Here is a 72089-nt window from a genome sequence, read left to right on the forward strand (position 1 = left end):
GCTAGAAACAGGTTACAACCTGATGTTTAACTCCAGAAACAGCCCAAGCATGTGAGAAGCTTAAGTCTCAGCCCCAGCACACACCAAGTGGGCTCCAGAAGTGAATTTCTGCACTATCTATCTTAGTTTACTCATTTTCTGTAAACCTAGGTTACTAGTTTAGTATTTAAACAACTTTTAGAGATTTATTCTGTACCTCATGACATTTTTAGATCTGAACTTTGTATTCTCTGACGGTATGAGTCTCTAAGCTCCATTGTTGGGGGGTGAGGAACTCTGCAGCGTCTCGATGAATTAATGCAATTATTTCTGTTTTCTATTCAAACACGCTTGTTTCTATCTAAGATGTTCATTCGCACTTCAATATGATGAATGTGATGATCCGTGACACTCATCACTATTCTCAATCTATGAACACGTTCCTAACAACCACCTCCGTTCTACTTTCGATTGAATGAGTATCTCTTGGATTTCTTAATTAGAATCTTCGTGGTATAAGCTAGAATCCATTGGCAGCATTCTTGAGAATTCGGAAAGTCTAAACCTTGTCTGTGGTATTCCGAGTAGGATTCAAGGATTGAATGACTGTGATGAGCTTCAAACTCACGAGTGTTGGGCATAGTGACAGACGTAAAAGGATCAATGGATCCTATTCCGACATGATCGAGAACTGACAGATGATTAGCCGTGCGGTGACAGCGCATTTGGACCATTTTCACTGAGAGGACGAATGGTAGCCATTGACAACGGTGATCCACCAACACACAGCTTGCCATAGAAGGAACCTTGCGTGCGTGAAGAAGAAGACAGGGGGAAAGCAGAGATTCAGAAGACAACACATCTCCAAAACTCCAACACATTCTCCATTACTGCGTAACAATTACTCTTTTCATGCTTTTTCACTTTTTATAATTGAAACTAAAGAACCCTATTAGTATCATGACTAAGAATAATAAGATAACCATAGCTTTCTTCAAGCCAACAATTTCCGTGGGATCGACCCTTACTCACGTAAGGTATTACTTGGACGACGCATTGCACTTGCTGGTTAGTTGTGCGGAATTACATAGTGTGAGTGTAATTTTCGTGCACCAAGTTTTTGGCGCCGTTGCCGGAGATTGTTCGAGTTTGAACAACTGACGGTTTATCTTGTTACTTAGATTAGGAAAAAATTGTCTTTTTGGTTTAGAGTCACTAAAATTGCATCTTTTATTATTCCTTTTAAAATGTTTTTCTTCAAAAATATTAATTTTCTTTATTAATTGTTAGTTTCTCATTGAGTCTAGTTGCATGTTTTAAGTTTGGTGTCCTTTGTGTTTTTGTCATCAAAAAATAGTTTTTATCTGTTCAATCCTTACATTTGTTAAATGTGTCTATTTTCTTGGGAATAGTGCCCCTTTGAGTTTTCCTTTCTAAAATCTTTTTCAAAAATAATTTTTCTTTGATTAAATCTTGTGCAAAATTTTAAGTTTGGTGTTTTCTTGTTAATTTTCCTTTAGTTTTCGAAAATTTTATTGTGGTTTTCTAAAAATTTTAAGTTTGGTGTTCTATCTTCATGTTCTTGTGAGTCTTCAAAGTGTTCTTGAGTCTTCTTTGTATTTTGATCTTAAAATTTTTAAGTTTGGTGTTCCTTGGTGTTTTCCCTCCAAAATTTTTGAAAACAAGGAGCATTAGATCTAAAAATTTTAAGTCTTGTGCCTTTTGTGTGTTTTTCTCTTTCATCATAAAATTCAAAAAAAAATATCTTCTCTAACTATTTTTAAGCAAATATTCGAAATTTATTTTAAAAAATTCAGATTTCAATCTCAAAATTTTATCTTATCATATCTTAGTTGTCAAGTTTTAAAAAAAATCATATCTTTTTCAAATCATATCCTTTTTAAAATTTTTAAAAATCATATCTTTTTCAAAACTTCCTAACCACTTTTTCTCTCTTCATTTTTCGAAAATCCTCACTCATTTTTTATTTATTTTATTATATTTTATTTCATTTTTAATTTCTTTGTAAAAAACTTTTTTTTTTATATTACTTGAATCTCCAATTCACAACATCTCCCTTTCTCCATCATGGACCTAAGTGAAAATGAACAGTCCAGAAGGACTCTGGGTCATATGCTAACCCCACTTTTGCTTCATATGGGAGTAGTATCTGTATACCCTCCATCGGAGTCAGTAGTTTTGAGTTGAATCCTCAGCTCATTATCATAGTGCAGCAAAGCTGCCAGTATTCCGGTCTTCCACAGGAAGAACCTGTAGAGTTTCTGACACAGTTTTTACAAATTGCTGACACAGTACATGATAAGGAAGTAGATCAGGATGTCTACAAATTATTACTGTTTCCATTTGCTGTAAAGACCAAGCTAAGAGGTGGTTAAATAACCAACCTAAGGCTAGCATAAGGACATGGAAATAGCTGTCAGAAAAATTTCTGAATCAATATTTTCCTCCAAAACGGATGACATAGCTAAAGCTGAGCATCCAAGGCTTTAAACAAGGAGATAATGAATCTCTTTATGATGCCTGGGAGAGATACAGAGACATGCTAAGAAAATGCCCCTCTGAAATGTTTTCAGAGTGGATGCAGTTAGATATCTTCTATTATGGGCTTATAGAAAGAGCTCAGATGTCTTTGGATCACTCAGCTGGTGGATCTATACACACGAGAAAGATAATTGAAGAAGCTCAAGAGCTCATTGATACAGTTGTCAGAAATCAGCATCTGTACCTAAGTAGTGAACCTTCTATGAAAGAAGAGGCAAAACAGTAACTGTTGAACTCAGTCCTGCAGAACAAGTTATTGAATTCAATCAGTAATTTGATTTTTTAACAAAACAGCTAGTTGAATTCAAGGAGATACTACAAGACACAAGAATGGCTAATATGAATATGGAAGTACAGATATCAAAACAAATAACAGAAGAATGCCAAGCAGTTCAGTTAAGAAGTGGAAAAACATTAAATACCTCACTTCAAAGCAGCAGGAAGCCAAGAAATGAACAAACTGCTACCCAAAATCCCTCTGAGGACAGTAAGAGCCCAAAAAGGAATAATTCTGGCACTCAAATGCCAGAAAAGGGTGAAGAGCTGGCGTTAGACGCCCAACCCATGCTCTGTTCTGGCATTCAGACGCCAGAAATAGGAAAGGAGTTGGCGTCCAACGACAATCCAGCTTCCAACCCTGGCATTCAAATGCCAGTGAGGGATCAGACACTTGCAAGTGTTGATAGGGACCCCTCTAAGAAGGCTTTTTCAACCACCTCTGTAGGAAATAAACCTGCAGTAACTAAGGTTGAGGAATACAAAGCCAAGATGCCTTATCCTAAAAGACTCCGCCAAGCGGAGCAGGATAAGCAATTTGCCCACTTTGCAGACTATCTCGGGACTCTTGAAATAAAGATTCCGTTTGCAGAGGCACTTGAGCAAATACCTTCTTATGCTAAGTTCATGAAAGAGATCTTGAGTCATAAGAAGGACTGGAGAGAAACTAAAAAAGTTTTCCTCACTAAAGAATGCAGTGCAGTTATTCTAAAAAGCTTACCTGAAAAGCTTAAAGATCCCAGAAGCTTTATGATACCATGCACATTAGAGGGTACTTGTACCAAAAAAGCTCTATGTGATCTTGGAGCAAATATCAACCTAATACTTGCATCTACTATCAGAAAGCTTGATTTGACTGAAGAAGTCAAACCAACCTGGATATATTTCTAACTTGCTGATGGCTCCATTAAATACCCATCAGGCGTGATTGAAGACATGATTGTCAAGGTTGGGCCATTTGCCTTTTCCACTGACTTTGTGGTGCTGGAAATGGAGGAGCACAAGAGTGCAACTCTCATTCTAGAAAGACCTTTCCTAGCAACTGGACGAACCCTCATTGACATCCAAAAAGGAGAATTAACCCTGAGAGTCAATGAGGATGAGTTTAAGTTGAATGTTGTCAAAGCTATGCAGCATCCAGACACCCCAGACGATTGCATGAGCATTGATATTATTGACTCTCTGGTGGAAGAGGTCAATATGACTGAGAGTCTCGAATCAGAGCTAGAGGATATCTTTAAAGATGTTCAGCCTGATCTGGAGGAACCAGAGAGAATAATAGAACCTCTGAAAATCCCTCAGGAAGAGGAAAAGCCTCCTAAACCCGAGCTCATACCATTACCACCATCCCTGAAATATGCATTTCTGGGAGAAGGTGACACTTTTCCTGTAATCATAAGCTCTACCTTAGAGCCACAGGAAGAGGAAGCACTAATTTAAGTGCTAAGGACACACAAGACAGCTCTTGGGTAGTCCATCAGTGATCTTAAGGGCATTAGCCCAGCCAGATGCATGCACAAGATCCTATTGGAGGATAATGCTAAGCCAGTGGTTCAACCATAAAGGCGGCTAAATCCGGCCATGAAGGAAGTGGTACAGAAGGAGGTCACTAAATTACTAGAGGCTGGGATTATTTATCCTATTTCTGATAGCCCCTGGGTAAGCCCTGTCCAAGTCGTCCCTAAGAAGGGTGGCATGACAGTGGTTCATAATGAAAAAAATGAACTGGTTCCTACAAGAACAGTTATAGGGTGGCGTATGTGTATTGATTATAGAAGGCTCAATACAGCTACCAGAAAGGATCATTTTCCTTTACCATTCATAGACCAAATGCTAGAAAGACTAGCAGGTCATGAATACTACTACTTCTTGGATGGATATTCAGGTTATAATCAAATTGCAGTAGATCCCCAAGATTAAGAGAAAATAGCATTCACATGTCCATCCGGAGTATTTGCATACAGAAGGATGCCGTTTGGTCTGTGTAATGCACCTGCAACCTTTTAAAGGTGCATGCTCTCTATTTTCTCTGATATGGTGGAAAAACTTCTAGAAGTCTTCATGGATGACTTTTCAGTATTTAGAGACTCATTCAACTCCTGTCTTGACCATCTAGCACTTGTTCTAAAGAGGTGCCAAGAGACTAACCTGGTTTTAAACTGGGAGAAATGTCATTTTATGATGACTGAAGGAATTGTCCTTGGGCACAAAATTTTGAACAAGGGAATACAGGTGGATCAAGCCAAGGTAGAGGTAATTGAAAAATTACCATCACTGCCAATGTTAAGGCAAGCAGAAGCTTTATGGGGCATGCAGGATTCTACAGAAGGTTTATAAAGGATTTTTCAAAAATTGCAAAACCTCTTAGTAATCTGCTAGCTGCTGACACGCTATTTATCTTCCATAAGGAGTGTCTGCAGGCGTTTGAGACTCTAAAAGCTAAGCTGGTCACAGCACCAGTCATCTCTGCACCAGACTGGACATTACCATTTGAATTAATATGTGATGTCAGTGATCATGCCATTGGTGTAGTGTTGGGACAGAGGCATGAAAAGCTTCTACACGTCATTTATTATGCCAGCCGTGTTCTAAATGATGCGCTGAAGAACTACACAACCACAGAAAAGGAATTGCTTGCAGTGGTTTATGCCATTGACAAGTTCAGATCCTATTTAGTAGGATCAAAAGTGATTGTGTACACTGACCATGCTGCTCTTAAATATCTACTCACAAAGCAGGATTCAAAACCCAGGCTCATAAGATGGGTGTTGCTTTTGCAAGAGTTTGATATAGAAATAAGAAACAGAAAAGGGACAGAGAACCAAGTAGCAGGTCACCTGTCCCGAATAGAACCAGTAGAAGGGACGTCCCTCCCTCTTACTGAGATCTCTGAAACCTTTTCGGATGAGCAACTTTTTGCCATTCAGGAAGCACCATGGTTTGCAGAGCTTTATGATAGTAACTCTGACAAAAAGTTCATTGTTAATCGGCAAAGAGTCAAGCATTATCTTGAAGGTAATGTTGAGCAAGAATGCTCAAGACTGAGACTGGATTAAAGCTCGGTAATACTCCAGCTAAAGATAATAAAGAAGCGCTTATTGGGAGGCAACCCAATTTTTATTTATCTATATTTCTATTTTTCTCTTATGTTTTTATTAGCTTTATGATCATGTGGAGTCACAAAATAATTGCAAAAATTAAAAACAGAATCAAAAATAGTAGAAGAGAAAGCACACCCTGGAGGAAGAGCTGTCTGGCGTTTAAACGCCAAAAACGTGCATCTGTCAGCGTTTAACGCCAGAAACAAGCACCAAGCTGGCGTTTAACGCCAGAAACAAGCATTAGGCTGGCGTTAAACTCCAGAAACAAGCTACACTTAGGCGTTTAACGCCAGAAATAAGTAGCAGTCTGGCATTAAACGGCAGGATTGCACTAAGAGGGCATTTTACATGCCTAAATGGTGCAGGGATGAGAAATCCTTGACATCTCAGGATCTGTGGACCCCACAGGATCCCCACCTACCTCACCATTCAAATTCAAACCATGCCCTTCCCAAACCGACCCATTCACACACCTCCATCTCCTCCACTTCTCCTTCTACTCCCTTCTTTCTTCTTTTGCTCGAGGGTGAGCAATAGTCTAAGTTTGGTGTGGTAAAAGCATAGCTTTTTTGTTTTTCCATAACCATCGATGGAATCTAAGGCCAGAGAAACCTCAAGAAAGAGGAAAGGGAAGGCAATTGCTTCCACCTCTGAGTCATGGGAGATAGAGAGATTCATCTCAAGGGTCTATAGCTCAGTAGTGGAGCATTTGCCTGCACATCAAGAGAGCCTACTCATGGACCTCAACAAGAGCATGAGGAATTCTCTCATCAAGAAATCCCTGAGATACCTCAGGGATACATTTTCCTCCACACGATTATTGGGAGCAACTAAGGATAGGAGCACCAAAATCACTAGGGATCAAGCAACAGAGGCAAGGAAGGGACATAGAGGAGCTCAAGAGCACCTTTGGTTCTTTAAGAGGAAGATGCTACCCTCACTAAGATGGACTCATTCCTTAATCTCCTTGCTCTTATTTTTCTATTTTTTGATTTTATGCTATATGTTTGTCTATGTTTTGAGTCTTTACTACATGATCATTAGTATTTAGTAACTATGTCTTAAGGCTATGAATAATTACATGAATCCTTCACCTTTCTTAAATGAAAAATGTTTTTAATACAAAAGAACAAGAAGTATATGAGTTTCGAATTCATCATTGAAATTAGTTTAATTATATTGATGTGGTGGCAATACTTTTTGTTTTCTGAATGAATGCTTGAACAGTGCATATTTTTTATCTTGTTGGTTATGAATGTTAAAATTGTTGGCTCTTGAAAGAATGAGGAACAAAGAGAAATGTTATTGATAATCTGAAAAATCATGAAATTGATTCTTGAAGCAAGAAAAAGCAGTGAAAAAAATTGGCAAAAAAAAGAGAGAAAAAGCAAGCAGAAAAATCCAATAGCCCTTAAAACCAAAAGGCAAGGGTAAAAAGGATCCAAGGCTTTGAGCATCAATGGATAGGAGCGCCCAAGGAAATAAATCCAGGCCTAAGCGGCTAAATCAAGCTGTCCCTAACCATGTGCTTGTGGCATGCAAGTCCAAGTGAAAAGCTTGAGACTGAGTGGTTAAAGTCGTGATCCAAAGTAAAAGAGTGTGCTTAAGAATTCTGGACACCTCTAATTGGGGACTTTAGCAAAGCCGAGTCACAATCTGAAAAGGTTCACCCAGTTATGTGTCTGTGGCATTTATGTATCCGGTGGTAATATTGGAAAACAAAGTGCTTAGGGCCACGGCCAAGACTCATAAAGTAGTTGTGTTCAAGAATCAACATACTAAACTAGGAGAATCAATAACACTATCTGAATTCTGAGTTCCTATAGATGCCAATCATTCTAAACTCCAAAGGATAAAGTGAGATGCCAAAACTGTTTAGAAGCAAAAAGCTACTAGTCCCGCTCATCTAATTAGAATTAAGCTTCATTGATATTTTGGAATTTATAGTATATCTCTTCTTTTTATCCTATTTGATTTTCAGTTTCTTGGAGACAAGCAACAATTTAAGTTTGGTGTTGTGAATAGCGGATAATTTATACGCTTTTTGGCATTTTTTTAGGTAGTTTTTAGTAGGTTCTACCTACTTTTTAGTATGCTTTTATTAGTTTTTAGGAAAAATTCACATTTCTGGACTTTACTATGAGTTTGTGTGTTTTTCTGTGATTTCAGGTATTTTTTGGCTGAAATTGAGGGAGCTGAGCAAAAATCTGATTCAGGCTGAAAAAGGACTGCTGATGCTGTTGGATTCTGACCTCCCTGCACTCGGAATGGATTTTTTGGAGCTACAGAAGTCCAATTGGCACGCTCTCTATTGTGTTGGAAAGTAGACATCCAGGGCTTTCCATCATTATATAATAGTCCATACTTTGCTCGAAGATAAATGACGTAAATTGGCATTTAACGCCAGTTCCATATTGCATTCTGGCGTTGAACGCCAGAAACATGTTGTAAGTTGGAGTTAAATGCCAGAAACAGGTTACAACCTGATGTTTAACTCCAGAAATAGCCCAGGCATGTGAGAAGCTTAAATCTCAGCCCCAGTACACACCAAGTGGGTCCCAGAAGTGGATTTCTGCACTATCTATCTTAGTTTACTCATTTTCTGTAAACATAGGTTACTAGTTTAGTATTTAAACAACTTCTAGAGATTTATTCTGTACTTCATGACATTTTTAGATCTGAACTTTGTATTCTCTGACGGCATGAGTCTCTAACTTCATTTTTGGGGGTGAGGAGTTCTGCAGCGTCTCGATGAATTAATGCAATTATTTCTGTTTTCTATTCAAACACGCTTGTTTCTATCTAAGATGTTCATTCGCACTTCAATATGATGAATGTGATGATCCGTGACACTCATCACTATTCTTAATCTATGAATGTGTGCCTAACAACCACCTTTATTCTACCTTCGATTGAATGAGTATCTCTTGGATTCCTTAATCAGAATCTTCGTGGTATAAGCTAGAATCCATTGACAGCATTCTTGAGAATCCAGAAAGTCTAAACCTTGTCTGTGGTATTCCGAGTAGGATTCAAGGATTGAATGACTGTGACGAGCTTCAAACTCGCGAGTGTTGGGCATAGTGACAGACGCAAAAGGATTAATGGATCCTATTCCGATATGATCGAGAACCGACAGATGATTAGCCGTGCGGTGACAGCGCATTTGGACCATTTTCACTGAGAGGACGGATGGTAGCCATTGACAACGGTGATCCACCAACACACAGCTTGCCATAGAAGGAACCTTGCGTGCGTGAAGAAGAAGACAGGGGGAAAGCAGAGATTCAGAAGACAACGCATCTCCAAAACTCCAACACATTCTCCATTACTGCGTAACAATTACTCTTTTCATGCTTTTTCACTTTTTACAATTGAAACTAAAGAACCCTATTAGTATCCCGACTAAGAATAATAAGATAACCATAGCTTGCTTCAAGCCAACAATCTCCGTGGGATCGACCCTTACTCACGTAAGGTATTACTTGGACGACCCAGTGCACTTGCTGGTTAGTTGTACGGAATTAATAATGTGAGTGTAATTTTCGTGCACCAAAAAACTATACAAAAAACATTTACTTCGTCCCATTCTGACATGTTGGACACATTAATCTCGATACTACTAGGATTCCACATTTCTACCCATTTTATTATAAACAATCCGCAATCATAGTTGAAAAAACAATTGAATTAGAATTTAGTTAGTCTTATCATGTACATTTATATTATTTATAATATAACATAATTAATATTATGCTTACTTATTTGATTGTCTAGGAAGATTCAAATAAATTGGGACCGGGTCATTCTTTGGTAGCTCATAGTTTGACACAGCTATCGAGACCATTTGTTGAATCAATTTGCTCTGGAAAAAAGGTTCATTGTTAATAAATAAAACTATTAAACCACATAATATAATATCATGTAAGCAAAACAAAATTATATCGCATATATGTCTAACTGCACCCTATCTCCTTTGGCCTCTTTATACAAGGAATCCAAGACAAAAAAAAATATCTTTTCATAGATGTCATAAGCATATAGCCACTAGTGATAGTCATAGCAGCACGGCACCAATAACTGCATTATATCATATTTTCTTATTAGAAGTGAAAGTCTTGACCAACAAATCAATTTATAATTTAACAAAGTAATGATGAAATTGTCCAAAACCATAAGTACCAAAGGATACAGAAATACTTCTCATGATTAGGGTCAGCAGATTCAAATGAGGCAAAAGGAGGCATCACTAACTTTAATGTACAAACAAAGAGAAGCTCCAATGCCCATATATCAAGTATAGATTCAAAAACAGAGGATAACATTAAGTAATATATTCATATCTATAACTTTATACGTCCAATTATTGTTATTAGTCCAAAAACAGAGAATAGCATTTCTATTTCATTTTTGTTCCATTATAAATATTTAATAGCATTCAAATGAAAAAAATTAACACAAGGTAACAGTGACATGGTATGTGGATAGAAACAGGGTTCTGAAGAAAGTGCAAAGCACAGGGAATAGACACACCCAGAATTAAATAAGGTAAACATTTTGGGTCTAGTACTATAATCTTAAGGGATTCAACTATGGTAGAGAAGTTTCAACTATGACAGGGAAGGAATGAAATTAATCCACAAATAGCATGACACCGACAAAATAAATACATAGCAAATATAGCTCTGGCACAAACAAAAAAATTAACACAATACATAGAGAATAGTTTTAGTTTTACTCACCCATCTATGTTTTGGAATTTCTTTTTGCTCAAAGAAGCTGTCACCATTCTTTCCAAAATTATCGGAAAGAAGTACATAACTTTTTTTCTTTCTTTTGACCAAGTGTCCTCAATGTGAGAATATCTCTCCCTATATATAAAGAAATAGTTAGATTATAAAATTTAAACTCTCCAATTATAAAACTGAAAAAGTATTTTGTAACTTTGTATACACACCAAAACAAAAGCATTTATGCAATAGACATCAAAGCTAGGTGGCCTTAATTTGTTGAAAAAAAAGACCACATAATTCAGAACCTGCATTTTACAATGTTTGTTAGTTCCAAAACATAATACACATAAAAATATATAATAAAAACAGAAACATGTCACAGTCAAGAAATCTAACCATATTGTTTATCTGACGTCTTGGCAACATTGACATAATATCCTCCCTAACAAGCATTGCTCTAGGTATATCTTTTAAGATGCACAAAGTCTCATCCTTGTTTAACCTATCGTCTGTTGTCCAAAAGTATATCTTATCTTTATCTACTTCTGTTAACTTATTGTCCTCTATCACCTTTTCTTCTTTCCCTATTTTGTTTTTCTCATCTATCACCTTTTTTTCTTCCCCTATTTTGTTTTCCTCATGTATTATTAGGGAGAATGATGGAATTGATGGTCGCACAGGTTCTTGTGTCTTCTTGATTGGAGAAGGTGTATATATATATATCACAGTCTTCTATTTCTAAGAATGCTTGGACTGCACTTTGCACAATTTCTCTCCATTCAGGTTTTATTGCATCATCTAAAGCATAAAACAGAACATATACACAAAATTTATATTAACGTATGCACACAAAAATGAGATTTAAAATAGAGAGAAAGTGGAATCTAAATAATAGGAATGTGAGTGCAAACTATGATTCATGTGTGCAAAATATCATTAAGGTGAGTGCAAAACATCAAATTCATGTGTCCAAAATCTCATTAAAGCAAATGCAAATTATTAGATTTATGTGTGCAAAATATCATTAAGGTGGATGCAAAACATCGAATTCATGTGTGCAAAAATTCATTACATAGGGTGCAAACTTGCTGATTCATGTGTGCAAAATATCATTAAGGTGGGTGCAAAACATCAAATTCATGTGTGCAAAAATTCATTACATAGAGTGCAAATTTGCTGATTCATGTGTGCAAAATCTCATTAAAGCGGGTGCAAAAATTCATTAAAGCGGGTGCAAATTATGAGATTTATGTGTGTAAAATATCATTAAAGTGGGTGCAAAACATCAAATTCATGTGTGCAAAAATTCATTACATAAGGTGCAAACTTGCTGATTCATGTGTACAAAATCTCATTAAAGCGGATGCAAAACATCAAATTCATGTGTGCAAAAATTCATTACATAGGGTACAAACTTGCTGATTCATGTGTGCAAAATTACATAACAAAAATCTCATATATATTCACATAATACATAATGCAAAACAACAAACACTAAAAACTATAATTTATACCCATATTGCTAGGCGATCGCATTGGCGATCTCATTGGCGATCTCATGTTGTTTTCATCTTTTTTGTCTTCCCTATTAAATCAATAAAAACAATAATTAAAGATTTGTAGAACAATAAATAAAAAAAAAATCATAACTATAAAAAAGCACATACACTATTTTTATCTTATTTTGACATCTTTCTCCTCATCTTGCTTTGCATCACTATAAAGAAGAATACACTATATTTTACTTTACATTCTCTTTTATTACAAAAGATAAATCAAGACTAATTTTTACCTTTCTTTATCTTTTTGCTCATCTGATACATTATCATCTTCCTTTGACATTTTGTTGTCATTATTTTGTTCATCAAATCTATAAACAAGAAATTTAATTAATGATAAAGAGTGTTTGTAATACTCATAGGCTTCAGTCCTTTCATTTATAACATCCAAAAACTTTATTTTTTTTTACCTTTCTTTCTTTTCCTTCATTGTGTTATCTTTATTAAGCTCCTTCGCCCCCCTTTTCTTAGCCAAATTAGTTGGTGTTCTTGTTGTGTTTTTTGCAAATTTAACATCAACACCACCTTGCTTAACTAAAAGGGTAACAATACCTTATAATAATAGTCACACATATTATATTATACACTCATCATATTATGCAAAACAGAAAAAAAAATCCAGAAAAGGTTCAGTTCACTAGAAATTAATATTTAACTTATAATGCTTTCCATTCGCCAACGGAGAAAAGTTGTAGCATAAGTAGCATTCCATGAATTAAAAATTGAAAATAAAAAATAGAGATCACATATTAAATCCAGTTTAGTTTCAACTTTGTTATTTACCATTGTAATTGTATTCTTTGCAGTTTGCCCAAACTTGCCACTATTTTTTTTATCACACTGCATTCAATCTTTAGAGTAAATAACTACACACTAATTCACTAAAAAGCACACCACAAAACAGCACAATTATACTCACTAATCCACATTTGCACTCAACAACCTTGGAATGTCATTTTACTAACTTCTAAAACACGGCATGCAAATGTAAGACTTAGAATAAAATTGAGGCACTATCATAACTATAACTATGCCATTTGAGCATTCTATATAGATAGCAAAATTTTAACAATTAAGAATTCAGCACAGTTGTATGTATCTCAAACAACACACACATCACACATCACACAAGAACACATAAAGGATCAAACCTAATTAATATATTTTCTCTTGGATAAACAAAACGTAGCTAATAACTAGAAGTGAAAAGAATTCAACTTAGAATTGTGCATTAAGGGGTTCATTAATCGAAAGAATTCTGGATATTATAAGCATTAATCAATTTAAAAAAAAGAAACGAATTAACAAGATAAAATAAATAAAACAAACCGTTGGCCTTTGCTTTGATGACTCCCGTGTCAATTTTTTTGCAAGTTTTTTTTTATCCCAATAGGCAATCCATGGTGGTGGAGGTCCCATATAATTTTTCTTATCTCCGAATGAGTCTTTGTGGTAATAGATAATCTACAAACAAAATAATAAATGTAATGATTATCATCAAAAAAGAAATCAAAAAAAGGAAAAAAAGATAAGTACATTAGACTGATTACCATCAAAACATAAAGACAACCATCAATACTTAATGTATTTTTTCCTTGAATTTTTGAACCCATTTCATAAGCTCATTATGCACAAATCTTGCCCAATTGTATCTTGTGATATTCTCTACATCAACAATGGCACGTAAGTGCTTTGGGGATGTGACAGCGCTACTTGTTTGTGCCAAAAATGAGCTAATAATGAACATTGTAAATGCTCTCCTAAAATAATCTCTCCCTTTAGATGTTGAAACATTACATTCTCTTGAATGTAAAACTTCTTGTAACCATGGGTTTGTCACAGACTTGAACGGGGCAACTAATCTTTTTTGCTCTGAAGTCCAATCTTCTTCTTCTGGAAAACTTTTACCAATTGAAGATAATCCTAGAGCTAACCCAATTTTGTCTGTTGTCACATCGATATCCCCCACCACTAATTCTAGTTTGCTTGTTATTGTGTTATATGCTTTAGCAAGTGCGAGGAATAACCGCTTATCAATTTTTCAATCTTGAATAGCCTTCATGGATGAGAATCCCATTTTATCAACTTTAAGTTTTTGCTCTTTTGTAAGAGAATTTATCGTTGTGAAAATCGAAACGGGAGAACAACGACATTCTATCACTTTCTGCAAACATAAAGTAAAAAATCTTATTAAACTGGGTGCAAACTATGCTAAGTGATATATGAAAAATTTTATTAAATTGGGTGCAAACTGTGTAAGTAAGGTGTGCAAAACTTGACTAAAGTGGGCGCAAATTGTAAAATTGATGTGTGCAAAATCCAATTAAAGTGGGTGCAAACTGTCCGAAAAATGTGTGCAAAAAACAATTATATTGAGTGCAAATTCTCATGAAAGTGGGTGCAAACTATCTGATTCATGTGTGCAAAAATTAATTCAGATGGGTGCAAAGTGTCCTGATTAAAGTGTGCAAAATCCCCTTTTAAATTGGTTCATACTCGAGATTCTAATTCTTCAAGAGTTTTCTGCTGCATTTTTCTTCTAGTTTCTGTTTCAGATTTCTTTGTAGTTGTACTTCTTCGCGGCATCTTAATATCTGGATCTTTTTCCATTTTCAAATAACCACTGCATGTTATTAAGAAACATACTATTAACAAAGCTAGTAATCAATTATGCAGTAGCCATTATCAAATCTCTACCACAACAAAGCTGTACTAACAAATGAGATAATAACTTAATGAATTTTTTTAAATATTTATAAATTAAAAGTTCCAGCAATATTACTATTATGATTCATCTGCATTCAATATCATATGTTTAACCTTTGACACTCAAGAACATTCTGGAAGCTTAAGTGTTCAGGCTAAAGAAAAAGTGCCTTTACAAGCTCAACATATACCTATTTAGTCTATGATGTCTTAAAACTTGCATATACTGAACAATAGATTGTCTATCAAACTTGCCTTTAATTCATTGGCCATCAATTCATTATCAGTATTTGGAACTCCAAACTTGATAGCAATTTTTACAATAAGACTCTTCTCCCATAACTTTAGGCTAGCAGTAGCTAAGCCTTAAAGTCTTCTGTTCCTTCCTTCATAGTTTATATTAAACACAAAATGATTTAATTGACTTTATGCATAAAGGGATAACCATGAAAGTATTTTTGAATATAGCTTTATTTTCTTTCTGAGAGCTAATATTGGTTGACAGCCAACTTATTATGATTTTCATATACATGTATTGATTCGATTCATCAATCTTCAAGCAATTAATTCTTGTTACAGAGATTGCTTTTCTATGTATGATTAGTTAATATAATAGCATCAACAACAATGTATTTAGGTGGTCTATCAAAATTGACATCAACAAGGTGGCTTGATTAAGAACCTAAGTCATATGATAGAACATAGCTTTTCACACTGTTGAATAATTTTCATGCACAGCAAAATAAATCATTGACCAGAAACCACCAACATCCAGGAGCATACCAAGGACAAAATGGACTGACAAAAGTAATAATAAAGGTAGAAGAAGAGAAGAGTTATTATAGAGTTGCTGCGGTAATTTCTCAAATAGGTGGTGGACAATCTACTCATGAAAATGGTGTTGCTGCGTCTTATCATATTAAACTTCAGCTTCAATTTTCAAAGCTCTACCACAACAAACCTCTACTAACAACTGATATAATAACTTAATGATGAATCAAAATCAAAATCAAAATCAAAAGAAATTTTATTATAGAGTACTTGAAGATTTTTTATGAATAGACAGGAAACATTGAGTAATATTTTTGGGTGTTATTATGAATTTCTGGTTGCATGTTTTGAATGGATACAGAATGATGGACAGCAAGAAGGTAAGAGTTGAAGAAAGCAATAAATGAACAAAAATCAAAACTCATTAACCTTCACATTAATCTTGAAGAAGCATCACGCATTAGTAGAAACGAAGAAGAATGGATAGAAAGTTGAGAGATGCTGTTGCAGAGAGTAACGCCGCTGCTATTGGAGACGCTACTTGAAATGAACAGCAAGCTCAAGAAAGCTGATTTGTGTTGAGCGTGCTCCAGCGTTGAGAACAACAAAGATGGCGTGCAAGAGTGTAGAGGAGAGACCGTAAAATTTTTGGGGAGAAGAAGAGAGCGTGGTACAGGAGCGTGAATACGCGCTCTCTTTATGGGTTTGGGCTTTATTTTGTTTGAGGTATAAAATTACTATTGTTAGTTGTTTGTTGGTCCAAAAGTTAAAAAATTGCTGGTCCCTAGCGGTGCTCTAATTATATTAGACTTGATGATTAAATTACCTTATATTTGGTGTCCAAATTTATTTAAGGTTTATAACTATTTGAGATACAAATTTATTTAAGTTCTAATATTATTTGAACTGCAAGTTTGCTTGAGGGAAGGAGTGATAATCAAGCCGTGTCCGAGAGAGAGGTAAAGAGAATTGCGTCGCGCCTGAGAGAGAGAGAGAGAGAGGGGGGAGGGGGGAAGAAGGTAGTTTTGGCGCGTGGGTGAGAATGGGGTGGGCGCGTGTTATGGAGTGAGAGTGGAATTTGTTTTTGAGTTTTTTTTTAGTGTTTGTATTTGTATACATATTTGTATACGGTGGGTTAAATTGGTACGCACATTCACAAAATTAGAAGGAGAAAACAAAGGAGAGACACGAGAGATTGAGGGAGGAAGAAGGAGAAGAGAGGGAGAATAGGGGAGGGACGACAATGGCGGGATCGGGAGCTGCTGTTGCCGTCGAGAATGGGAACAGAGGGGGAGAGAGAGAGATCGAAGAGAAGAGAAAGAGAAGCATTGAGAGAAAAGACACGACCGAGGAGGAGGCGCTGTCTCACGCCGTCGCGCTCCTTGCTGCCGCCAAGCCGTCGTCGTTAGGACTGCCGTCACCACCGCCGGAGGTCCCATCGCCGTCACTGCATGTGAGAGAGAGAAACGCAGAGAGAAGGTGAAACGAAGAAGAGGGGGGATGGAGCTACCTCGCCGTTACCATCGAGCCCCATTGCTGGGAGGAGTCGCCGCTAGTACTGTCGCCATCGCTGGAGTTCACTGTCGCCACCATTGGAGATGAACCAAGTCGTTCCCTAGCTGCCGGAGCTGGTTAAGTTGGTGCTGCTATCACAGACACGATCGTTGTTGCTTCTGGCTCCCGTTCTCTTTATTGTTGAATTTTGCTGCCATTGGAGCCAATGATGGAGGAAAATTGGTTGAAGTAGTTGCTACCTCGTGCCACTACTGTCCTGCTGGCAGCCGTTGTTTATTTTGCCGCTGCCAAGGCATATTGCTGCTGCTACCATGATCACTAACCTCGTTGCTCCTGCAGTCACTGTTGAAGCTCCCTAAAACCGCCACTGCTGCTGATGGAATCACCGTCCTTCGTTGAAGGTGCTGTCATTGCCATAGAGGCTCTTGTTGTTGCCACGATGTTGTTACTGCTGGTCCAGTCGTGTAATTGGGTTACGTTGAGGTATGGGATATATTTTCAAATTAAAGGTTTTAAATTCAGAATGTCTAAAAATTTAGTGGATTTATTGCAAATGTGTTGATAATTAATGTGTGGTTAAATTTTGGTTGATTGAGAAGGTGATTGATTGTGATGTTATTATAATAAAAGTTGATTGTATGCAAATCGAGGTTTTGTTAATAACATACGTGATGATTATGATGATGTTTTGACATGTTGATTTTGGTTGTGAAAGTGAAATGCATGCTATTGAATGTTTAATGATGATGATACTTGTATGTTGTTTTTATGGAAAGCATAGATATATGCTATAAATCCCTTTAGAGACTGGTGATTGAACTAAAAAGAGTTAAGCTCTTCGGGCATAATTAATGATATCAAAGACGTATATAACTAAAAGAGAAAGCTAAGATTGTGGATTTTAGAGATTAAAAGTTTAGAGCACTAAACTCTTAGGAAGAGATTAAACCAAATTCTGCAGAACCTGTTTTCAGCAAGGACAGTAGATTCTTGGAATTTTTGCTCTCACTCCAGACCTCAAAAAATAGTAAAATTGATTTTCTATGTTTTAAAATTTCATAATTTTTGGAGTTATAGATTGGAAGTTATACAATTTTAGATTTTGTCCTTTCTTGCTGAAAAAGCAGTTTTCTAGAATTTGAAATAGTAACTTCCAATCTGGATTTCACTTAATCTAAAATATTTTTTGAGTAACTTACAAAGGCAAATAAAAGGCTGATATGTCTAGAATGATGAGTTCAAATTTCAGAGCGATACAGATATTAGAGAAAAAATTATGCAACTCATAAAGTAACGTGCTCACTCTTTTGTTGACACAAGCATTCTGCAGATTGTGTGATTGTACCAGTAACTTGTCTTAGTTATCGGCATCGATCTAGAAGTCTAATTGGTGTCCAACTAATCTCAGGTGAATCTTTAGAGTGTCTAGTTTTTTTCCTAAAAACTCCACAATTTTTGGAGTTATGGATTGAAAATTATAAATTCTGAAAAATTATTGCTGACTTTTGTGAAAACATAAATTCCAATTTTTGAGTAGCAACTTCCCAAATACATAAATCTCAATCATAAAGAAAAAAGAAGATAAGGTTTGGTAAATTTGTAGAGCTTCGGTTGTAGTGGCTGCTATACGAAGATAAGGTTTGGTAAATTTGTAATAATTAAACATGTTTATGATGTGTGATTGTTAGTTTGATGATTATTACTTGAAGGGTAAAATACTAAATTGGTCCCCTACGTTTGGGTGTAATTCTATTTTGATCCTTAAGATTTAAAGTATCTTATTTGAATCCAAAAAAATTTCATTTAGCTTCAATGTAGTCCCACTGTGAGGTCAAAGTTAAATAATTAAGGAAATGTCCTACATGAGCAGTACAAAAACAAATTCGATAATCTTGAGAATAAGTACAAGTTCCAAAGGCACAAAATTAACCGTGCATACATCAATACATCTATTTATCATTCTCCTTAGTTTTATAGAAAATATTTTATTTAAACTGTAAAAAGGAATGATAAATAAATATATTGATACATTTACGGTTGATTTTATGCCTCTGGAGCTTGTACTTGTTCTCCAGATTATCGATCTTGTTTTTGTACTTCTGTCATGTAGGACATTCCATTAATTATTTAACTTTGATCTCATGGTGGAACTATACTGAAACTAAATGAAACTTTTTTTGGATTCAAATAGGACACTTTAAACCGTAAAAACCAAAATAGGATTATACCCAAACGTAGGGGACCAATTTAGTTCTTTACCCTTACTTGAAATTGGATAAGTTTGTGCTTGAATTTTGTTAAAAACTTGTTGATTTGTTGGCTTGGTAGTTCGGCTTCATGGAGACCGCCATAAACTGATCTGTTCTGGATATATTTAGGGCTAATTTCAAGTATGAATATTGAGAAATTTGATGAGATTTGGTGGTTAGAAGGTTAAAGTGAAAGTTGAGAAAAATCGGTAATAGAAAAGCTTGAAAACTAATTAAAAACAAACAGAAAACTTAGAAAATATTAAAATAAGGTTTCGGTTTTCTTGATGAAGAGAATCACCAACATTTAAGTTATTTTTGAATATATGATGGCTATTTTGATAAAAGATTAATGTTAAAATAGTAATTAATTAAGTTTAGGAGTAAATTGAGTATTAATAAAGAAGTTTAGGAATAAAATGGGTATTTTATAAAAGTTCAAAATATCTTTTATGATTATAATATATGTAAGGTTATTTTTAGTAGTTTATAAAATATGTTTGGGTTAAAAATACAAATATTTAAAAGTTTGAAATTGAAGTGTAATTCTTAAAAGTTTAAGCATAAGACTTTAATAAACAAGTTTTTAATATGAAAATAATAATGCTATTACTTTTTTATTACTAATATTAGGTTAATATTAGGTTACTCATGTAAAATTCGGTCAAATCGTAATTAATTAAATAATAAATTAAATGGGAGTGAACATTGTTAAAAAATTTAGCAATCGAAATTCGATAATTTAAATATGATATTTGGACTCAGTAGATTTTTTTGAGTTGGAAAACATAGTTTTCTGCATAAAAATGTACACTGAAAATTTGACCGGTAATACCGGCTGAGATCTATCTAGTACTGCAGCTGAATAAATTAATTATAAGTGAATAAGGTTAGAAAATAAGAATTTATAATTTGGGAAGATAGAAATATTTAAAATACGATTTAAAACTCTAATCTTAAAGGTTTTAACCCAAAATTGGGCAAATAGGTTAAACCAATTGAACCGAGCCCAAGTGGGCCAAAGATCCAACATATATAAACCTTAGTTATGAGCATTTCACCTCATTAACCCTAAAGAAAGATTGTGGGGGCGCTGAAATGGAGAAGAGAGAAAGAAGAGAGAAAATCCTAACTTCGTCAAACTTCAAATCACCATAACTTTTGATCCGGAACTTCGATTGACGAGCCGTTTACGGCCGCGCATCGTTCTTCTCATCATCTTCGATTCTATTTAGGTATGTGGTGAGTATTTTGTTCATCTCTGCCCAGTTTTGATTTTTTTCTCTGAAAACGTGATTGGTTATGGGTGTTGAATGATTTTGTGATTTTGGTTGTTTAAGGATACTCTAACATGGATTCTAAGTGGGTTCTATCCCAATTTCATATGAACTAAGGTAAGAAGTGCTCAAACCCTTGTGGTTTATCAAATTTTATGAACCTTAAGTTAATGTATATATGTGAAATTGGTTATGTTAATGTATTTGGTAATTTTGGTGCACAATGGGAAGATTCAATTTGCTTGTGGAACTTTGGTGTGGAGGTTTAAGCTTGTGGGCCTTGGAAAAGAAAATTCAAGTTTGGGTGTGAACCGCTGTCATTAAGGTACGACTTAAGTTTTATTTAAGTACCGTGTGGTGTGATGAGAATTCCTAGGCTAGATGTCCCTAAGATTAAGTTTGGATTGTGTAAATGGTTGGTGCTAATATGCATAGTTGATATGTAATGTAAATTAATAATTAGGTTGAGAATTGTGTGAATTTGTATGTTTGGTGTGTTGAAAATTTGATGAATTGGATAATGAATATTGGTTTGTGGAATATGCATTTAAATTGTGAATTTGGGCCGGAGGCGGAAAAGAGGTAAGAAAGGTAAGTGATGTGTGTATTGTGTGATGTCATTTGAGATTAAATGGATATTGAATATTGATTGTGTGAATAAATGGGAGCAATGTGGAATAATAAGAAATTAGAAATTTAAGAGTGGAAGGTGACAAAATTGAATTGAATTGTGTAAATGAGGTAGGTTTGATTTTGGTTGAGTGTAATTATGTGAATGTAGTTGGGTTGTGGTCATTTGGATGAGTGGAAATGAATTTAGCTTATGAACATTGGAATAACTGATGATTTCTGTTTTTGGGTAAAAACTGATTTTTTGACCAACTTTGATGGTCCGTAACACGGTCCTCGGAGTTGGAAACTCTTCAAAACTAAATTTTTATGAAAGTTTATTCAACGATCTCTCCAACAGTTCAGAAATGGTTGAAAAAGGAATTTTGTAGAAGAAGTTATATGTGGCGGAAGTTTGAGTTTTGAAAATGAAATTATGCAACTTTTTAAACTTAGTAACATTTTTGGTAAAACGTACTCCGACGCGTACGCATGGCCGATGCGCACGCGTCACTCACGATTTTTACTCTCTCACGCGTGCGCCTGACCGACACGTACACGCCGTTGTATTGATGCAGATGCGTGGTATAAATTCCAAAGAGTTGTGATGGTAGCGTGTCGGCTTTGTGCAAGGAGCACAAAACACATCCATGCGTACGCGTGACTGATGCACACGCGTCATCCTACCTCTCTACTTCCCACACGTGCGTATGGGCGACGCTTACGCGTCACCCGCTTTTCTATGCTTCTCATGCGTGCGCGTGGGCGACGCACACGCGTGAACCCATTTTCAGCAAAAATTGATTTTTGAGTTTTTAAAACCGAATTTCAGACTTCTAAACCTCCATTTTCATCCTTTAAGTCCTAAATCTTTATAGTATGCCTAGTAATAAAAAGAAGGTAGGACATGTGGTAACTTGTGGATGAAGTAAAGTGAGAATCAATGATGAATGATGAGTAATGATGATTGTATGAGTTATTGAGGATGATGGTGCAAGTGCTGTGTATGTTATGAGCCAGATAGCTGTGATGAGCATTGAATTATGGCTGAGTATGTATATGTATATGATTAATGATTAAATGATTATGATTGATTATAGAAGCTTGAACATGTGGCGAGTATGCCAGAGATGCATATATGATTAATGAATGAATGTGGTAAATAAATAATGTAAGACCCAAAACTTTTGAAAAGTCTTATTTATGGTCAAGTCTCAAATTATATAATTATTTGAGTGTTAATTTCAGAAATTATTTTATTAAATATAATTAAAGTAAGTTTTGATTTATTGAATTTGAAATAAGTTATGATTGTTATCCAATTTTATAATTATTGAATTATTTTCTATATTTAAAATTATAAAATTGGTAGTTGTGAAATAATAAGGACTTTTTTATATGATTTGGACTAAATAATTAATACTTTAAAATATTGATACTACTGTTTTGGAAAAATAAAAGATTTAATTATATTATTTCTAATTATTTGATTTGAACATTTTATTGAAAATAATTTGTAAAATTGATGAGCAAATAGTATTTTTTCTATATGTAATTAGTGTTGGATTTAATTTGGGTTTTAATTATTATATTATTTCCAATTTTATTTGAAATTACCAAATTACCCCTAACCCTAATTTTCAAAATAATGAAACCCTAACCGAGTGACCCGTTACCCAACCCGGTTCCCTTTCACCCACACGCAACTCCCAAAACCCAACAACAGCTGCAGCACATAGACCAGTTTTCCCCCTTTTTCCCATGGAAGAAACGCAGAAAGAAGGGATAGAGGGGAGGGGTTCCACGGAAGCAGAGTGAGGGAGGAGGAGAAAAGGCAGCACGGTGGGTGTCACTGCCACCGTCGCTGCCGTTGCTAATAGAGGAGAAGGGAGATCTGAGGGAGATAGAATGGAGCTGCAATCAGGGGAAGGGATGAGCCGCGCTGCTACCCGTGCCGCCGCTGGTCCACCTTGGAGCCACCGTCGAGCTCGCGAGTGAGGGGAAAACACAACGCTGCCGACTTCGCCAGAGTTTCGCCGTCAAATCCTCCTTGCCGCCGCCGTTCGAATCGCGATCCGGAGAGGGATCGGAGGAGATGCGAGCCATGGCCGGAGGGGAGAAGGCGCCATGTCTGGAAGCCGCCGTCGTCCTCGCCACAGGGTCAGCTGTTGTCATGTATGGCAGAGCCAGAGAGAGAGAGTTCAGGAGCAGAGCAGATGAGAGAGATCTGAGGCTGAGCTGGGAGTCCAACCACCGCACCCAGCCGCCGTTTGCGTTGTCGGCGATGCCTCCGTCGGAACTGCCGCCGTCAAGAAAGGGTTTAGGCTGCCGTAGGTGTCGCTGCGGAGAAAGGAGCTGCGTCTCCGTGACTCTGACCGCCGGAAGTGGTTCTGTGACTTTCGGGACCACCGCTGAAGCTTCTGGCTGTTTCTGCCATCACCGAAAAACTCTGCCGATAAGGATTTTAAATTGAGGTTTGTGTCTTTTTGGATTTTGAGAAGGTTTTGATGTGCGTGGTTATTATAGTTGATCCGCCGGAGCTTCTGACCGCTACCAGAGTTGTTGCTGGGTCGGTTCAGAATTTGCAGCTACTTCATTTTGTTATTTCGGTAAGCGTTTTCGATTTGAAAGCCCTTTAGTTAGTATTCTGTTATCATACGCTGATGTTTTGCGGCGTTAATTGCTATAAGATTGAGTTTCAGTTGTTGTATATTGTGATTAGAGTCGTTGAGATTGTGGAGAAAGCAAGTGGAGCCGAGTTGTTGGTTGCCGTCAATTCGCGTTGAGGCAGAAAGGACTCTGTGAGGCGTTTGGGTTATGGTTTTGCGTTTTGAGGTAGGGGCGCTTTCCGAAAACTATATTTTACATATTGGAATTATTACATATGGGTACTGATGTGAGACAATGTGTATTTGGTGATTGTATCAGTCCTATGTGTTGTTTGGTTGTCTCGAATGATTATGAATGTTTGTTTGACCGGATCATTGTGCGGCTTTGTGAAACGGAATATTTTCAAGTTGATTCTTTTAAAGATTTGAGATCGAGTTTAATCCGTTGAGAATTGATTTGAGTTTAGTTAATTTTCTTTATAATGTGAAAAATAGAATACACTTTTGGATTCAGCCTGGTTAACTTTAATTGACTTGGTTTTGATAAATAAATTGTTGCTGAACCGTTTCTTTAAAGCTTTGGAAATGAGTTTTATCGGCTGATAATGAATTAATTTTGAAATAGTTTTCTTGAAATATGAAAATGAGGTAACTGTTGGATTTTGCTTGCTTTTGAACTGATTTTTGGATCTGGACTGTTGAAAAGGATTGTGGAACGGTTTAGTTGGGACCCGAACCGGGTGGCAAAGTCCAAGTTTTAGGGGAGGTGTTGTTGAAATTTTAGTAGAATCTAGGACTTTATTGAAGTGTTGTCTGGAAAAATTATGATTTAAAGACTTCTACTATTTTATTTGAATTATCAAGAAAAGAATGATTCATACTTTTGAAATGAATTATTAAAGAGAAAATGTGATTTAGTCTTGTTTCTTAAGAAAAGCATTGTATCTCCTTGGGAGAAAGTTATTTAGATGAAACTTATGTTTTTAAAGCTATTTAAATGTAAAAAGGGCTAAGTCTTTGGATTTGACTGGAGGGTTTCAATTAGAGGTGTTTCAGTGACTTTGAAAGAACTTGAATGTCTATTGACAAGTTTCATTTTAAAACGTTTTGGAAAAAGTTTTAAGTACCTTTTGAATTCTGAATTTTTGCAAGACTAAAACAATTTTGAGCAGTTTGAAACACTTAGAATTTATCATGGGGCTGACGCCGGTTTTGCTTAAGTAAAGGAAACGGCTTTGAAAGGAGTAATTGATTACATGACTTGGTTTGGCTTAGATCCTATTTTCATTACTCAAATTAGGAAGCCAAGGTTTTAAAGATTTAAGTTAATTTTGAGAAAATGAGTTATGTTATTCTCCCCTAAAGACTTGAGACTCTGCCGAGAAACTTTTGTAATAAAATTCTGTTGTTGGATGGATGATTTTGAATATTTCAAAATAAATCTTTAACTTGCCATGGTTAGGGAAGTTTTGGAAAGAGGATGCCGAGAGTGGCATTGTTTTTAAAAAGGAAACTTACTTTGAGTAAAAGTGGCTTATGAGCCTGAGATGATTTGAGAAATGAGATCCTTAAAACCAAGGCTGAAAAAAGCTGAAATTTGATTTCAGAGTAAATTGAATTGAGAAAAGTGATTTATGGCTTAAATGACGATTCTATGAAATTGATGATGTTGAATGATGGAAGTGCTATTTTGTTATGAGCCGGAATGGTTGTGTATGATAATGAATCTTGGCTGATTGCGAAATATGGTATGAGCCGGATGGCTGACTATGAATTGTGAATTTAAGCTGGATGGCTGAGATGAATGTTGATCCATGGCTAAGAATGAATGCATATATGATGAAATATGGATAATTGTGATTTTGCACTTCCACTATCAGAGACACAAGTTTCCCTGGAAGAAAGCAGTGGCTAGCCACCACGTGCTCCAGGTGGAGACTCAAAACTTTGCTGACCCTATGTCATAAGTGTGACCGGACACTGTGAAAGTCTCGGATGAGCTCGCCCCCGTGAATATACACCAGTGAGGGTGTTGGTTATGGATTATGATTATGATCATGATGATGATCGAGAATAACTCGAGTTGAGGATGCACGACAGAGGGACAGTCCAATGGTAGCTACCAGGACTTGTCATGTTGGCTCTATAACCGACAGATGATATCATCAGCCACTAATACAAGCATGCATCATATGCATCTACATTGGTTGGGTGTGCATATTGTACTTGGTTTGCCTTTGTGATTACTTGTGATTAACTGCTAATTATCTACTTGTTGTAACTATTTGTTTGTGTTTGAGCCTTCCTACTTGTGTTTGCGACTGAAACTCTGTTGGATTGTGGTGGATTGGTTGCTGTTGGATTGTTTGGGCCTAGGGCCGTGGTTGAAATGAGATGAACAGATGGTTGATTTCGCTTTTGTATTTTTGGTTTGGAAAAGTATGAAAGGCTAATTTGGTTCAGCATAGATAAACCTTTCGAAAGGCTTTTAAATATTGTTTTAAATGAACATTTTTATCTTTCAGAAAAGATTTCAGATTTCTCTTTTATTGTAAACCGTTGTTTTTGAAAAAGAGACATAAGACGATTATTAATCACTGGTACGGTTTACCTTCACCTATTCTATTACAGTAATTTCCAAAAATCCTCTATTGAGAACCCTTTCGATGATGATGTTCTCACCCCCTACAATTTTTCTCCTTTCAGGATATGGACGCAGAAGTTACGAAGAGCTTATCTAGTTGTTGTCATGATGTTTGGTATTGCTTTAGTTATGGTTTATTGTACCCTCGCCTTTATCTTTATATATTCTGTAAGAGGGACATGAATTATTTTCCAATGTAGGAAAACGTACTTCAACTACAGAAGCAGTGCTTGTAATGGAAATGACTTACAGAGATTGTAACACCCTACCACACGGAGCTTTACGCTTAAGCCGTAAAACAGAGGTGATGTGGTATTACGACCTCTAAATTAAAAAGTGTACATATAATAGCAGAAAGAATATAATAAACTAGGAGCCTTGAAGAACAGGTGAAATAAAAATCGCAAAATAAAAATGCAAAGCTTAGAAAATGAGTTAACTAGCGTACTAAGAAAACTATAGATATCAAGTATAAGATAACAAAAGTAAGAATAGAGGGTCAAAGATACAAAATAACAACCTTTTAACTCAGCCCGCGAAGTCAAAGCTGGCCGAAGAATATTTACACATATATATATATATATATATATATATATATATATATATATATCCAAAACCCAAAATTACATAAAAAAAATTCTGTCTCTCCATAAGCCTCTAAGAGGGTCAAAAGGAATAAGTCATGCGGAGAGGAAACTATATATATATATATTTAACAAAAATAACCCGACAACCACTTCGCTTCAGAAGTCCAGACGCCTAACGAGGTGCCTTTCGACCTGCATCTGAAAAAAAAAACAACACAGTATGGGGTGATAACCAGCGGTTCTCAGCATGGTAAAGGTGCCACACATATAAGATATAAGGTCTTGGGAATGCCAGAGGCAATCCTAGAACGCTGACACTCAGATTATAAAGTTTAAAGTATTAAATAGAAACCATTAAATGTGGTTTTCTAAGAGTATCTAAGCGTAACTTGACTAACCTTGAATCTAAGTCTTACCGCCTTTCCTCCATACCTCCATCTCTGACAACATGTCACAGATAAACAAGTAGATAAAGGCAAGCACAAGAAGATTAAAAGTACTGCAGGTAACAAATATACAGTTAACATCCAAATACACTTAGGCATACCCAGTTAATGCACAAACAAGTAATTCAAGTAATATGCACATGATGCATGCCTGTCCTATGGCTGATGAGTCTCATCTGTTGGTTATCAAGCCAACCCGATAAGTCCGGTTTGCTAAACCTTTGGACTGTCCCTTATCGCGCATCCCCAAGAGTCTATGCATAGCTTTTTCTTTTATATAAATATCAATTGCTCAATGGGAATACCATTCCCGAGAATTTATATGTGCCCAGTCACCTTTACGACATAGGGTCAATAGAATATCGAGTTTCGATCTGGTACACGTAGTGGCAAGCCACAGTACTTTACCCAGGGAATCTTGTATCTCAGATCATTTAATTATTTAAGCCAAATATCACACATAATCATTCATAGCATTTCATATTCAATTCGTCACTTTTTTAGCTTTACTTCACCTCCAAGTTATCCCCACTTCCTAACTTCATCTGATTATTAGGTTTAATACTGTTATTCATGACTAAAGGAATGAAAATAGAGGTTTAGAAGTTTGAAAGAGGGTTTAAAACTCAGAAAACCATGCTTGCTGGAATAGGGGCCACGCGTACGCGTGGCTCACGCGTACGCGTGGCTCACGCGTACGCGTGGCTCACGCGTATGCATGAGAGTGTTAAAAGGCAGCTCGCGCATTCCCTTGTCATGCGTACGCGTAGGTGAGTACATCATGTCACGCGTACGCGTGGGCTATGCGTACGCGTGGACATGCATGCTACCCATTACGCATACGCATAGGACTACTCGCGTACACATAGTCAAAATTCCATGCCACGCGTACGCATGGACATACGTTTTTCCAAAAAATCTGATTAAGTTAGAAAGCTACAGAATTTTTCCTGTTCCAAACCAAATCTTCCGTCAAGCATAACTTAATCATTTTAAATCGTTTTTTATCCGTTCTTCGAACGACATAAACTTCACGAATCCAATTTTCATTTAAAACAAGTTGGGAACAATTTGAGTATCTGGAGGCCTAGTTATAGCTCGCCAAAGTTTGGCCCGTTCGGTCCAATCTTGAGCCAAATTTCTTGAAATTAGTGTCCAAATTCTCGTTTTGATGAGCTCTATCCTAATTTAATATACACTACAAGAAAAATACCCATTCGGCCACACTTTTTTTAAGCTACATTTGAAAAGCGTAGCCTATTCTATGAATAGGCTACGCGTTTCTCAGTGATGCCTGTTTATAAGAGAAAAAGAAACACAATTTTGGCATCATTTAAAAAGTATAACCTTAGGTATTATAGAAATCACTTATAAAGTGTAGCCGAATATTGATATTTATGGGTCCACTTTTTATATCTAAGGGAGCGCTTTTAAAGTGTAGCCTATTTGTTAAGTTTTGGGTGCACTTTAAAAGTGATGCCTAATGTATCTAGAGCAAAAAACTTGACACTTGATCAATTTTATTCCTCAGTTTCCCGAGAGCAAAACTCACACACTTAGTGAAATTTTTGTCCCTCCAAAACTCACACTTAGCCTTCATCTCGATCCCCTTTCAGAAACCCTGTCACCATCGAAGAAACCCTCCAAAGCTCACCGTCACGAAGAAACCCTCTCGCTATAGAAACCCTCTCACTCACCACTCAGCGTCGCTCCTCTTCGCCCTCCTCCTCGTCGTCGCGCCGCCCTCACCATTCTCATCTCTGCGCTTCTCATCGTCCTTCCCCTTTCAATCCGATCGAGTAACCCTCATCTCTGTGCTATATACTGAGCTTAATGAAAATTTTTCTTTGATTCGCGACCAAGTCACGCTACCTGCACAAACTCGCGCGCCTTCTCCTTCGATTCGTCGCCGCTTCTCATCTCTTCTTCAAGGGTTTTCACATTCGATTTGTCGTCGCTCATCTCTTCTTCACCGTTGCCATTCATCACCGCGCTCACCAAGTAAGCATTCTGTGCCTCGTTCTTTTCTTCTCGCTCATTCTCTTACTCACTCTCTCTCACTCGCCTTCTCTATGCAGTGTCAAAGAAGCTGTGTGCTCTCTAACGACCTCTTCTCTGCTCTATTGTGAAGCATCAAGGTTTCCAATGAGGCAAAGCATCGATCCCTAACAAGGGAGGTAAGCGCCCGATGATGATGATGATGATGGTTCTGTGAAATTTGGGAGGTTTTGGGTTTTGGTTTTAGGGTTTTAATTGGGAGTTTTAGCTTTTGCATTCTGCGTTGTTTATTTGTGGACTGCCGGATCAAACTAAAATCACCAATGTAAATTTCACCATGTGTCAACTGAATTATTATTCTTATTTTTGTTATTGTTCTTGTTGATTTTTTCTTGTATAAGTTTCACTTTTAAAGAGAGCAGAGTATTCTCAAGAGAGGATTATTCTTATGCTTTTAAATTGCTTTGTTGATTGAATCAATATCTTGAAGTACCTGTGAATTTTAAGATGTATTTTGGGAACCCAAGCTTGATTTGAGACATATGCAGTGATTATTGTAGTCAATTGAGTGTTCCAATTTCCGCTAAAATAGGAGAATATATATTGTAGAATTTAGATGGACACTTTCATATGGTAATATTATGACACTTATGCAGCTAATTTTTTAACTGTCAGTACTCTGCTTCAATTTCTGTCGTGCTGTCTGACTCAACTAGCGCAAGTTGAATGGATCTTGTGTTTGTCGGTCTTCTTCCTTCTCTGTTTTCTTTTTTTTTTTTGTCCTTTTCATTTTCTCGTTGAGGAAGAACTTGATTTTCCAAAGAGTGAAGGATCTTTAGCTGGTAGCATTAACATTCTTTCCCCTGCTAGTTGCTGCATTGGATTGCTATTCTTTTTGCTTTTCCTCCAAATCTGACCCCGGTTTGTTCTAAACCTATGCTCTGTATTTATTTCTATTACATGTATTGTTAAATTGCCTTGTTTAAACAACCATCAGAGTTCCTCAAGTTGAATTCTCTTGCTTTAATTCCTATTTTGGTGGATGGCGATTTTGTTCTTGCTGAATCCTTAGCCATTATTATGGTTGGTCCTCCAACTCATGATTTTAATTTTCCTGTTTCTATTATATATTCTTATTTATATTCAATTATTCGTGTTCTCTATGTATGCAGTATTTGGACGATAAGTATCCTCAATACTCTTTGCTGCCTCATGACGTTCCCAAAAGAGCACTCAATTTTCAGGTACACCTGCTGCATAATCTTAAGCTCTAGTCATTTTTGTTACTCGGCTTTCTAATCATCTTATCCACTCTCCACAGGTTGCACATATTGTTTTTCAGAATAACGTCATTGAGAAAAAGGTTGGCCCTCATGAAAAACTTCCTTGGGCACAAAGTATCATTAGAAAGGGCTTCACAGGTGACACTTCATTGAATACCATTAAGATATATTCTGGTTTGTTACTTCCAAACCAATTATTCATTTGAGTGGTTTTTTTTCTTGCCTTAATTAAATGTTGCATATTTTTCATTATTTTAAGCACTTGAAAAGCTACTGAAAGATCATGCAGGGAGATATGCCACTGGAGATGAAATTTTTCTAGTACTTGCAATTCATATGACAATGCTCAGTTACTATTATTATACCATGTGTGTTTGTATGCGTATTTTTATACTTAAATTTAGCTGCAGCACTTTATGCATCTTTGGGGGACTAGGCATATGACTGGTTATAGGAATCAATTTCTTTTTGTGATAATAACAACTATTATTATAATATTTTTGTACTTAAATTTATGCAGCACTTAAATTTTATTACAAGCATGTTTACTCATCTTAATTGGATGTGGCAACCCTTTTTAATGAACAACTATTATTATAATATTAGTATTCCTTTGAAAGCATGTCTTTGGAATGTGAACTTGGATTTTTACCTCAGCAGCTTGTAAGGCATCTTTCTAAGTATAATAATTGGATGATCAATTCTTCCTCACCCTGTTTGTCCATGTATTTTGCGATCTTGTTCTATTTGATTGGCCTTTATGGTTAACAAAACCGAACCAATTGCCGAACCTACGGTTACTAGGATCAATATGGTTGAGCCGGCATAAACACTCTTTTTGACTAGGTAGCATTCACCATTCAACCAACCTATCCTATAAGGCTGCCTCTTACTCATGCTTGTGGCAATTATCAATAAGATCATTGCAATCCCAAAGCTAAGCCTGCCAACCATCACATCATTCAAATTTTATTATTGCATTAGGGGTAAAATTTTTTTGTTCTTCTATTGTGTACAATTGAATTTGTGCTATAGAGTTCCTGTTCTTATTATGTAATTTGTATTAATGGAATTCAAAACAGTGCAGGGGCATTTGAGTTTTGAAATACCTTTAATTCTTATTATTAGTCTTCAATATGTAGTGCAAGATCACTTGGAGGATTTTAATTGGTGTTGCCGTGGAAAATGTAATCCGACAACCCATTCCAGAGGTAAGCAGCATTGTATTTCTCAAAATTCGAAGGTGAAAAAGTTTCTGATTAATACACTAGTTTATGAAGTTTTATTCATTAATTTGTCTTCAATTTTTTAAGCCTTTTGCTCCAATTTACTTGTGTAACTTGATGTATTCTTGAATTGTGTTTTGGGTTCTGATTTGCCATAAATAGATTAAGCCAGGGGATTCATGTTTGGTCCGTCAATTGCATTGGGGATATTGGTGCAAAATTGATATATCTGTCTCAATTCATTTTTAATTTTACAATTTAGGTTGATAATTCTCACTTTACTCTTTGAAGCAACGCCGTTTTCCCCACTTGAAATTAAGCTGATTGGCATGATTTTGCGAATTTAGCATTCAGCTTTAATGGGAATAATAAAAAAATAACAAGCTGAGAAGAGAAAAAATAAGTGATCAATCAAATAGATACTGTGGTATTGTATCTTATTTATCTGAGATATCAAATCTGCTAAATCAAAGTGCTTACTACTTTTGATAGGTTACGAGCTATTAGAATGCTTTTAGTTTTGTTCAAGGTGAGTAACTATTACAGTTGTTTGGTAAATAATGTTAGGATTGGTTTGGGTGATAAATATCCTATTGGCAGTAAAGTTCAAGCTGATTGGAGTGAAGATAGGTAATGGTATATTTAGCAATTGATTTCTTTTTCTTTGTCCATTTATTCAGCAATTAGTATGATGCTTATATATATTTTAGTATTTCAACTTAGTTTGTGATCTTACTATTTTGATTTAGTTAATTTCTATTTACACTTTTTTTGTGCACCTTTAGAAGAATTTTGTTGTTTAAACTTCTTAGAAGTGCAAGTATTTTTGCAACAGCCCCGCTAGGAATAAACAAAGGAATGAACACTGATACAATTGTTAAGGCCAAGAGTTTTCTTGATGGTGACGAAGATCAGCATGAAAAAGATGTGTTTGAGAAGAATTTGAAGGCGCTTCAGAAGATTTTTTAGTCATTATGCCAAGATTAGAAGATTGACGATTTTCTATTTGTTAAGCTCTTATCGGATATAGAGTGCAAACTTTGCATTTTAATTGATGTGATACAAGTTTCATGTGACTTAAATTATCTTAAGTTATATTTTGATTGTTAATTGCTTCTTAAGATTATGTCTTTGAATTATGTAAGGATAATTTTTATTGTTTAAAGAAATTATTTAGTATAATTATGTGTTTAATTTTATTTTATAATATTTAACTCATTTAATTAAAAATGTAGAATTATATATGTAATAATATTATTAAATATTATGTTGTATAAAAAATTATTAGAATATTATATACATACAGAAAATAAAAAAATAAAAAAAAACAATGAGGGACCTAAGACTACACTTTTATAGAGTAGCTATGGTTATACAGAAAATTAAAAAAATAATAATAAGGGACCTAAGGCTAAGCTTATAAAAAGTAGCTATGATATACAATGTGGCTACGCTTTACAACGCCTATTCTGGAAAAATGAAAGCTGAAAAGCGTAGCTTTTGGTCCTGGATAGCATCACTTGAAAAGTGTAGCCTATTCCCAAACGTCAAAAGCGTAGCCTTTGAGAATAGGCAACGGCCGAATAGGAATCATCCCAAAAAGTGTAGTCGTAGCCCAAAAAGCGTAGCCGTAACCTAAGGCATCATTTTTTTCACTTTTTGGCTACATTTTTTTTGTAGTGATAATATTCATATTTTTAGTTTTATTTATTAAAAATTAATTTATTGACTAATTATTTACTAATTTAATGGGATTTACAGAGATTACGTTTGGCAAAAAGTAAGATGGATATTCCTTACAGAGGTTATGCTGCTGGAAAGCCATATCCGACAAGGGGTGTTGGATTACTTCGGAAGCGGGTAAAAACCAACGGATGAGCTCATTACCTGCACTAGGAATAGATATGCATCATATTATTTATGTATTTTCTGTGAAATACATTATATGTGATTATGTGTGTGATGTGCTTAATTTCTGTGTTCTCTAATCATTGAGTGTAGTTGTGCCTTGTTGATTGTTGTTGCTGGTTGAGTATATAATAAAATTAATCTAACTAGCTACCCGATCCTACTAAGAACTTCATAGTTCTTACCTCTTTTTTTCCCTTTAGATTGAGACGAGAGTGATCTTCTACGAGATTGATTGCATGTATATCTACGAGGACTCAGTGAATCGTAGTTTTTATATAGTAGCTGCCGAGTCTCGAGTACGCTTGTATGTATTATGCAATCACCCTTTCCAACACTGGATAAACACTCCCCACTTCGATCTTAATGCACCATATGGGTTTTCGTTATCGTGGCTTCACCAGGACATAACTCACCATCCTTTTTTAGACAAACCTGGACACCCTCATCCAACATAGCCAGGGGATCAGGTAGTCCCTCAGCCTGTCCCAGTTGAGGAGTATGATCCCGCACCTCAACCTAATGGGGATCTTCCTTCCGAGCTGATTGCATCGCTTTCGTTGGGGGCATAGTCAGGAGATCAGTCGGGACCTTCTGTAGAGGGACTAGAGCAGATACCAGTAGATGGACCTGTGTTTGCTAGTGGGCCTATATTCATGAATCAGTGCAGTGATAGTGGTACTCAAGATTTCTGTATGATCATAGAGATATATGATGATAATGATAAGGACCCTGAGGAGTATCCGGAGGTGGTGGAGATCTCGTCTTCTGATAGTTATGGTTAACTGCAGATAGTTTGGGAGACAACAGCTCGTTTTGACGGCGCTTCAATTTAGTACTAGTATTTTGGGTTTAGACTCTCCCTTTTAGTTAGATTCATAGAGAGACTAGTATTTTGTTAGATTTGCTAGGCTAGTTTGGACGCCAGACTAGGGGCTTCTTCTATGGTTCAGGCATGGGAGTGTCAAGTATTTATATATGTATATATTTTGGATAAAAGTTGTATGACATGATGTATTAACTGACTTCTTTTTTGTGACGTCTCTGTATATATGTACACGATGTATATTATTATGACTACCTTACTTATTCCTGTATTTTGTTTTTCGTACCGTTGTCCATTATGTTGATTTAGTTTTTTGTATCATTTTGTATAAAGAAATTTTTTTTTTTGAAAAATCGATTACGCGCTAACAAGGTTATAGGATTACTATTAAATAATGGAGGCCACTCAGATAAAAACACCTAAACCGTCTTTTTTAAAGATGTTTCCATGTTGTGTTTTAATTGGTTTTTATATAATTTATTCGGTGTTCCTCATCACATATTATTAAATTCCTCAAAAGGTTTTCTTTCCAAAAATAATAAAAAACATTTAATTTGAACTAAAACAAAAAATATAATAGATTAATTATTAGATTTTTTTAAAAGATTATTTACATAAAAAAATATATCACATTCATCAATATAAATATATATATATATATATAACAAGCTCTTAAAATTTTTATAAATAAAAAAATAATTAATTTATATTCGTATAATATATAAAATAATTACTATATTATTATTATATTATAGATTAAAATTTAATAATTTAAATTTTGTTTTTATTTTTAATATAAGCATTAGAAATAAATAAATTTTTTATAATAAGATGTAATGTAATAATATATATATATATATATATATATAATATTAATTAGTTTTTAAAAAATTCTGAAAATATGTTTTTTTTTAATAAAGTGTTATTAAAAAATTAACATTATAAAAACTAATTTCAACCAATATGATATAATAGATTATTAAATATATTTAATACAAAACACATTGAATATAAATTTTTATTGAGTTTAAATTTTAAATAATTTTTAATTGAATTTCGAATACTTTTATTTTAAAGAGTTAGAATATTTTAACATCATATTTTTCGTATCTTTTTAATTGAGTCTTTGATTTTTTAAATTATAAACCTTATTTATAATAATTAAGAGTAATGTTTTAATACCACCAATTAGTCATACATATAAAAATACAAGAACAATTCTATTGTCATAATTATAATATAACTTTATAAGCAATACAATACAATGAAACTATATATAAGTAATATAACTAAATTTTATCTACATCTATAGTCACATTTCATAAATAATATAATTAAATTATATTTATGTTTATAATTAAAATATGAATAATTCATGTTTTTTTTTATTTTTTCAAAATTTATCTACGAGTAATCTATAAATATTTTATGATGAATAAAAAAAGTAAACTCGTACTAAAATTTATTCTAATAAAATTTATTTTTATTCTACTAAATGTTAAATATTTCTTTCCTCCATTAGAGAAGAATGATAAACTTTCATACTTCTATTATGTTATGGCAATAATTTAGCATGTTATTTTTTAATGTACATAATAATAATAATAAACAAGTATATCACAGTAAAAAAGGAAGCACGTCACTAAATAATTTATCATCCGAATTATATATGAATCAAATTGATAATATGAGGGCTAACACTACAAAAATCGATAACAAGGTTAGAGACTTACAAAACTTTTCTTAAGATCATAAAAAAACGTTTATATTTGTGTGATATATAAAACAATTATTATTATTATTATTATTATTATTATTATTATTATTATTATTATTATTATTATTATTATATATATATATATGAGAAAAAAAGCCCAACTGTTTTAAAGTAAACTTTTCTTTTAATATTTGATTAAATATTTTTGTATTTAATACTTTTTTTTTGGCACTTCCTCTTAGTTAAAAATATAATCATTATAATTTTTTAGTTATTATTGCTAGGGGTGTTTACAGATGGGATATGGCTGAAATTTCGATCCAATCCGCATTAAACTCATTAGATCAAATTCGATATTCGTACTTTTTATATTTGGATCATATATCAAATATATCCATAAAATAAAAAATATTAAAAAAATTTATTTTTATTAAAAAAGTCAATAATTTTTTTAGTTTATTTTTTTTGAACATATTTACTTCTATCTGATTAGAGTGTGGATCCGATTTGATCTAATCCGATTTGATCTAATCCGATCATCTTACATATTAGAACATATCCTCAAATTACATATCAGATACGGATAAATATTTATGATCTAATCTATGAACACCCTTAACTACTACTATAGGTTCATTATTGCAAAAGAATGCTTCTTTTATTATAAACTATTATTAGATCTTAATTACCATTAAAACAACTTAATTGCCAACAAAGAGATAATACTTATTGGTCTCTGAAATTATGTTCGTATTTCAATCCATAGTTGTAAAAACTAAACTGGATCGGCTGGTTCGACCGGAAAACTAGTAAACCGGACTAGAACCGGACCCTAGTCCGGTTTGGTTTACTCCTGGGACCGTTTAAGAAATAAAACCGGTGTGAACCGGTAAGAACCAGATTAAACCGACGAAAATCGATGCAAACCGATCTAACCGAACTGGTCTGCTTGAAGAATTTTTTAAAATATCTCCACAAGGTCTCGAACCAAGAACCCTGGAGCAAAAGTAACCTCTACTTGCCACTTAACCATTGCACTTCTAAGTACTATATTTGACAAATATTAATTATATAGTATACATAAATATCTAATTTAATTTAATTTTTGTTTTTTCTATTTTTAAAATTAATTATATTTTAATTATATATCATTATTAATATAAATATAAATTTCACTAAAAATTTATTAATTTATTTGATCTATTTTATTGCTAGTATTGTGATTAAGGTTATTTGTTTTGATGTTAGTATTAAAATCTACTGATATTATAGTTAGATGATAGGCTTTGTAAATTAATTATTTTTTATTGTGTCAAAATAAGATACTATTGTAGTATTAAAATTTTATAGTTTTTTTATATTTGTTATTTTTAGAAGTTGAGACTTGATTCTTCATAAAATGTTAGTGAAGATATGTATTTCAAATTTTAATTTTAAGTTTTTAACTATTTTATATTTTATATTTACGTGAGACCGATTTTATCGCTTCAACCAGTAATTTATCGGTTGAACCAATAAACCAGTGAACCAGTAGCTTGACCGGTTCGATCACTGGTTCGGTTCTAACAACTATGTTTCAATCTATTTTCAAAAATTTCGATTTATTCAATTTAGTCTCCCAACTTAATAGTTATGACTCACGTTGGTTCCTAATATTATTTTTGTCACTGTCTCACAAAATCGTTAACGACATGCTGAGATGGACTAACGACTGCTACATTATACATTCTAGCGACTATTTAATGTGACAAATGAAAAATTTTTTATCTTATTCTTTTTTTCAACTAAGCACTTAAAACCCTAATATGAGTCACGGATACCTAAGTTAAAAAATCAAACTAAATAAATTGAAACTTTAAAAATTAGATTAAAACTCGAATATAATTTCAAAACAGACTTTACATAATGTAGTGATTAATTTAAATGAGAATCAAATAAATCAAAATTCAACATAATTTTTATCAATATTTTCAAACTCAAAATTTTTATACCAAAATTAACTAGAATTTTTCTTTAAATTAAAAATTTAATAAAATAGTGACTTTAATTATCTTAACCAATGTCATAATTAATTATTTTTATGTCTTAAAAAACTGTATATGAGAAGAAAATAATTAATTTGTCTAATTTAATAAATAGTTATTTTATTCAAATGAAAGAAACTATTTTTTTAGAATTTTTTAAGAACTAATTAATATTATATATATTTTGTTACACTACATTTATTTAGTTATAAAAATTTTATATATTTCTAATGCTTATATTAAAAATAAAAAGAAAATTTGAATTAGTGAATTTTAATCTATAATATAATAATAATATAGTAATTATTTATATATTGTACGAATATAAATTAATTATTTTTTTATTTATAAAAATTTTAAGAGGCTTGAGTTTGTTTTATATATATATATATATATATATATATATATATATATATATATATATATATGATATATTTTTTTATATAAATAATCTTTTAAAAAAATCTAATAGTTAATCTATTTTCTTTTTGTTTTAGTCCAAATTAAATATTTTTTATTGTTTTTGGAAAGAAAATCTTTTGAGGAATTTAATAATATGTAATGAGGAACACTGAATAAATTATACAGAAACCAATTAAAACACAATATGGAAACATTTTTAAAAAAAGAAGTTTTAAGCATCTTTATCTGAGTGGCCTCCTTAAATAATAGTTATATCTAGGAAACAAGTTGGTAACACTCTATTTTCGGTATGATCATAACTTAAAATTTGGTCGTTACATTTGGCAAATTTTTAGTAGTAAAAGTAAAAGAACTAGAAAAAAAATCTTTTTTTGAGAAGTTACAATTTACATCCTTTTTAAAAAGATTTTATTTAAAAAAAGATATTTTCACATAATAAATAAATAAATAAATATTTTTATATTATTGTACCCAAACATAATTGATAGATAAAAAAATCTTTTTGCATGATAAGATATCCAAAAATAAAATTATTTTTATTTTTTTAGAAACTAACTCAAATAAATTCTTAATCATCCTTTAAACAAGAAAAAAGAAATAAATTATTTTATGATAGATAGAATGCAATAATACTAATATACAATATAAAAGGTGAAATTTAAAAAAAAGTCTAGGAGGCCAGCAATTTTTGTGTTTTCTAACCAGCATTTAATCATAAAAAATGTGAGTGATTTCTCACTATTGAATATAATCTCACACCATTAAAAATACTATTGATGACCAATTGATAGTTACAAAATACCAAAATTACTGACCCTAGCATTTCTCAAAATTTAATATAAAGCAAGACGTTAATTACTATCATTCAACTTGTTTGTTTTTTACAATAAACTTTATAAAAGTCGCTTATGCCCAATAATAAAGAAAACCTTCTTATTTAATGCATTTTGATTTGGAAATTTATTATAAAATTTTGTTTATTGTTCTTTCATATTTGCTTTGAATAATGTCAACTTTTTTTCTGTAAAACTATACTATTATAGATAGAATGATTGAAAAATTTTAAAATATCATGTAATTTGTTAATCTTGTATATTCTCTAAATAGTTTTAGGGCTAACTAATGCGATGCCAAAATTAAAATCAGTACTTAATTTCGATAATTTTTCAACATCATATATAGACACTACAAGAAAATAGAGTTATTTTGACACTTTATTTTTTAACACCATAATTAAATATCAAAATTAACATATATTTTTGACAAATACTACAAATGTCAAATTTTTTATATTTTCTTGACGAAAAATTTGACCCTAGAAAATTACTCCTCAATTTTGACACTCATTTGTTTTCAATTTATTCTACTATTTTTTTTCTTCTTTGGGCTCTGTTAATTTTGACATCACACTGCTCTCAGTTTAGGATTATACTACTCATTCTTTATCTTCAAAATCTCAATTTATTCTTTAGTTTCAAGATCACATCTCATTCTTTGTTAAAATTTTTTGTTGAAAATATTTTATAGTTAATAAGTGTCAAAATAAATAGTATTTTTGACAATTAATAAGTATCACAGAAAATATGTTCTCAAAATTTTCTAACAAATTATTTTTGACAGCCAATATTTATCAAAATAAGATTTAATTTTTTTTCACAATCGCTTATATGTTAAAAATACTATTTTTGACAAAACTTTTATTAACATATTTTTATAGTTAAAATAGTGTCAAAATTTGTTTTTTGACAAATTTTAATTTTCTTTTACACATTATAACCCTAAAAAATAATCTATATTGTTGTAGTGAGAGGTAATGATAACAACCATGATAATATTAAATTAAGTCAATAAAATACCAAAATTTTCTATTATTCTTGAGGAGTTAATTACATTTTCTTTTAATTTGTTTACTATACACAGCATATTGTTTTACAAATAATTTCTTGTGACTTTCATGAAAAACTAAAATAGCTGGAGCAATGTACATGAGTTATGCTTTTTTTTTTATAATTCAAGATATCTTACGGCTAAAGGTGTCCTTGTGATTCATTGTATTTGTATCAAGCATTATCTTTGGCAGAGCCATCCCTTGCTTCTAATAAAATTCCTCTTTTGATTAAGATAAATATGGTGATGGTGGCGGCGGCAACAACTGCAATGATAGTGATAGTGGCGATGTTGTTAACTGTGGTGGTGATGGTGGAATCAATTGGGGAAAGAAAGAATAAAAATAAGTAAATAATATAAAAATAATAAAACTAGATATAAAAAAGAATTTAAATGATAAGAATAAAATTAAAATTTATATTAAACATCAGATAAAATTAAACTCCGTATTAAATTACTCTTTTACCTTAGTTTATAACAACAATAAAAAAGTTTCGTAACCCATAAATTTAATCTAATAGAATACATAAATTCATTTACAATTTAAATCTTTATTATCTTTATGTTATCTTTTTATCTTATCTTATTTTTATTTTTATTTTTCTTTCATAAACAATGTTCTATATATATTTAGTTTTACCTTCATAATTTACAATTTATTTAATTAATCATCAATAAAAGTTCTTTATCTTTTTTTTTTCTATTCTTTCATAATTTTAAGGTGTAGCCGTCAATTCTCCACTCTTCTGCTTACTTAACTCTTTCTCTCGATTTGGGTGTCATTGAAGAAGAAGAAGGATGGTGAGCGCTGCACTTGTTCGTACCGTTATCGGCATTATAGGGAATGTGATCTCTTTCGGCTTGTTTTTCTCACCAGCGCCAACATTCTATCGGATAATAAAGAAAAAGTCCGTGGAAGAGTTCAAACCCGATCCATATATAGCAACGGTTCTAAACTGTGCGTTTTGGGTGTTCTATGGGCTTCCTTTCGTGCACCCTCACAGTGTGCTTGTGGTTACCATCAATGGCGTTGGCCTTGTCTTCGAGTTCGTCTATCTCACCATTTTTTACATTCATGCCACTAACATAGGACGGAGGAAGGTACTGTTCCTTCTGGGATCAGAGGTTTTGTTCTTTGCCGCTGTTGCTCTTATAACGTTGCTGGTACTACATGGCACTCACGAAAGATCGTTAGTGGTTGGTGTACTGTGTGATATATTTAATATCATGATGTATGTCTCTCCTCTTGCGATCATGGCAAAGGTTATAAAAACCAAGAGCGTGGAATATATGCCATTTTGGCTATCTCTAACTAACTTCCTCAATGGAGTGTGCTGGACAACATACGCTCTCATCCACCCTTTCGATATTTACGTCCTGGTAAGTAATGGAATTGGAGCATTGTCTGGACTGATTCAGCTGATACTATATGCTTGTTACTGTTCCTGTAATAATGGAGAGAATAACGGTGATGGTGATGACAGTGTGTCAACTACAGTTGTTAAGGGAAAGATTGAATTAGTTTGATACATCATTCGATGATGGCACCCTAACAACATTCAAGTTTGGGATTCCTATGATTTAGATTTCTCGGAGTAGTAGTAGTGCGGTTAATAGTGCTATTTTTGTGGTTTAGGAAATTGAGGAATATTTTTATGAATATTTTGTCTACTTTGTTATTTTTAATAGTGCTACTTTGATATAATATATATATAAAATAGAACTATTTTATAAAAAAAAAAGATAAAAAACTCTTATTGATTGTTGATCGATTAAATTATATTGAATTATGAAAGTAAAACTAAATATATATAGAACATTGACACTACCAGAAATACGGGCGTTACTAACAGAAGATAGCACGAACTAGCAACGTCTTGTATTTCTGTGGTCAAATCTTGTGGAGCTTTGGTTTTATTTGTTCGTGGCTTACTTAAAGATGAATTCTCTCAATTACCACAGACTCCATAATCACCGTGGCGAAATCGAACGATTTTTACTTCGCTTAATTTGGTGTTTTTCTCCATTTCTCTCAAAATATTTTGATATAGTTTATACTTTTTCCAAATTTAAACCCTAAACCAAGGTAACTTCGATAGGAGCCACTTCGATAAAGACGTCTAAAACGTCTTTTTTCTAAAGATGTTTTTTAATAATTAAAATTTAACATATATAATCGATTAAATCGTATTATTTTTGTCAAAATTAGGCCAGACAAATAATTTGACCAAAAAATAGTGAATCAAATTTTGAATCGATCTAAATTAATATTGTTTTTTATAAAAAATAACTATAATACCCCTATTATAGAAAATGACTAAAATACTCTTGTTATATATATTAATTTTGAGAATCCTAAATTCTAGATTTTTTCTCTGTCGTTATAGGATTAGGATTAAGAATTTTCAATATATATATATATATATATATATATATATATATATATATATATATATATATATATATATATAATAGGAGTATTTTAGTTATTTTTTATAATATGAATATTTTACTTATTTTTTATAAAAAAATATTAATTTAGACCGGTTTAAAATTTAATTTATTAATTTATTAGCTAAGCTAATTTGTCCGATCTAATTTTAATAAAAATAACACAGTTTAATTGATTATATATGTTAAATTTTAATTTTTAAAAAATCATTAAAAAAGATATTTTTAACATCTTTATCTAAGTGATTCCCAAATTCGATTTATCAGCAGACTTTTTCAATTCCTCAATTGTTGGTTTCTTTTTCCTTTTTTTGAGTGCTGCCACCGAAAAATTAATAAAGTACGCTAATGGTTTGATTTAGATGTTGATGATGATGTGCAATTTTCTCACTTTGTGTGATTTTTAAACTCTGTCATATCTCTGAATCATGTGTTTTTTTAACTTATACACTGATTTGGTTAATTTTTCTTTTTTGATTTAACAATAGTTTTTTAACGTGATTATGTTATTCATTATTTGTATAAATATCAGATTGCAATATAATTAGAGAGATTAAATTATATACATACAATTTACTATTTATATTTGTTAGTTGTTGCATTTTTTTTTTGTTTGTGTTCTTTTGGTCAAATACAATTTCGTGCCTAATTTTACTGTATCCATTAATTTAGAGACTTTAATGATAGAATAAAATGATTCAATTAAAAATAAATGTTAAAATTATTAAAAGAGTATAAAAAAGAGTACATCTTTATCTTTGATAAAATAATTCTAACTAATTTTAGAAAATAAAAAATAATATTTATGATTGATTAGAATAATAACTAATTTAATTACTCATTATTTAATTATTCACTATTAATTTATGACAACATTAATGAACAGAATCCTAACTTTTAAAATTTAGAATATTAGTTTTACATCTATATTTTATTAATTTAATAAAAAATAAATTAAAATTAATTTCATGGAAATTTATTTTTTAACTATGTACAAAATTTTATTTTTTTCAATCAAAGGTATTAAATTCTTAAATTTTAAGTTTATCTATTTTAATTTTTAATGATGCCATATTTTTTAAAATTTAACGAATCAAAATTCTCAATTCTCACTAGTACGTGAAATTTTTGAAATATAGTTTAAAGTTATAAATTTTACAATTTGATATTTTTTTATTGAAATTAAATTTTACTCTAAATTAAAATGTTATAGTTACTTTATTGAACAAAATTCAAATTAATATCTATAATAAGATGAATGAAAATTTTAGCGGTAATGTTAATGTTAAGTGCAACTTTTATTTAGTAGCCCACTCACCCAATTTTAACAATAATTCCCTCCCACATGTAGCCAACCCTTTCGTTAATAACATTTTTTTCGGTTTCTCCAAATTAGCTCTTGCAATCCGTTTTGCTTAATACGTTTCTGTTTAGATTTTGGGTACGATCATACCGGACGCTTTATGGAAGAGCAGGGACCACGATTTGCAGTTCCATCAATTTGAGTCGGACCAAATCGCAAAGAAAACTTGAAGGAACCCTAAGTTGCTCCATTGCACCTCCCTCACCCTCATTCTCTCTGGAGGTAGTGCTCTAAATCTTGTCTCTCTAAAACACTGTAATGCGAGTCTCTTGGTGGATTTAAATTTTCTCTTCTTGTCTTGTTGTTGGTGGAGATGAGTGCGTTGTTTGAGGCATGACCAGAAACATATTTGAGCAACTCTTTTAAAAGTATGCTTAATAACTCTTTTAAAAGTATGCTTAATAACTCTTTTTTCCAATATTCCTTGTGTAGGAACTAGATTTGCGTGTATCAATGCTGTAACTTTGGCTCTTGCCGGTGTTAGAATTCCCATGTATGGTCTTATAACTTCAGTGCCGGATACCTTAATCGCACCCTTTTGTTTGATATGCATCTATTTTACTTGACTTTTCAATTGGCTAAATTTAAGTTTGTGTTTTCTTTTAAACTGCTTAACTTTTGATTTAACTTTGTGGTTTTGTAATTATTGAAACTTGTAAGAATATGGATATATTAGACTATGTAAAAGATAGTGCTAGAGACCCTGGTGTTACCGGTGGAATTCTGCCACCAAAATTGGATAAAGTGACATCTCTTCAGGTTAATTTTGATGACATTATTTTATTTTTTATATTTCTTTTAGCCAACAATGAAAGTTAATTTTAGATTTTTCTTTTTTGTTATTCAAATATGCATTCCTTTTTTTGTTGCTGGTTATAGATAGATTCTAAATTACTGATTGACATTTTGAAAAATGTTATGCAATTGATAACTGAAGGCTGCAAAACAGCTGCAAATTACATCTGAGAAATAAGTGTTGTACCTTAATTTTTCTAATCATTTTCGAAGGAGTCAAATCATGGCCTATTAATTTCTTAGTTTAATTCCTGATCTCTATCTTACTTAGCAGATTTTATTGGAGCACATAAAGCAATTAGAGTATCGACAGGATGTATAATTCAGTGGCTGAAGTTATGTGTCTCTTTCGCTATTTACCTGAAAATATTTTTGCATGTGGGTTATCTGTGTAACAAGAAAAATAGAGTTTGATAAATTCATTGTCTTGGTACTTTCAAGCTTTCAGTTTTCTGTATCATTTTAGCCAAGTTTAATATTTATTTTGTAATAGTTTTATTTGGATATTTTTTTAACATTAAATCCATTTAATCTAGGATATTTGCTTTTCAATACTAAGTATTTGTTAATTTTATATTTTTATACTATGAATAATACGTATAGGAATGCGATTATGTTTTTTAATATTATATGATGTAATTTTATATTAAGGAGCATTTTTATTATGATATTTTTTTAGTTTAACTTTTATTGTTAGCCACAGAAAAAAGTGTGGCAAAAAAGCCTGGTCTGGTCAATTTTGTCACGGATAAAGTGTGGCAGAAATAATTATTTCGTTGTGTATCCTTTTATTTTGTCACGAAAAAGAGTGTGTCTAAATATGCCAAAATTGTGGGTAACAAAGTGTCTCCACGGGTGTTAAAACCGTGGCTATCGGAGTAAAAAGCATGGCTAATTAAAAACGTGTCGCCCTCTTTAGCCACAAATGTTCATTTGTTGCGAAAGTGTAATTGCCACAGTTTTTTTGGAATTTAGCCACAGATTTTCCCGTGACTAAACCCCTGTTTTTTTGGATATTTCATGTAAAAAAGTCTTTTTATCTATCAATTATGTTTGGGTATAATAATATAAAAGTACTTTTTTGTTTATTTATTACATGAAAAACATCTTTTTTTAAGAAAAAAGATCTTTTAAAAAAAGATGTAAATTACAGCTTTTCAAAAAAGATCTTTTTTGATTTTGCTAGTGCTTTTACTTTTACTACTAGAAATTTGCCAAACACGTTGAAAAATAAAAAAGATCTTTTTTCATTGAAAAAAGATCTTTTTTTAACAAAATAATGGCGTCCAAACATGCACTAAAAGATCGGCCTCAGACCTCTCTCCCTCTTCTTCGTGCGCTGTGTCTCTCACATTAGCTCTTCTTCGTTGTTTTTCCTCTCCTCAGATCGGCGTCGACGGCGGTGAAGGGAGTTCGCAGCATTGCATGTGACTTTCTTCTTCTCTTTCGGGCGACCCACTTCTCCCTCTTTATTACATCGACGGCGATGATGCCTAGCAAGACAACAGCGATCCTCCGCGGTGGTGACGACGCAGCTGGTAGTGCAAATCCCTTCTCCCTCCTCGCGTCTCTCTCCGTCCAATCCCTTGGAAGTGTGATGACGGCTCGTGGGTGGATCGGGGCTCCTCAAGCATGGCAGTTCGACGACAACTCTACAGGATGGTGGCGACAGTGGCTTGAACGGCGACGGGACGCAGCGGTGGCGGCGCTGGGCAGCCCCCTCCTCTCTTTCCCTTTGCTGGCGCTCTCTCTTCTCTCTTCCCCTCTTTCCTCCGATCGCAACCTTCTTTCTCTCGTATCCCTTAATCTATTTTGTGTTTCTGTGGGTTTGTTTTGTGTGTAATGAGGAAGGAAGGGAAGCGATGTGGCGGTGGCTAGGGGTTAGTGGGTTCAATTAGGGTTTTGTGTAATTGGATTTAAGGATGATTTGGTAATTTTAATAAAATTAGGATGGTAGAATAGTAATTTGAAACCAAATTTAATCCAATAATAATAATATCTATAAAAATACTATTTAATTATCAACTTAATTTATTTTTAAATAAATACTCTAGTTCATTAATTAGAGAAAATCAAATTAATTTTCTGTAAAATCATAAAATAGGGTTCAGAATCTAATTATTCAAATTAAACCATATATCTAAAACACTCATTATTATTTTTTTTCAATTACTCAAGATTTCAAATCAATAATAAGAAAATATGCAATCAATATAAAAAATTTTGAAATTAATATCTTAAATAAATAAAATAAATCATAATTAAATTTATTATTTAATTTCTAAAAATCTCGGGTCTTACATTTCTCGTATCATAGGCTTGGTATGGCAATTTTTTAAAAAAGTGTTTGCGTTTTTTAAAAGTAAAACATTTTATTTATGTTTCATAAATAAAAAAGATCATGTGCTTGTGTTTGTAGTTTTTAAAAGTTAAGGTTTTTTTGAAAGTATTTAAAGAAAAATTTTTTAAAGTTGACTTATACTTATCAAAATTAAAAAATGTAATATAATTTCATATACTAAAAATTCTGTGTTTAGGAATAAAGTAGGCTAAGCTAATGTAAACAATCATTTTTTCTCTATCCTTTTATAAAATTTTATCAATTTTTGCAAATACTTAGCAACAAAATAAAAAGATAAAGGAACATGCGAATATAGTGTGTGATTCACGTAAACAGGACCAACTAATCATTAGACCAACTTAATTAGATTTAGTTATCATAAGAATTTATTCATGTAACAAGGCCATAAATAAAAATAATAAATTAATAAATAAAGCTTTATATCCAAGCAAAATCTTTATCCAAGTCTATCCAAATTGTTGTAACAATTTTTTAAATCACGTGCTCCTTCTCTTTCTCCTTCTCCATTTCGTTCTCCTTCTCCTTTTTCTTCTCCTCCTTCTCGTATTTCTTCTTCTTCTTCCAAATTTGCACAGGTTCTTCTTCTTCCTTTATTCTTCTCCTTCTTCTTCTCCTCCACTTTCTTCTTCTTTTTCTTCTTCTTCCAAATTTGTAAACGCAGATTTTTTTCTTTCCTTCTTCTTCTCCTCCTCTTAGAAATTATCAATTCAATTCAGAACATTTGCGTCCATTCAATTCAAAATAATTCAATTCAATTCATAATAAACCGAACATATTATTAAGGTGACATAATTTTATAGTACTAAATGAACGGAACATTATCCATGATATAAAATCAAATTCAAAACAGTTTTCTGCATAATGAACTGAACATGTTATTAAGGTGAAACAACTGTATAGTACTAAATAAATAGAACATTATCTATTATATAAAATCAAATTCAAAATAGGTTTCTGCATAATGAACCAAACACATTATTAAGGTGAAACAATTGTATAGTACTAAATGAACAGAACATTATCCATTATATAAAATCAAATTCAAAACACCTGTGTCTACAATTTAGAGATTATCAATTCAATTCAATTCAGAACACTTGCGTCCATTCAATTCAATTTAGCAATTGCATTCCATTCAATTCAATTGAAAAAATAATCCATTAACAAAATATTGGTATTGTTAGTGATGATAATAATGAAAGAGGAGGAAGAAGAAGAATCTGCGTGCGTAAAAAAGAAGAAGGAGTAGGAGGAGCAGGAGGAGGAGGAAGAGGTATGCCTGAATTTGAAAGAAGAAGAAGAGAACATATGCGTGTATTTAAAAGAAGAAGAAGAAGAAGCGCGGGGCGGAGAAGAAGAAAAAGTGCGTGTAATGACGCTCTTTTAATGAGAGTGATTTTTGTTGGTGTTAGACCTACTTGAATAAACTTGGATGAAAAATACTTAGATGTATAGCAATTATCCTGTAAATTAATACCCTTGTTAGCATAACTAATATTGAATATTTTAACAAGGAAAAAATTTAAGAAAAAAAATTGAGATAGGTAATGTAATAAAACAAATATCATTAATATTAGAGAGACAATAATTAGTAGTTATCTTATTTAATTTAATACGAATATTTTCATGCATATAACATCTACAATTACACACTTATTACATTTAACATTCCCTCAATTATTCAAATAGAAATTAAGAAATACAAAAATAAAGAATCTTTGCATAATAATAAAATATTTTCATTCAAATATACAATGAATGAATGGAATTTAATATAAATGAAAAAATTAATTTCTATTTTTCAACTTGTTAATTTTTTACAATAAATTTTATAATCATCTTTTTCCCATTTATGAAAAAATCTTCTTATTTAATGCATTTTGACTTGCAAAAATTAAATTTATTCAAAATTTTTGTTTATTGTTTTTCCATATTTGCCATGAATTATATCAACATTTTTTTTGTTCTTTGTAAAACCATTATAAATAGAATGATTGAAAAAATTTGAAACATCACGGAGTTTGTTATTCTTATGTATTCTCTAAATAATTTTAGGGCTAATGACTTCTTTCTCTTATCAATGCCATTCCAAGAATCGTTGTTTGGTATCAATGATTTTTCAACATTACATATAGAGGTGATGATAATGATCATGACAAAATCAAATCATTTCAATAAAATACCAAAAATTTCTATTATTATACTTAAGGAGGTAATTACCCATATGAATTTTCTTAAATTTAATTTTTATCTATACACAACATGTCGTATTACAAATAATATCTTGCCAGTGCCATGAAGAAACTAAAATAGCTGGAGCAATATGCATGACTTATATTTTTTCTTTTGAATTCAAGATGTGTTGCAGCTGAAGGAGTCTTTGCAATTCATTATCTCAAGCATTACCTTTGGAGATCATCCCTTTGTCCCAGTACAATTTATGTTTTAATTAAGATCAATGTGATGATGATAGTGGCGGCAACAACAACAATAATGGTGGTGGTGATAAAAGTGATGATGAAATTATTAGAGGGAGGAGTAGATAATAATAAGTGAAGGTATAAAAATATACAGATAAAATTTGAATATAAAAATGAATTTAGATAATAGAGATAAAATTAAAATTTATTTTAGAAAAATGTTAGGATTATTAGAATTTATTATGTTTAGTTATCGTTTTTAACTTTTGTAATTTGTAGTCATTAAGTAGTTATTAATGATATTTTTAATGGTGTGAGATTTTATCTAGTAATGTGGAATTTTTCATTTTTATTTTGCTGGTTACTGGCCAAAATTTAATAAAGTTGCTGGTCCCTTAGACTTTTCATCTAATAATTCATTTAGTTTGATAATTCAATAACATATTTTAACCCACACTTTTAAAAATTGATGACTAATTAATAACTAAAAATAATAAATTTTAATGACCTTTTATTATTCTTCTTTATTTTAAGTATTCAGGTAAAATTAGAAAGCATCATTGATTAGCTAATGATGAAGATATGGCTAGGAATGAAAAAAAAGAAAATTTTCAATTTGTTTAGGCAAAGATTTTTCTCATATCTAGTATCTACATATATTTTTCATGCAACTATATTACGTGATAAAAAAATTACATGAACAAGCCAAATAAGAAAGGGCAATTAATGAAAATTTAGAATAAAATTTTAAGTCCAACTATTACATTAAATTCCCGCTATTCGCTGTATATTTTAATAAGATTTGCTATACATACAAGTCTTTTTGGTATACAAGTTTATACAAGTCAGCCTAAACAATTCTTAATTTAAAGAGCGTGTAAACATATGCTTCCTCAACTTTGAATAGCGCAAAATGAAAAACGGTTCTTCTTCAACGTTTGTATTTCACGTTTTTCTTCCTGCTCCTTTTCCTTCTTCTCCTTCTTCTTTGCATTCCTCCTCATTTTTCTTCGCATTTCTTTCTCTTTTTCTTTGCGTTTTCATTCTTATCGTGGTTCTTTTTGTTGTTGTTATTGTTGCTACATTTTTTTCCTCCTTCTCTTTCTATTGATTTTGTAATATTATGTATTGTTTTTCTTTGTTTGATATTTTCTCCCAAGAAGAATTATAAGAAAATGAAATAAGAAGATAAGGAAGAAGAAGTAGTAGAAAATGAGAATGAGGAAGAGGAAGAGTTTTGAATTATGCAGAACTTATCAGAATAAAAAAATACTCAAATATCTTCGTATTACATCCAAGTATCTTTATGTTACACCCAAATTTACTGTAAATTACAGAAAAATATTTCTTCTAATGCTACATTTTTTCCTTCTTTTTTTTATTTCTTTCTTTCTTTTAGTTAAATGAATATAAGTTCATTCTCTTCCAAGTAATTTTGCAGCATTATGTATTTATTCTTCTTCTTTAATTTGTTTGATTTTTTTTATTCTTGTTAAGAGAGCAAACCAAAAAAAATATGAGAAGGTAAAACAAAAAAAAAAGATGAAAAAGAAAAAAAGAAAAAGAAGATTGTGATGATGATAATATAAAAAAAAAGCAGTAGAAGATGAGGAGGAGGAAGAGGAAGAGTTTTGAATTATGTAGAACTTATCAGAATAAAAATACACCCAAATATTTTCGTGTTACACCCAAATATTTTCGTGTTACACTCAAATTTGTTGCAAATACAGAAAAATGTTTCCTCTAATGCTGCCTTTTTTTTCTTCTTCATTTTTTTCTTATTTCTTTCTTTCTTTTAGTTAAATGAATGTAAGTTAATCCTCTTCCAAGTAATTTTTTAGTATTATGTATTTCTTCTTCTTCTTTATTTTTTTGTTTTTATACTTGTTAAGAGAGTAAAACAAGAAGAAACTTAAGAAGGTAAAACAAAAAGGAAAAGATGAATAAGAAAAAAAGAAAAAGAATATGGTGATGATGATAAAAACAAAAAGAAGAAGCAGTAGAAGATGAGGAGGAGGAAGAGGAAGAGTTTTGAATTATGCAGAACTTATTAGAATAAAAATATACCCAAATATCTTCATGTTATACCCAAATTTGCTGCAAATAGAGAAAAATATTTCCTCAAATGCTGCATTTTTTTCTTATTTCTTTTTTCTTTTAGTTAAATGAATGTAAGTTCATTATCTTCCAAGTAATTTTGCAACATTATGTATTTCTTCTTCCTCTTTGTTTGATTTTTTTTGTTTTTATTTTTGTTAAGAGAGTAAAACAAGAAGAAACTTGAGAAGGTAAAACAAAAAGAAAAAGATGAATAAAAAAAAAAGAAGAAGATGGTGATGATGATTAAAAAAAGAAGCAGTAGAAGATGAAGAGGAGCTCAGGAAGAGGAAGAGTTTTGAATTATGCAAAATTTATTAGAATAAAAATACACCTAAAATTCTTAAAATAAACCCAAATATTTTCGTGTTACACCCAAATATCTCCGTGTTACACTCAAATTTGCTACAAATATAGAAAAATATTTCCTCTAATGCTATATTTTTTTCTTCTGAATTGAACCACACTTCAGCCACTTAATTGGATTCAAAACAATAAAAGGAAGAGAAGAAATTCTAATGAAAAAGAAGGAAGAGGAGGAGGAGGAAGATGTGGTGTTGATGACGACGATAACGAAAAAAAAAAAATAACGAAGAAGAAGAAGGACGTGCAGTAACAAGAAGAAGAAGAATAACGTATACTAACGATACGAAGTACGTGAATATAAATGACTTGTAAAGATTTGTATGCGAAAAATGTTTATATGTGGAGAATATTTTTATTTTAATTATTTTTTGTTAAAATAACTTTAATGCTTGATACAAGAATGTATTTATATGACTTGACTTTTATTTATAACTTGAGATATTGGTAATAGTAATACATTATCAACGCAAAGACTAACAAACATTTTGTTTAATTACATAAGGGATTTTGCAACACAATCTTCATTTACAATATTTAAGAATGGAAATTTGTGGTCGTTAGCGAAGATAGATGTTTTTTTTTAATCTTTATTTTCATCAAATCATTATGTGCATAGACAAAAAAAGAAATCATGATGCGCATGAATCATTTTTAGGATCTTGAAACAAAATAATATTACCACTATCTCCAAATCTTCAAACTTAGATCCAACATTCGATCTCCACTGATGGGATCCGTTCGTCATATATTACTTTCTTTGATAAAAAAAAGGAAATAAAATAAATTTCAAATAAAATGAAATCAATCATAAAATAAACTTATAATTAAAGAATCATCATAATTGGTATACCTTACAATTTAATGAAAAAACCTTAGAACATGTGTTCACAGCACCATAGTAACATTCGTGGTCTGCACCAAATTAAACAAACCTACTGCTCATTGTCATCTAATTAGGTTTTGGTTCTATAAAATATTTCTTTTTTATTTTATTGATCTGGTAAAATTTTAAAAGCTTTTGTTTTAGACTCTGAAGTTTAGTTGGTTTCGTTAACTATACATACAGGGTTAAATGTTGATGTAATGTAACATGTCTTATCATGTTAATGTTTCAGCTTCTTACTTTATTATTTAACGTGCCACATCAATAATTAATAGAACAAACCAAGGACAAAGACTAGAACCAAAATTTTTTAAATCTTATTAAACCAAAACAAAAAAATAGAACCAAAAATAAAAAAGTAGATATTTTACGTAGATAAAATATTTAGAGTAACACTTTAAATTAGTTTCTAAAAAATTTTTAGTTAAACATTTTAGTTCTCAATAATTTTTAATCACTAAATCAGAAGGATAACAAAACTTCTCGAAATGTGAGGATCCTCGCAGAGACTGTTCCAAATAAAAATCTAAAGACAAAATTTTTTTTTCACGTGATAAAAATGGGGGATAAAATTCTACCGAAACAGCTACAGGAATTTGAGTGGAAATTCTCATCCCGTCCATACTAATCCTCAAATTATTAAATTTAGGACAAATCACTTAAACAAATAAATTGGATCACAAAATTACATGAATCCCCTAAAGTGAAAAACGTTACATGCATGTTCTCAGATACACTTTTATGTAAATCGAATTTATTAAAGTCGATTTAGACATTGTAGTAGTAAATCGAATTAATCAGATTCAAACTACTAGGAATTTCCATAAATTGAATGGAGTTGGTTCGATTTAATACCATTTTGAACTCCATCCATTATAAATCGAAACCAATGGCTTCACATTAAAACCATAATTTTTGCCCCTAGTAATTCGAATTCATTGGATTCGAATTCATCACTAGTAAATTGAATGGAGTTGGTTCGATTTACTTTGAATGAAAGCTATTAGAGTAAATCGAATTCACTAGCTTCAATTTTGTTCTTCTATGCCTATATCTTTTTCAAAAAAATGCTAGGATTGAAGCTGTCAAAATGAAAGACGATCCCAACCGTATCTATCAGTTAAACGGCATCGCTCACATTGCTGGTTTCAATCTACGAAGAGGTTAGTTTTCAAAATTAAATATCAATAATAGTTTGTGATGTTAAGTGGCTTAGAATTTTGTTAAATACACTATTATGATTAAACTACAAATGGTAGTTAGATTAGTTATTTACTGATTAAAAATGCTTAGTTAAAGCAGTGATTAACTATATTAGTAGTTTTTCAAGAGTTTAGGTAGGTTTCTAATTTTAGGTTAAATATGCAGCATAAATAAAATAAGGATGTAAATTAGTTTAATTTTTTAGATTTAATGTAATTCTTAAGCTTTAGGTTAAAGGCGTAGTAATTTAGTTAAAAATCTAAATCGTTCAAAATTTATTTAGTTTGGGTTGGTTAAAATTTTTAATAATTTAATTTAGTTTAATTTATTTAGAATTAATATATTTAGGGTTATTTAGGATTAAATTATTGAGGATTAATTTATCAAATTATTTAATGTAGTTTAATTTTATTAAATTACTAATTTATTTAATATAACTTGTGATGGTTCTAAAAGAAAATTTTTCATCGTAGTGCAGCCATATCGATGTTTTACCAGCATGAGGATGTATCATGGTATGCTCATGAATGACAGGATCATACCATACATGCACATGGCCAGATTAGCCCTCTTTGCGAGGCTCAACGGCTACTGGTTTAGGTTGAATAAGCAGTTGGTCAGTGCATTTGTGGAGCGGTGGTGGCTGTAACACCCTACCATACAGAGTGTTATGCTTAAGTCATAATTCAGAGATGGCACGGTATTACGACCTCTAAAATAAAAATTTAGTACATATAGTAGTATGAATGATTGATTATAACTAGGAGCCTTTGTAGAAAAAGGGGTAAACAAAAAAAAAACGCAACTCTAAAGCGCAACACTCCGATCGATAATGTAACGAGCAAGGATAAACCAACGCGAGATTATATATATACAAAGGAGTGTCAAAAACAGGAATATCAAGACTCAAAACCCGGCTGCGAAGATAACCGGTCCGAGCATAGTAATATATACATATGATAAAATAAGGAAAACCCCAAAGGAAACCCAAAGGGACATAAATACATAAAACCTATTCTCCAAAATCTCCCATAAGAGGAGTCATCACAGTTTGTATTATTTAATGGAGATAAAAGTATCTAAGCAAGACATATAAACCAAAACATAGCCCCGAGAACAAAGGATCTTCGCAAATCTAGAAGTCTCCAGCATGCCTCAGCGGAAAACCACACGTCCTGCATCTGAAAACCACAAAATTCGCATGGGTGAGAACCAGAGGTCCCCAGCATGGTAACAGTTTCCACATATATAATACATAATAATGGAGGAAAGCCAAAGGCAATCCTAGGACTTCCTCCAGATAATATCAAAGCTTATAAACAGGCTAAACCATAAAGGGCATCTGACTAAAGATTCTTCAGTCTAACTAATACTTCCCTTTCCAATTCCTTCAGACCTCCCAACCACAAGCAGGAGTATAATGTAGCAAACACAGTTATATCAAGTAAGAAATATACAATTAGGAACAAGTAGGCATTTAGACAATTAGCAAGTAATATGCAGTCAGATAGGCAATCTCAAACAATTCATATAGTATGCATATGATGAATGCCTGTCCCTAGTGGCTAATGATATCATCTTGTCGGTTATAGAGCCAACCCGACAAGTCCTGGTCGCTAACCATTGGACTGTCCCTCTGTCACGCATCCCCAACTCGAGTTATACTCGTTATAAACTTGATCATAATCATGATCTATATCCATCACCCTCACTGGTGAATATTTACGGGGGCGAGCTCATCCGGGTCTTTCACAGTGCCCGACCACACTTACGACATAGGGTCAACAGAGTATCAAGTCTCAACCTGGAGCACGTGGTGGCTAGCCACTGCTACTACCCAGGAAAACTCGTATCTCAGATAGTGGAAGTGCAAATCACAATTATCAATAATTCAGCATAAACATGCATGAATTCTCATCCATGGATCAACATCTATATCAGCCATCCGGCTCACGGTTCAGTCCAGAACCAGCCAATATTCATATCATACACAGCCATTCCGGCTCACGGTTAAATCCATAACCAGCCAATATTCATAGCATACACAGCTATTCCGGCTCACGGTTCAATCCAGAACCAGCCAATTCATAAACAATTACGGCCCTTCGGCCAATGGCATAACAAGCACTTCCACCACCATCCTCCACATCTCACGTAATCATCAATGATCCTCATTGATTATTCATTTTCCCTTGCTTCACTCGCAAGTTACCACATCCACTAGCTCCTTCTCTCATAGCTAGGCATATCATAATGATTTAAGATATAAGTGGTGAGATCGGAGGCTTAGAAGTATGAGATTTGGCTTTTAAAACTCAAAAATCAACTTTGGGATGAAAACAGGGCCACGCGTACGCGCACTCCACGCGCACGCGTGGATGGCCTCAAAAACTCATCGACGCGCAAGCGTCATGCATGCTAACGCGTGGATTAAAAATTTGCCAATCGGCGCGTACGCGTCAACCACGCGTACGCGTGGGTGTTCTCGTGCCCCAAGCACAACACTGGCACAGTTCTGGCATAACTCTCTGGAAAATGGCTGGGCATTGGGTGCAGCACAATCGGCGCACCCGCGCACATCATGCGCACGCGTGGATGGCGCTCTCTGGAAGATCGGCGCATACGCGCCAAGTGCGCCTACGCGCAAGGGGTTATTCTGCTAAAAATTTTCTTAGTTAAAAGCTGCAGAATTCACAGATTTAAACCCCAATCTTCCAACAGACATAACTTCCTCATTTTAAATCGTTTTTCACCCGTTCTTCGAACGGCATGGACTTCCCGGATCCAATTTCATTTCTAAACAGATTTGACATAAAAACGGAGATCCGTAGTCCAAGTTATGTCCCACCAAAGTATGCCCAAAAACCATATTTTCATACAAAACCACAATATGCCATTTTCAGAACAAGCCATTTTCAACTCTTTTCAAAATCAATCAAAACATGCCAATTTCATCCCTTTTCTTTGAAATCAATCAAAATATATCAAATTCAACATCAAGCCTCCTCAACTCACACATTGACACTTTACCACAATTTACAAAATCACTATCTCATCATTTTAACCCACTTCACCCAAGTGGTTCAAACTCAAACATATTGACATATCATATACTATTCCTCATGCCAATTCTCAACAACACCAATTCCAATAAATCATTATTGTACACAATCAACATCATACTCACCATCCACATGATTCAACCCACAATTCAACCATAACCAATCATCAAGCATATATCACAACATGCATATTTCTCATACATCATACCCTCAAGGCATCATTAATCATCATCACATATATGACCACATCATATATATCAATAATTCAACAACATCAACAATTCAATGCCTATCTTAGGGCCTCTAGCCTAAGTATTTCCTACCATATTACATATTAGATACGGGAAACCGAAACCATACCTTAGCCGATTTTCTCAAGCTCCACCGGAGCACTTCCAAACCACTTATCCACAAGCTCTCAAGGCCTCAACACCTCCAAGAACAGATTTTTCACCACCAAACCCTTTCCAAGCTTTTCAAAATCACCAATCAAGCTCCAATATCCATACATACACAACCTAAGCCACAACCATCATACCCATACACAACATCTCAAAACCCAAACATCATAAAACAACAAAATTACACTAGGGTTGAGAATCTTACCACACCCAAGGTCCAAGGAGACAAGATTAACCTTCTCCTTCAAGAGAGTTGGGTCCTATAACATCAAAGAACCCAAAATCTCAACATTTCACCCATGAAACTCGAAAATAAGGGCTGGAATTTCGAACAGCAACACGTGGCTTACCTCAAGATTGATTGTATGGATTTTGTAGAGCTCTCCGCGGTGAACGCGTGGCCACAAACGGAGCGGCAATTGGAGCTCTAGATCAAAAGTTATGGTAGTTTAAAGATCAAGTGAGAGAAAGAACTTGAGAGAGTGTTCTTCTCCCCCCTTCTCTCTAATTTCAGCGTGAAATGAGTGTTGTGAGGAGAGAGAGTGCTGAAAACTAGGGTTTTGGTTTAGTTATGTTGGGCCAAGGGCCCACTTTGGGTCCGGTTGGTTCGGTTTGGCCCGTTCGGTCCAATCTTGGTCCGAATTCTATAAAATTGGTACCGAAATTCTCGTCTCAATCTCCTCTATCATATTTAGCCATAAAAATCACATTTTGGGCTTTCTAGAATAAATTCTCATTTATGGGTTAATTAGCCATTAATTAACCGGGTTTTACATTCTACCCACCTAATTGGGAATTTTGCCCACAAAATTCAAATGCAATTACCTGAGAATAAATGCGGATAATCCGTTCGCATCTCCGACTCAAGTTCCCAAGTGTGTTCCTCAACACCGCCTCGACTCCATGCCACTTTGACTAATGAAACCTCTTTTTCACGCAACCGTTTGATACTAGTATCATCGATTCTGACTGGAGCCATTGGAAGCGTCAAATCTTCCCTTAACTGAACCGACTCAGGTTCTAACACATGGCTAGCATCAGGAGTGTACTTCCGAAGCTGCGACACGTGAAACACGTCGTGCAGATTCGAAAGATGAGGTGGTAGAGCCATCCGATACGCCACCGGTCCAATCCTCTCCAGGATCTGAAATGGACCAATGTATCGAGGATTCAACTTCTTTGCCTTAATCGCCCTACCTATTCCTGTAGTCAGAGTAACCTTAAGGAAAACATGGTCTCCTTCCTCAAATTCTAAGGGCTTTCGCCTCTGATCGGCGTAACTCACTACAAAAAAAGAGTTTAAAATGGCATTGATATTACGGCGGTTTTAAAGAACCGCCGTAATACCCGGTTTTTATGGCATGTTTGGTTGCTGCCATAATTAACTTTGTGTATTGTGGCGGTTCTGGTGATTATGGCAGTTTTGAACCGCCGTTTTCATGCGTATATAAAACAATAGAATTGCAACCCTAGCCTCATTAAACGAAACACATTTCGGCGCTCTTGATCTCCCTTCTCTCTCCTTCGTCTCCTCCGTGCTCCGACAACGCCGTTCTTCCCTCTCGGGCTTCTCTCTCTCCGCCGGTTACGATTTCTCTAGGTACCTCTCCCTCTCCGCCAGTTACTGATTTATTTCTCTGCAGCTCACTCTCAAGTTCTCTAGGTACCTCTCCCTCTCCGTCAGTTACTGATTTCTTCGTTTTTGCTCGGGTTTTGGTTTCAAAATTATTTTTGTTGCTGATTTTTGGGGGTTTTTGTTTCTCTGCAGCTCCGCGATCGGGTCTTGTGTTGAAGCATTCGATTGACGTTGGTGCGGGAGTGATTGACGCCGATCGAATCTTGTGTTCAACCAGTCGACGATCTCAGATCTTGGATCTTGGATCTTGGATCTTCCTTCCTCACATCTACCATCGACACTGCTTGCAAAGCCAGCGAAGTTGTTTTCGTAACCTTACCCCCTCATTTCTTTCTCTTTCTCTCTTCCCGATCTCAGATCTAGTGCCAATGTCTAGTGTTCTGAACTGGTTATGTTGATTAAAGACCACTTCTTATCTGAACTGGTTTTGTTATGTTGATTCAAGTATTTAGTGTTCTGACTTGTTTAAATTTGCATCTGTATCTGATTCTGATTTAGACAAGTTTGGGTTTGTTAAATTATCTTATAAAACAGTGGCTTAATTTTTGTTAAATTATCTGATTTAGACAAGATTTATACATGTAAGACATAGCTGTTGTCCCTCTTCTAGTCATTCATCTGTAATTAATATTGACACTGATTCTGGGAGATGTAGCTGGAGGAGGGTGCCTAAATTGCCATCTCCAGTGAACAAGTTTCATAAAGTTATTAGTTTTTGTTCCACTCTTTCCCTGCATAGTATTCTTGGTAATGAAGATGAACATCTTCAAATTCACTCAACTTCCAAGCACACTCAACTTCAGTTTGCACATACGAAATCCAAAAGCGAGGGAAGGGAAAAAAAATCTAAGATAAATACACTGAAGATTCATGAAATGGCAATCTTATCTTCCACTCCTATAAGATATTTAATTGAACAATTTAAACTAAATTATTTCCCTTGGTACATGCCATAGTTATGTCTTAAAGGGGAAAAATGTAGAGTAGGAAAATGAACTACTATGTTGTTTATGTAAATAATCTGTGTTTACTTGATCATCAATTTTCTTGAAACTCAATTCAGGACTTACCTGTTATGTATGCTTTACTAATGTTAATCATGCTTTTGCGTTTCAGCTCTTCACAACCATCACTGTTAATGAGCCTGCTCCTGGTCTCAAAACCATCTTTAACTTCAGAGTTCCTGATCAAAGGTCTGAAAAGGTAAGACATTCATTTGCAGTGTAAACCTTACATCTCCATAGACAAGAGTGGATTATAAAATTTAAGAAATGAACTCATTGAAACTATACTAAACCTTGAACTATATCTTTCATTGGCAATAAGTTGAGTTTTGTCTCTATTGGTGAACAGGTCGAAGTTTAGTATGTGCATGCATAGTAGGGTATATAGATATCTCTTATTCACCACTTTTAATTTCTTACTACAATAATAATACATCATCATCAATCAATATTCAATTGGATACTAACTATATATATATATAGCTGTTTACTTAAGCAGCAGCAGTCCACATGATCAAACCATCATTAACTAATTAATTTTTACCATTCACTATTCCTTCATTCCCTTTTGAATTAATTATAATTATCCGGTGATTATAAATTATACATTATTATTTCAAGTTTTTCCTTCTTGCTGAACTTTGTCCCCATTTACAATATCAGCCTGAAATGTAAAATAACTAGTACTAAATTAGAACAAATGTCCAGAATGTACACAAATAACTAGTTCAGTTTTGTCTCTGGTGTTGTAGGGACTGACGTACTTGCAATTGGTTCTGAGCTCTCTTATGACACCAAAATTGGGGAGTTCACAAAATACAATGCTGGAGTGAACTTCACCAAAGCTGACTTGGTTGCCTCTTTGACTGTGTGAGTGATTGTTTCTTCATTATCCATGTTCTTTTTTGTTTCGTCCCAACCCCTACAGTTAGCCTTTTACATCTAAGTGCTTGGGAGTTTTGAAGCTAGTCTTTAATACAAATTGTTCTTAGCTTGCTTTTTCACATTATTTTTTAGAAAAATACTCTTATAACTTAATCCACAGCTGATTATTTAACATTGTGGGCTCAATCAAGGTCCCTGCTTTAGCATCTCCCATCCCCATTGTTCGAACTTATAATTATTGTGTTCTCCCATCTCCCATCTTCCATTCTGTTCTCTAAATTAGCTAGCTAGGTTAAGAGTAATAATCTAGTTTTATTGTGTATAACCACGTATTGTTGCTTCCCTTTTGTTTGACCCCATAACACTTATTATTATTATACATCGAAAGTTTCCCTTTTTTACTCTTTAATTTGATCTATTTTTATTAACTAATAATAAGCATTGAAAAGCTCATTTCATTAATGTATAATTTGGTTGCTCTGTGTAGCATTAAATCTCAACAGCTATCAACATTAGGAACTTCAAATCTTCGTATTTTTAATTGCATGTATAGTTTTCTTTTTCGGTGTGAGCATGTGGTTCCTTTATTGCGATTTTGTTCAAACTTTTAGTTGCTTAATTAATCACCTGCTCTTGTTTCTTATTATATTAAAGGTAATATATTTTTGTTTCTTTTAAAATAAATGAATAACTGAAATTGGGACCAAAATAATAACATAGCATTTTGTCGGATGCACACACATTCTTGCTACTTACTCCTACTTAGCATGGAATCAGAACTCTGATTTTGAAATTTTAACTCATTTGGGTTAAATTGAGATATAGATAAATAATTTGAAAAAAAATAGATGCTATTAATTTGAGTTTCAAAATTCAAATAAGTTGGAATATCATGTTTGGGCTTAATTAATTCTCAATCGTATCCAACACATTATATATCTTTGGGCTTAATTAATCAATCCCAATAACATATAAAGTTGAATTTAATTACTGATCGTTTCATCTAAATAATATATTTGTTTTATTTATTTTTTTGTTTCTTTTTATCTTGTAGAAAAAAATTAATTTGCATATATACAACTACCTGAGAAGGAAAAATTCATAAAGCCACAGTTACAGCCACAAAATTATCATTTGAAAGAGGTAATTATAATTTTTTTTATATTTTTTTTAGAATATTATTTAAGTAATTGTTTGATATCTAATTTGCATACAAGAATTTCTTTTTATAGTAGTGCCTGCTGATATATACTAGTTAGTTGCCTAGTTAATATGAGAGAGAGAGAGAGAGAGAGAGAGATTTTTAATGAATAGATTTTTTAATATTCCTATTTGTAGTCCCTCTTAGTCATGTCAATTGATAAGTCATGGATTGGAAAACCACGAAACACGCACGAGTATAAAGATGGTCTAAACAAGTTTTTGGATTTCGCCTTTGAGCATCGATCTCTCGGGGGTCATCAGATTAAATGCCCTTGTCCGGTGTGTGGTTTTGGCAAGTGGCAAACAAGAGAGAAAGTTTTTGAACATTTAGTAGTCAAGCCGTTTCCAGAAAACTACAAAGTTTGGTATTGGCATGGTGAAGAAGCAGTTGGAGTTGGGTCACAAGCTCATCAAACTAGTCAAATTGTACAAGATGATTCGACATCTCAACATCCAATGGTAACAATGCTCAATGACGCGTTTGGAGTTGCTGGACCTGACTTGAATGAAGATGGAGATGGAGATGAAGACAACATAGAAGATGGAGATGGAGATGAAGACAACATAGAAGATGCAAAAAATGAAGAGCACAATGGAGAAAATGTAGAATTTTACAAGTTGTTGGAAGATGGTAGTGAACAATTGTATGAAGGGTGCACAAAGTATTCAAAACTGTCTTTCTTAATTAGTCTGTATCACATAAAGTGCTTATACAGAATAAGCGACAAAGCCATGACCGAAATTCTCAAGTTAATAAAAGATGCTTTTGGAAATGCGAAGATTTCAAATACATTCTATAAGGCCAAGAAAACCATAAACAAACTAGGGCTTAATTATACCAAGATACCTGCTTGCCCTAATGACTGCATGTTATATTGGGAGGAGGATGAAGATTTGCAAGAATGCAAAAGATGCAAGACATCTAAATGGAGCGATGCTAAAAAGAAGAAACCGGCAAAGATCTTGCGATACTTTCCACTAAAACCGAGACTTCAACGATTATTTATGTGTTCTAAGACTGCTCAATCAATGCGATGGCATGCTTCGGCAGAAAAGAAAGATTCTAAGATGAGGCATCCGCGGGATTCTGAAGCTTGGAAGACATTTGATTTACTTAATGATAGGTTTGCTGCAGATCCTCGAAATGTACGTCTTGGTCTTGCAGCTGATGGATTCAACCCCTTTGGAGCTATGCGTACAAACTATAGCGTTTGGCCAGTGGTGCTTATTCCATACAATCGACCTCCATGGGAGTGCATGAAGCCAACATCACTAATCTTGTCAATGATTATTCCTGGAGAGAAAATGCCAGGGAACAACATAAACGTATACTTACAACCTCTTATCAAAGAGTTAAAAGAGTTGTGGCATGATGGTGTTCAAACATTAGATAGGTTCAAGAATGAAATGTTTACATTGCGAGCAGCATTAATGTGGACAATTAGTGATTTTCCAGGCCTTGGTAACTTATCTAGGTGGAACGTACACAGTAAATATGCTTGTCCTACATGTAACTTCAACACTGATTCATATAGATTAAAGCATGGTGCAAAATGGTGTTTTTTGGGACATCGCCGTTTCTTAGAAAGGGGTCATAAGTTTAGGCTAAGTCGTGCAAAATTTAATGGAAATATCGAGTTGAGGGATCCCCCAGCAGTACTAACAGGGTCAGAAATATTGGAACAACTTGAAGGCATCAATGTTTCATTTGGGAAGGAACTACAGGCAAGTAAAGGTAAGAGGACTCGACGAAAAGTTGTTGAAGAAGATGATGAATCGGGGATATGGAGGAAGAAAAGCATATTTTTTTATCTTCCTTATTGGAAGTCTAACTTATTGCGCCACAATCTAGATGTCATGCACATTGAAAAGAATGTTTGCGACAATGTGTTATACACTTTGCTCAATGAGACTGGAAGGTCAAAGGATAATCTCAAAGCTCGTAAGGATCTCAAAGAAATGGGTATAAGGAAAGATTTATGGCCAGATGAAAATGGGAGATATCATCCATCTTTGTTCAAAATGTCAAATTCCATGAAAGATGTATTCTTGCGTACTATAAAGAATATTAGAGTACCAGATGGTCTCTCGAGTAATATTTCACGGTGTGTTGACCTGAAGCAAAGAAAGCTTTCTGGATTGAAGAGCCATGATTGCCACGTCCTTATGCAGCAACTATTACCCATTGCCATACGTAATGTGCTACCAGATAAAGTTACTGCAGTTCTAATAGAGTTGTCTTCATTCTTTCAACAGTTGTGCTCTAACAGCTTAAGTCTTACAGAACTTGGAAGCTCCAACCTCGAATAATCCTTACCCTTTGTCATTTAGAAATGTTGTTCCCTCATTCTTTCTTTACAATCATGGTTCATTTAACCTGTCATCTAGTTGATGAAGCAAAACTTGGAGGACCAATACACTATATGTGGATGTATCCTATTGAGAGGTAAATATCTCTTTTCAATCATTGTTCATTTAACCTGTCACTTAGATATATCTTGCTTACTAAAGCCAATTATACAAACTAGGTATTTAGGACATTTGAAGTCCTATGTACGAAACAAAGCTAAATCAGAAGGTTCTATAGCTGAAGGATATGTGGCTGAAGAAGCTCTTACATTTTGCTCTCGATACTTAGAAGGGATTGAGACAAGATTTAATAGGCCACCACGTGTTGATGACTATCCGGATGGTAATTACAATAAACATGTTGATTCGCTTTTTCCACAAATGGGTAACTCTAAGGGAGCTTTCACAGTATTTGAGTTGTCACCTATGGAAAAAAATCAAGCACATCGCTATGTGGTTCTAAATTGTCCATATGTCAAACCGTTCATTGAGTAAGTACTTAAGGATTTGCGTACATGTTTTTTATTTACTTGAAAATAGTTGTTTAGTTAGAGTTAAACTTTCATATCTGACAGTGACTGCAAAGATTTTATACGAAGAAGATCTAAGGGTAGAAGGCCATCAAATGTAGAGATAGAAAAAAGAGTCAATAAAGATTTTGTTACTTGGTTTCCTACGCAGGTAAATAGAAAAGTGATCATTTTTTGCTAATATTGAGCAGTATTTGTGGATATAATAACTAATATGTTGTTCTATCATAATAGCTTATGAACCCAGACGTTATGAATACTGTGCACGAGGATTTGAGATACTTAGCAAGGGGTCCATCACGATATGCCAAGAGGTTTTCTACATTTAGTATCAATGGGTTCTCCTTTCGAACTACCAATCGAGACAATGGGTTAAAGACCCAGAATAGTGGAGTTTTCTTAATGTCTTCAACTCCTTGTGTTGCTAGCGCTAGTGATGCTAATGTTAGGAATGCTGATTTGTCATATTATGGCAAATTAGAAGATATTATAGAACTAAACTACAATGGCCGATTTCAGGTTACTTTATTCAAATGTAAATGGGCTGACACCACTAGAGAATGGGGCTGTAGAAAGGATAGTTGGGATTTTACTTCTGTTAATTTTTCACGAGTAATACACAGTGGTGACCGAGAGGAGGATGATCCATATATTGAAGCCTCACAAGCTCGAATGGTGTATTTTGTCAATGATGAAGTGAATAAAGATTGGAGTGTTGTCGTGCATTTGAAGCCAAGAGACTCATATGATATGGGGGGAAATGAAGATGATGAAGCATGCGAGAATGAGCCATGGTTAGAGCAAAACTTGGATTCTTTATTTGAAAATGGTGATAATCTATCATTGTTAAGAGATGAGGTAGATGATGAACTACTAGATGATGACATTGGAGAAGACGAACACATGTCGGAATAGTTAGTAGGTTAAATTAATTTATGGTATGAAATTTATATTTAAGTTTTCATTTAGTTATAATTCACATTTTATCTATACTTATTAATTATTTTATTTCCAACTATTATTTATCTAAAAAATAAAAAGGACAGAAATGAAAATCTTATGATTTGATCCATTATTAATTATTCTATATTTATTAATTATTGATTTGATTCATTATGCAGATATGCCAAAGCAAAAGAGGTACAAGAATCTACTTAAAGCAGCAGCCGCAGCTGCAAATTCTTCACAAGACAAGTCCACAGCAGCTGTAAATACATCACAAGTCAAGTCTGCAGTAGCTGCAAATTCCTCTCGGGACAAGTCGGCAGCTTCAAATTCCTCCCGGGATAAGTCAGCAGCTGCAAGTTCCTCTCGGGACAAGTCGGCAGCAGCTGCAAGTTCCTTTCGGGACAAGTCGGCAGCTTCAAGTTCCTCTAAAGACAAGTCGGCAGCAGCTGCAAGTTCCTTTCGGGACAAGTCGGCAGCTTCAAGTTCCTCTAAAGACAAGTCGGCAGCAGCTGCAAGTTCCTCCCGGGACAAGTCGGCAGCTTCAAATTCTTCTGAGCCATCATCAGTTGCTGCAACTATATCTGAGCATCCATCCGAACCTAAACGTAAACGTGGACGTGAATCTAAACATTATTGGACTGTTGATGCCATAGGTATGTATAGATATTTTATTAACTATAAATTAAATTACATTTTCATTGATATTGTGCTGTATGGCTATGCCATAGGAGTTGGATTTTATTCATGGTTACTTAAGTTTCTTCATGAAGTTTTCCTTTATTTTTATAATGTATTTTATTTTTTTATTTTGTTTCTTCATGAATCTATTCTTTTTGTTTCCCATAATCCTTCTCCTGTATATGTTTTCTTTGTTAAGCACCTATGTTTAAAAACTTCACATAGAATATTTAAAGAAGAAAATTTGAATACATAGAGTGTACATAACCGTGTATCTTGTGACAGGAAGACTGCATATATATGTTTAGTTGTGATTCTGTTCGTTATATTACTACCTCATACGCTGGTCTAGAATCCCAAAAGAACTACCTCTTCTATTTTCTTATTTATTTATCATTTTATAGCACTACTATACATTGTGACAATAATATTCATAAAGTATATATGAGTAATTGACAAGAAAATAATAATTTATGTGATTGATACAGTTCACTGTTATAGCTTTTCTGGTCTGGTCTGATACTCATTTATTTATACTCGTTTGCCTATTTTAGATAAATACGGAGATAGTACACGTCTTCATTTATTAGTGAAGGATGTGCATAATTTGCCAAAAGGTTTGCGCATAGTTGTCAATTTTGATAAAGATTATGCAGCAATAGGAGAAGCAGCTGGACTCCTTGCAGGAGTTTGTGGGCAATTGGCCACTGATTGTGTTGCATTTCCAATTAGTTTTGACAAGTGGTCAGACATTCCAACAAGCTTTTTTGAAAATCAATGGAATATTTTTTTCCTAGTAAGAAGATTACTCAAACTCTAAAGCTTATTTCTTTGCCATTATTTAGTTATATTTGCCGGTTATAATATATATTCTTTGTTATAATATTGAAGGCTCGATTTTGCTTCAAAGTGAGTGATAACTTGGCCAAATGATTTTTGCTCCAATCGCTTGGCAAAAAATGGAGGGAAAATAGGATAAAGCTTTGGAATGATTTTTATGATCCGAGGTTGAGTAAAACCGAGATCATAAATAATGCACCAGAAGATATTGCTCCTGATCAATGGGCTTTATTCGTAGAATATCGTTTGAAGCCTGAAACTCAGGTAAGTACTTACTCTCCTAGTTAATGTTGTTGAATATATATAATTGAATATGAAGTAGTCAATGTTGTTGAAGAGTGATGTTGATTTCTGGCTGCGGGACAGTCTTAAATAGTGGTACATTCTCTGTTTATTTTAGTCCTAAATTGCTGTGGTTAGTGCACATTTTTACCCTATTTAAGTCAGTTTTGAAAGATGATGGTTCTTGTGGTTAACATGCAGAAGTGAATATTGCTATAAATTTACAGAATTTAGTAAGAGGAATATTGCTGTGGTTAGTGCACATTTTTACCCTATTCTTATGTGTGTCCAAATTCAACTTGCAGAAACTTTGTAAGAGGAATCAAGAAATTCGGCAAAAACAAATAATTCCTCATACTTCAGGTGCTAAATCAATTGCAAGAAGAAGGGCTGAATTGGTAATCAATTAATGCATGCATATCTAATCTATCTCAAATATAATGCATGCATCATCTCTTAATTTTCTGCATATCTAATCTAAGTTATTAGGCTGCTATTTGTTTATCAAGTCTTTCTACTTTTCTTAAATTTTAGACGAAAGAGACAGGAAAAGAAGTTAATAGAGTTCAAATGTGGGACATCACTCACAAGAAAATAGATGGAAGTTATATTAATGAAAAGGCTAAAGAAATAGCGGTAAGACTAAAGTCCAATAAGTAACTTGTTTGTATTTCTTTTTCTTTCTTTTTTATAAGATAATACAATAGTATATTCTTTCTCTTTCTTTTTATATATGTAGGAGAAGATTGAAGCACATAGCAGCCAACAACCGATGAAATTAACTGTTAATTCTCCTCTTGATGCTCTTGGAGTAGTTTTTGGGAAAGAGCACCCTGGCCGTGTTCGAGGTTTAGGTATGGGAGCTATTCCAACAATTGCTTTCAAAAACAACACCACAAGGATTAGTCAAATGAATTTAGGTTCTTCAAATGATGTTGGCACATCATCTACTTGTGGTCCAAATGTGCAAGAGGAGTTGGATACTGTTAAAGCACAATTGCAAGCGCTAGTATCCTATATTGCTTCTAAGGAAGGAGGTAAAATTCCAATACAATTGGCTGGAATGTTCCCTACTCAACAAGTTTCACAGGTACATTCATATTCTGCCTATGATTCCTATTATTAATATAATTAGTAGTAGTGCTAGCTTATGCTAGAGTGATAGTAATAATTAACACAAGTTTAACAAAAGGCATATAGCTTATGCTGGAATGTAATTTATAATATAGCCTCAACCACACACATAAGATAGTTCAAGTAGTGGAACACAACACAACACTGCTTTATGTAACCTTACTTTATGTATTAGAGATTTATAGCATCAATTAAAGACTGAATTTCTGAATGATTGGACTGGCCTTGTATTTTAAATGTTTTCAAGTGGTTAGTTGGCTCTATAATTTTAAATTGGTTTCATTATTGTATCAATGCTATGTAATTAGACATGATAAATGTATATCAATATATGCCATTTTCTTGTATTTCTTGTGCTCATAATAGTTACATTTTTGTTGTAGGGATTGGATCAGGAGAGTGAGATTCCATCACCAAAAGAGTTAGGAAGTAGGTCTTCTGGAGCAAGCAATAAGGAAGCATGACCTTACTTGATATGTTAAGACGTATATTAAGAATTATATGTTAAGGCCTATTATTGAAAAATGTTACTTTGATACTTTGTTTTTGGATTATGACATTTCAATTATGACTTGGATTATGACTTTTGGATCATGTATGAATTAAAAATCATCTAATGATGTTTGATTTATGATTATGCCTTTTGCTTATTACGAGATTTTTAAGTGAGTTTCGAAAATATCACTTTAAATTGGTAGTTTCAATCTTATTTTAAAAAGCATAAAATTGTCATCATAATTAGGTACAAATGGCGATTAGAAACCCCCATTTTAAATGAAAACGATGCCATTATACGTTGGTAGAAACGGCAGTTAAAAACTGCCATTTTAAACACAAAAGATGCCATTATAACCTGGTAAAAACGGCGGCTAGAAACTGCCATTTTAAACACATAAGATGCCATTATAATCTGGTAAAAATGGCGGTTATAATGGTAAAAACGGCGGTTAAAAATCGCCATTTTAAACACAAATGATGCCACGACATCTTGGAAAAAACGGCGGTTATAGCCGCCATTTTAAACAATTCAGAAACCGCCATTTTATACGGAAATAATGGCGGTTACAAACCGCCATTTTAACCCTCAGAGAACCGCCGTATTATCCTAAGGTAATTGTGGCGGTTTTCTGAAAACCGCCGTAATAACCAGAATGGCGCCCAGAATAACGGCGTTTCTTGGGGGCGCCATTTTCGGTAATAATGGCGGTTCTAACAGCCGTAATTCCCCAAAATAACCGCCGTTTTAACCCCCTTTTTTTGTAGTGACTCTTTTGGCGACTCTGCGCCGTAAGCATCCTATCACGGATTTTCTTGACTTGTTCAATAGTCTCAGCTATCATTTCCAGCCCCAACAAGCTTTTCTCTCCAGCTTCATACCAACATAGCGGAGATTGACATTTCCTCCCATACAAGGCCTCATACGGAGCCATTCCGATGCTCGCATGATAACTATTATTGTATGCAAACTCCACTAATGGCATATACCGATCCCAACTCGCCGGTTGGTCCAAAACACAAGCTCTCAACATATCCTCTAGTGTTTGGATTATCCTCTCAGATTGACCATCTGTTTGAGGATGGTAAGCCGTGCTCAAGCTTAATCGGGTTCCAAAAGCTTTCTGGAATGCACCCTAAAACCTTGAAGTGAAACGAGGATCTCTATCAGAGATTATAGTAGCAGGTACACCATGAAGTCTCACAATCTCCTTTATGTATATCCGTGCTAGCTCCTCAAGGGTGTAAGTCATCCGAATGGGCAAAAAGTGAGCTGACTTCGTCAGTCGGTCCACAATCACTCAAATAGCATCAAAACCAGCCCTAGTCCTTGGCAATCCAGACACAAAGTCCATTGCAATACTTTCCCACTTCCATTGCGGATTCTCTAAAGGTTGCAACATCCCGGAAGGTCTTTGATGTTCAATCTTTACCTTTTGACAAGTTAAGCACTTTGATACATATTCTGCCACATCATTCTTCATACCCGGCCACCAAAACATCGCCTTTAAATCATGATACATCTTAGTACTTCCCGGGTGAATGGAGAATCCGCTTTTGTGTGCCTCTTTTAAGATATCCTACCTCAAAGTGCCAACATCTGGCACAATGATCCTACCCTTGAATCTCCATAACCCATCTTTTTCTTCCGACACTCTCCACTGTTTTCCTTGCTCAATAGCCGGTAACACCTTCTATAATGCTTCATCATTTTGATGAGCCTTTAGGAGTTCGGACTTAAAGTCACTTGAGATTTCTAATCGGCTCAAACATAAGGTTCCGGATAC

At 33.5% G+C, this 72089-nt stretch overlaps 4 protein-coding genes and 1 long non-coding RNA gene across 25 annotated transcripts; all 5 read left to right on the forward strand.

The window, feature by feature from the left end:
• The first annotated feature begins 17548 nt into the window (after nt 1-17548).
• Nucleotides 17549-26858, forward strand: LOC140175289 (uncharacterized). 4 transcript variants are annotated; one of them, XR_011865494.1, is made up of 5 exons: nt 20547-20686; nt 20792-20845; nt 20960-21053; nt 26653-26705; nt 26791-26858. It is a non-coding gene; the product is annotated as an uncharacterized lncRNA (long non-coding RNA). The 4 variants fall into 4 exon arrangements; XR_011865495.1 differs by lacking the exon at nt 20547-20686 and adding an exon at nt 17549-17685 and having other exon boundaries at nt 26653-26858; XR_011865493.1 differs by having other exon boundaries at nt 26653-26858.
• Nucleotides 26859-29160: 2302 nt separating this feature from the next.
• Nucleotides 29161-33312, forward strand: LOC112710581 (uncharacterized). Of its 16 annotated transcripts, none has more exons than XM_072202663.1 (10): nt 29245-29624; nt 29702-29800; nt 30297-30362; nt 30492-30542; nt 30619-30704; nt 30794-30865; nt 30943-31042; nt 31987-32115; nt 32698-32760; nt 32966-33312. In XM_072202663.1, exons 5-10 carry the CDS (start codon nt 30702-30704, stop codon nt 33097-33099), a joined length of 501 nt encoding a protein of 166 aa, XP_072058764.1. In that variant the 5' UTR covers nt 29245-29624; nt 29702-29800; nt 30297-30362; nt 30492-30542; nt 30619-30701; the 3' UTR covers nt 33100-33312. The 16 variants fall into 16 exon arrangements, 15 of the variants coding, with proteins under 15 accessions (XP_025618646.1, XP_072058777.1, XP_072058771.1 ...); XM_072202668.1 differs by having other exon boundaries at nt 31992-32115; XM_072202673.1 differs by having other exon boundaries at nt 32047-32115.
• An 8184-nt stretch (nt 33313-41496) lies between these two features.
• LOC112708960 (bidirectional sugar transporter SWEET5-like) lies at nt 41497-45695 on the forward strand. Its single transcript, XM_025760874.2, has 4 exons — nt 41497-42398; nt 45162-45269; nt 45406-45488; nt 45609-45695. The coding sequence occupies exons 1-4, from the start codon at nt 41714-41716 to the stop codon at nt 45693-45695; spliced, it is 963 nt and encodes a 320-aa protein (XP_025616659.1). The 5' UTR covers nt 41497-41713.
• A 15303-nt stretch (nt 45696-60998) lies between these two features.
• On the forward strand, nt 60999-65356 carry LOC112708962 (uncharacterized). The gene is made up of 3 exons (XM_072201987.1): nt 60999-61157; nt 62898-62986; nt 63182-65356. The coding sequence occupies exon 3, from the start codon at nt 63194-63196 to the stop codon at nt 65354-65356; it is 2163 nt and encodes a 720-aa protein (XP_072058088.1). The 5' UTR covers nt 60999-61157; nt 62898-62986; nt 63182-63193.
• On the forward strand, nt 61633-70444 carry LOC112710584 (uncharacterized). 3 transcript variants are annotated; one of them, XM_072202658.1, is made up of 5 exons: nt 68036-68347; nt 68443-68655; nt 68979-69309; nt 69413-69763; nt 70191-70444. In XM_072202658.1, exons 3-5 carry the CDS (start codon nt 69244-69246, stop codon nt 70269-70271), a joined length of 498 nt encoding a protein of 165 aa, XP_072058759.1. In that variant the 5' UTR covers nt 68036-68347; nt 68443-68655; nt 68979-69243; the 3' UTR covers nt 70272-70444. The 3 variants fall into 3 exon arrangements, with proteins under 3 accessions (XP_072058760.1, XP_072058761.1, XP_072058759.1); XM_072202659.1 differs by lacking the exons at nt 68036-68347; nt 68443-68655; nt 68979-69309 and adding an exon at nt 61633-61828; XM_072202660.1 differs by lacking the exons at nt 68036-68347; nt 68443-68655; nt 68979-69309 and adding an exon at nt 61633-61828 and having other exon boundaries at nt 69419-69763.
• Nucleotides 70445-72089: the final 1645 nt, after the last annotated feature.

The sequence above is a fragment of the Arachis hypogaea genome, chromosome 9, assembly GCF_003086295.3.
Source record: "Arachis hypogaea cultivar Tifrunner chromosome 9, arahy.Tifrunner.gnm2.J5K5, whole genome shotgun sequence".
Classification (NCBI taxonomy): Eukaryota; Viridiplantae; Streptophyta; class Magnoliopsida; order Fabales; family Fabaceae; genus Arachis; species Arachis hypogaea.

Bases quoted from the DNA above. Each gene is read 5' to 3' on its own strand.
- LOC112708962 (XM_072201987.1), top strand. From the start codon at position 63,194: ATGTCAATTGATAAGTCATGGATTGGAAAACCACGAAACACGCACGAG.
- LOC112710581 (XM_025762857.3), top strand. The intron at 31,043-31,986 runs GTGACACTTCAT...AATTCAAAACAG, and splicing joins CATTAGAAAGGGCTTCACAG to TGCAGGGGCATTTGAGTTTT. The intron at 32,116-32,697 runs GTAAGCAGCATT...AAATAATGTTAG, and splicing joins TCCGACAACCCATTCCAGAG to GATTGGTTTGGGTGATAAAT.
- LOC112708960 (XM_025760874.2), top strand. From the start codon at position 41,714: ATGGTGAGCGCTGCACTTGTTCGTACCGTTATCGGCATTATAGGGAAT. The intron at 45,270-45,405 runs GTTTGATATGCA...TGGATATATTAG, and splicing joins TACCTTAATCGCACCCTTTT to ACTATGTAAAAGATAGTGCT. The intron at 45,489-45,608 runs GTTAATTTTGAT...TGCTGGTTATAG, and splicing joins ATAAAGTGACATCTCTTCAG to ATAGATTCTAAATTACTGAT.
- LOC112710584 (XM_072202658.1), top strand. From the start codon at position 69,244: ATGTGGGACATCACTCACAAGAAAATAGATGGAAGTTATATTAATGAA. The intron at 69,310-69,412 runs GTAAGACTAAAG...TTATATATGTAG, and splicing joins AAAAGGCTAAAGAAATAGCG to GAGAAGATTGAAGCACATAG. The intron at 69,764-70,190 runs GTACATTCATAT...TTTTTGTTGTAG, and splicing joins CTACTCAACAAGTTTCACAG to GGATTGGATCAGGAGAGTGA.